The following is a 68,234-nucleotide window of genomic DNA, read 5'->3' on the forward strand; positions in this document are numbered from 1 at the left end:
GATGGCATTTTGTCGTGGTTGTGCACGTGTGCAACTCAAGGTGAACGTACTCACAGTTGATTGAAGCAACTCAGATCAGCTGTTCTGGAACCAGATACACAGAGTTTCCCATCTCAGAGTGTCAACTCAGGAGTGATTGAGGAGAAGAGTTTCAGAACAGCCACAGTTGGGGGACTTCCATCCAGCCATCCATTTTCTTTACCTGTAAGGGAGTTCAGGGATCTGGAGCTGCTTCGTTCAGGTGGATCCAGAACACAAGATGGGTGTCAGTCAGGACACCAGAAGGAGACCAGCATCTGGAAGGTGAAGTGCTTTAATCTGACACTGTTGTGTCAACAGTTCTGAAATAAGAACAAAAATAAACAGTATTATTTCCACCTCATACTCCTGCATATATTCAAGTGAACAGGGAACACAAATTCATGCACAACTTCTCCTGTGTGTTCATCCACAGTCACTAAACAACAACCAAACCAAACAAAAGGGGGTTTGCTCGCGTGGCGTGCTGAGGTAGAAAGGAGCTGTACAAATTGAGTCCTTTTACCATTTCTTTCCTGGCTGCTTCTGGCAGCGCTGTCGTCACTTCCTGTGACAGTGGGAGGGAAAGGGGTCCCCCTTCAGAATAAGTTTTATAGCATTATGTTACTTCCTCTTCAATATGCCTTCAACAGACCAACTCACTAAACAGCTCAGTGAGGTAGTGTGGACGAGCGATCTAAGGCGCTGGATTAAGGCTCTAGTCTCTGGGGAGGTGTGGGTTCAAATCCCACCACTGCCATCGTATCCTAGGTCACTGGAGAGGTGTGGCAGTCTCTCACAGCCTCTCTGTGCTGGAGGGTTTGGTTGCTTTTATCACTCGTGGGAAGAAAATGTCCTGAACTTGAGGAGTTCTCCTCATCTTGAACTCTCCAAAACAACAATGTGCAGTAACGCTGAGCTGCCTTCAAGCCAACAACATGGGCACAGTGTAACCAGAGCCGCAGGCTCCTCCCAGTATATGCAACACTGCCAGTGACAAGTGATGCGGAACTAAATAATCTATAACCAAAAATCTATCACATGACAGGATAAAGGCACATTGAAAGAGTTACTCTTGCAAGACAGGTTTTGAGAAGGTTCACCAAAATAATATAATGTGAAACAATTTCTTTTTTTTAATTGGTTATCTACTCAGCTACACCAGCACCTGGTTCTACAGGCTGAATTAACTCCAGGACGTTGGCCAGTCGTGTCAGTTGAAACCTTATTTGTCCAAATAGCAAAAAAATAAGTCTGATTGTTAATGAAAGGTGTCATCATGGCTTTGAAACTGTGGTTGGGGACAAGCCAACATGAGCACATTCATGGAAGAATAGCAATAAAAACAGGAAGTGTTAGTTAGCAAGCACTCACCAGGCTTTCACTATCATATTTGAGTCTAGTGGAACAAAATGGCTGCTGCTGACTGTGCTGCCTGGTGGTGGATCACTCTTTACCATCCTCACAGGCCTTGATGGAACCAAAAAGGCGAGTTCCTGGAGAAGATCTTCAAGGGCGTCGATGTTAAAGCGGTGCCCCAGCTGGCACCAGGCGCTGACCCAGGTCCTGCATGTGAGATACTGTCAGTTCTGTTCTGCCCTGCTCACAACCACAGGCTGGTGTTGAGGCCTGCAGCAACCAGGACCACAGTCACCAAGTGTATAAAGGCTGGTCATTGTGGCAGTGGGAGGAGTCAAAATGAAGACCGATCAATGTGAGCAGGACGTTACTGCAAAAGTAAGAAGAACTTGACCATGTTTCCTACAGTACCCAGGAGGCTTGGTAGTTGTTGAAGGAAGCTCCAAAAGCAAAGAGCAGACAGCAGGATATAAAAAGAAAAGATCCAGACACTAAAACTACCAGTAGAAACAAGATGAAATACTCAAAGCTTTGGAAAGATACTACAAGGTTGTATATACATTATTATATACACTACTATTCTCATTGACTCCTAAAGAGGGAAAGGAAGAATTAGAATGTAGATCATATGAGCTGATTTCAGTGTTAAGTCCATCCCTCCATCCACTTTCTATTCTTATCCTTTAAGGGTCACGGGGGGGGGGGGGGGGGGCGATCCCAGGTGACATTGGGCAAGAGGCAGGGTTCACCCTGGACAGGTCACCAGTCCATCAGGAGAAATTAGGTGGCCGAAACTAAATCATTAGTCAGATCAAATTCAGATTAAAGCAAGAGTCTCCAGATCAAAGTCAGAATTCCTGATAATGTCATCAGGGTTTTGACAGTAACTAGAATTCTGTCTTTGATCTCAGGAGGACATGACAGAAACACAATTGAGAAAAGTATATAAGACCACGGCGGCATGATGATGCAGTGGTTAGCACTGTTGCCTCACAGCAAGAAGGTTCTGGGTTTGAGTCCAGGCTCGGGTGCAGAATCTTTCTGTGTAGAGTCTGCATTTTCTCCCCGTGCATTCTCTCCAGGTACTCCGGCTTCTTCCCACCGTCCAAAGACATGTAATTTGGGAAGAGGCTGATTGCGTGTAGGTATGAATGGTTTTTCATCTCTGTATTGTTGGCCCTGTGATGGACTGGCAACCTGTCCAGGGTGAACCCTGCCTCTCACCTGTAGATGCTGGGATAGGCTCCAGCCCCCCTGCAACCATTAATGTAGGTGTTATTTGTGGTCTTTTGTAAATTGCATGCCACATGAAATAATTATTGGTCACTTTTCTAGCAACTGTCTCACAGTGGAAAGACAGGAACACTTCTACTTTTGCTGATGACAGTTTGTTCAACACTAAATTTCATCCAGTACCATGTTGTCAAACACTGGAACATCCACAGCGCCTGAACAGGGAATTGAACCCTGGACCCTCAGATTAAAAGTCTGATGCTCTACCGTCTGAGCTACTCAGGCTCTTTCTACAGCATTTAGACAGGAAAAGAAACACCTGTGAAGGTCAAACTGCTGCTTTCTTGACTTGTTCAATCCTCCATGTTAAAGTCCACCAGGCTTTTGATTGGCTCTGATTCTCTGTGGCAAAATCCAACAAGAGGCTCCAAAAATGTCTTGAATGTCATCAGAATGCACAGGACAAGATGTTCGTTTCCTTCATGTCTGCAGTTCCTCCACTGGAAAGTAAAGTCAATGCTGTTCCTCTGCTGAAACCTGGGATCGGACCAGGGACCTTTAGATCTTCAGTCTAACGCTCTCCCAACTGAGCTATTTCAGCTCTGAGTGAGGGCCCTGCTTCTCTCATTTTATAATCTCTTCCACTCTCACTCGAACTTAGAGAGGATTTGAGCTTCTGAAGTCACGACACATTGAACAGTTCTACAGGACGAAACTGAATGAACTGAAGAAGCTTCTTGGAACTCTAAACTTCTTAACTCGCTTTCTCCAAAAACTGTGCCTGGACGAAGGCCGTTTCCAGCTGTCCTTCAAGCTGACGAGGGCCAAGTTTGATGACCTGTTTGGAGGATATCAAGGATGGACACCAACTACAGGCCCCAGGTTCGTTGACATGACTTCACTGACACCAGGGGAATGTCAACGCTGACAGGTTCTCTGGACTCATTGTCATGAGAATTTGTCACATCAGTTGAATATCTTCACATACGTGAATTCATTGAAGGAGTGTGGTTCTAGACCTGCTTTACCTGTCAAGTGTCTTGAGATAACTTTTGTTGTGATTTGGCACAATATAAATAACATTGACTCGACAATAAATCAACTCTTTCCCCCCAACCGTTTAAAGCAAACAGCCGTTCCCACAGATCCTGGATCTGCGCAACGTTCCTGCTTTTTAAAAGGAAAATTGTCATCATTGCTTTTGCAGGATGTGCTTGCTGATGGAGAATTGTAGGCTATAAACTCATTGAACTCACTCCAAGTCATTAGTTTTGAGCAAACTCATGACTCCTGATGTTTAACACAATTATTTGTTAAACACAGAGATCCAGGTGTAGTCCCTCTATGTTCATCCACTAAACTAGAATAAAGTTCTCCTCTTTCCATGGTGGAACAAAGAAGGGGGAGGGTCAATAAGAATATGATCTTTGGACGTTACAGCATCTAAAGACTCAAATGTATATTTAAGGATACATATTTGAGAGGGAGGAAACAGTGATGGGAGGCTGGAGGCTTTAAGGGCTTGATTTTTAGCGGCCAGTGAAGCCACCTTTTGCTGGCTGAGTCCCAGAGACTCATGGAGGCTCTTTGTGGAGGATTTCCACGAGAGAGTCCAGCATGGAAACTTGTTAGTTTCCCTTTCAATTGAGTCCAGGATGTCCCCGAGGTCCTTATTGGGTGATCAGGGTGCGCTGGACGGTCGGCTTCTTTTGGGAAGTGGGGTGGCCGCGTTACCGGTCTTACCCATGACGGGTCAGTGGTAGCACTCGTCTACGTTCTCCCGCAGACTTTCTGCGGTTCCATCTTCCAGATTTTATTGATGAGGATTGTTGGTGGATGAGAGAATTGAAAATTTCTGACTGCAGTTTGGATGATTGAAACTGTGTAGATTGGCGTTAAGAAGTTAGCTGGTTTGGATAAATTCAGGTATGAGCCACCACACTGAATCAGGCACAGGTATGACGTTCACCCTGACATAGAACATCAACAGCTTAACATTGTTGGCAGGACTCCAACCTGAGCAGGGAGACCCTAATGGATTTCTAGTCCATCGCCTTCACCACTCAGCCACAACCACATTGACACACATTTGTAGAGGATGGATATTCACAAAATTATCTTAATTTCTGTCACAAGCCCATTTGTGTGAGGTCCTATTTTCTCTTTTTCAGCATTCCTTTGTTTCCAGGTCTCTAATAAGTGCAGAATTACAAAGACAAGCAAGCTTGATCCATCCTGGGCAGGTGATAGGAGCCATTGACAACTGGCCAGAGACCCTGGCACAGACGTTGGGGTGGTGATAGAGAGCATTTATACAATTATATTCTATATTTATAGAATTCTAATATCCTACAATTTCATTGAGCAAATGCTTTTGTCCAAAGCCATGTACGTTTCTCACATGTATAGAATATATATGTTACTCTTTTATCTACGTATTAACCACAAAATGCAGTCAAATGCCAGTAAATTCTGAGTATTTATTCATTATTTATTGTTATTTATTATTTTTGAATCCATTTTCATTGTCACTCTTCTGTTCATTTTCAGTTTGATTCATAAAAATGAACAAACTTTGACGTGTTTTCTTCTCTTGTGTGTCAACAATTTTTGATTTGGAATCTCCTGACAAACAGACCACATGACCAAGATGAAGTGTTTTTGGTGAGTTTGGCTCCTGAGCTCAAGACAGTTGTGACTCATAAAGGACAGCTTCAAATGCAGCTGTGAAGCCTCATTGTCAGCTGGGAGGAACGACAGGTGTCTCCCTCTAGTGGCTCCTCACAGCAACAGAGCCTCATTTCATTCACATGCATCCACCACCTCACTACCAAAGGCCAGTTGGGCCTCCACAGACAGGTGAGTTTCAAGTGTTGGACAAAGGTCTTTAAGATGTTCTTATTAATTCTATAACATCTGAGATTAAAATCTATGGAATTACAACTAACAAGTAGTCAAACACCTGATCAGATGCTCCTTCATGAGGCTAAGAAGAATCAATCAAAACTGGGATGTAGAAAATTAATTGAGAAGAGAAACCTACTGATTGGATGACATGGACCCACCTGATCCATGTCAGCCTTGTTGGAGCAGAAAGAGGTGGATCAGAGGAATCAGTGGATCAAGACTCAGGTGTCAGATGAAGAATCTCTTTATTCACAATGGAGTCAGAGAAATCTTCCAACGTGAGAGAACCTGACAGACCATTTTATACCAAAGACAGGCTGTGTGTGTGTGGGGGGGTGGGGGGGGGGGGAGACGGGACAATGGCTTAAGGGAGCTCCAGGTAACTGGTTTGAACTGGTCCCTCATCTCTGTGAGTAGAAACCATCTGAGGTGGAGGGTGAAGATCTGCTTTGACCTCCTGATCTCCCAGTAAAGCCAGCATAGATGTTGAGCTTGGAGGAGTTGATGGCCTCCTTCATCTTCTTGTTGGAGATGTTTGCTAAACTCAGCACCACCACAGATCAGAGGAAAGTCCACTTGTCAGCTGGACACTGGAGTTTCTAGTGACCTGCAGGATCTTAGTTGTGGTGGCAGCAGGCCTGTTCCAAGAGCTTTGCTCACATTCATGATCAGGCTTCAGAATGGTTCTGGACCACTGAGTGACAGAAGCTGATCCTGGGGCAGCAGAAGACAAATATAGAGAAGAAAAGACAAAAGACAGAGAGAAATGAGGGAGAGAATGACAAAAAGATGGGAACAAGATGAGGGTGAAAGACAAGCAGAGAGAAAGACAGAGGGACAGGGGGATGGAAGACAGACAGACAACCAACAACAGCAACAGCAACAGCAGCAATAATAGTATTGATATTGTCCTGTTATTGATGTTTTCATGTGAAAGTGGCATATTTAAGATAAAAGACACTCTTAGAACAGAAAGATCCAGAAAACCCACCAACAAGAGGTGTGTCTGGTACAGATGTGGAATTATTGGCTCTCACAATGTTGAGGCAACTGGGCAGAAGACAAACAAAAGAGGCTTGTGTGATTCAGACATTCATCAAAAATGGTCCTGTAGAACTGTTCAATGTGTCATGACTTCAGAAGCTCAAATCCTCTCTAAGTTCTAGTGAGAGTGGAAGAGATTATAAAATGAGAGAAGCAGGGCCCTCCCTCAGAGCTGAAACAGCTCAGTTGGGAGAGCGTTAGACTGAAGATCTAAAGGTCCCTGGTCCGATCCCAGGTTTCAGCAGAGGAACAGTTGACTTTACTTTACAGTGGAGGAACTGCAGACATGAAGGAAACTACCATCTTGTCCTGTGCATTCTTATGACATTCAAGACATTTTTGGAGCCTCTTGTTGGATTTTGCCACAGAGAATCAGAGCCAATCAAAAGCCTGGTGGACTTTAACATGGAGGATTGAACAAGTCAAGAAAGCAGCAGTTTGACCTTCACAGGTGTTTCTTTTCCTGTCTAAATGTTGTAGAAAGAGCCTGAGTAGCTCAGACGGTAGAGCATCAGACTTTTAATCTGAGGGTCCAGGGTTCAATTCCCTGTTCAGGTGCTGTGGATGTTCCAGTGTTTGACAACATGGTACTGGATGAAGTTCAGTGTTCAACAAACTGTCATCATTAAAAGTAGAAGTGTTCCTGTCTTGCCACTGTGAGACTGTTGCTAGAAAAGTGACCAATAAGCATTTCATGTGGCATGAAATTAACAAAAGACCACAAATAACACTGGTCAAGTTAATTTTATTTGTATTGCGCCAAATCACAACAAAAGTTATCTCATGACTCTTTACAAGTAGAGCAGGTCCAGTACCAAACTCCTTCAATGAATCTACACCAACAATTCTCCATCAGCAAGCACATCCTGCAACAGTGGTGACAAAAACCTTCCTTTAAACAGGCAGGAAAATCAAGCATCAAGGTGATACCTTCCAGGGGACCGATCTCATGAGATAAACTTGTAAAGTGTCATGAGATAACTTCTGTTGTGATTTGGCACTTTTTAAATAAAATTGACTTGACTTGACTTGGAAGTTAGAATTAAATGTTAAGTAGAAAAATCTTCCCTCTTCAATCCTGTCACTCAGTGTTGTAAACTGTTTCAAACAAATTCTACTGTTAAACAGTTCAAGAGTTTCTAATGAAGCTGAATGTGCTCTCTTATACTTTCCTCAATTGTGTTTCTTTCATGTCCACCTGAGATCAAAGACAGAATTCTAGGTACTGTCAAAGCCCTGATGACATCATCAGGAATTCTGACTTTGATCTGGAGACTCTTGCTTTAACCTGAATTTGATCTGACTAATGTTTTAGTTTAGGTTGCATGATACTGACCACCTAATTTCTCCTGATGGACTGGTGACCTGTCCAGGGTGAACCCTGCCTCTTGCCCAATGTCACCTGGGACCCCCCCCCCCCCCCCCCCTCGTGACCCTTAAAGGATAAGAATAGAAAGTGGATGGAGGGATGGACTTAACACTGAAATCAGCTGATATGATCCACATTCTAATTCTTCCTTTCCCTCTTTAGGAGTCATGGAGAATAGTAGTGTATATAATAATGTATATACAACCTTGTAGTATCTTTCCAAAGCGTTTAGTATTTCTTCTTGTTTCTACTTGTAGTTTTAGTGTCTGGATCTTTTCTTTTTATATCCTGCTGTCTGCTCTTTGCTTTTGGAGCTTCCTTCAACAACTACCAAGCCTCCTGGGTACTGTAGGAAACATGGTCAAGTTCTTCTTACTTTTGCAGTCACGTCCTGCTCACATTGGTCTGTCTTCATTTTGACTCCTCCCACTGCCACAATGACCAGCCTTTATACACTTGGTGACTGGGGCCCTGGTTGCTGCAGGCCTCAACACCAGCCTGTGGTTGTGAGCAGGGCAGAACAGAACTGACAGTATCTCACATGCAGGACCTGGGTCAGTGCCTGGTGCCAGCTGGGGCACCGCTTTAACCTGGACCCCCTGGAAGATCTTCTCCAGGAACTCGCCTTTTTCAGTCGAAACAGCATGAAACTTCAAGTAAAGAATTAAAATTATTTCATTAACAATGAGGTCTCTGTAATAAAACAAAAGGGACAACTGACCACATCACCATTTCTACCTCTTTTTGACAGACTCACATTTCAAAACAATCAGGTTTATTTTGCTCCTTTCTTTCAGCAGAGAATGGTTTTGTTCCATCAACCTCTGGGTTCTGGGCCCAGCACGCTTCCTCTGCTCCACTCTGCTCTACCATTCATTGAACAGGCCTTGATTGAGGAGAGCAGGATTGTGACAAGAACAGGAATGTGAGTGTTGAAGGTTTCACAATTTTCTCTGAAGCAGGCCTCAGCAGGTAAAGATTCATCTCTTATTTCAGAGGAGGATTTGAAGAATTCATTGTTGCTGAACTGTTTATGCTTCAATTTCTGGACGTTCACTGGTGGAATGTTTGTGGGTCAGAGGTGAAAAGAGTACAAGTGCACCTGTTGTGTGTGATGGGGCACCAACATGCAAGAAGTTGTGTCTCCTCAGAGACTGGAGTCTTCATCCAGCACCTTAAACCGCTTGGCCACACCACCTCACTGTGCTATTCAGGGAGTTGGTCTGCTAAAGGCATGTTGAAGAGGAAGTAACATAATGATATAAAACTTATTCTGAAGGGGGACCCCTTTCCCTCCCACTGTCACAGGAAGTGACGACAGCGCTGCCAGAAGCAGCCAGGAAAGAAATGGTAAAAGGACTCAATTTGTACAGCTCCTTTCTACCTCAGCACGCCACGCTAGCAAACCCCCTTTTGTTTGGTTTGGTTGTTGTTTAGTGACTGTGGATGAACACACAGGAGAAGTTGTGCATGAATTTGTGTTCCCTGTTCACTTGAATATATGCAGGAGTATGAGGTGGAAATAATACTGTTTATTTTTGTTCTTATTTCAGAACTGTTGACACAACGGTGTCAGATTAAAGCACTTCACCTTCCAGATGCTGGTCTCCTTCTGGTGTCCTGACTGACACCCATCTTGTGTTCTGGATCCACCTGAACGAAGCAGCTCCAGATCCCTGAACTCCCTCACAGGGATAGAAAATGGATGGCTGGATGGAAGTCCCCCAACTGTGGCTGTTCTGAAACTCTTCTCCTCAATCACTCCTGAGTTGACACTCTGAGATGGGAAACTCTGAGTATCTGGTTCCAGAACAGCTGATCTGAGTTGCTTCAATCAACTGTGAGTACGTTCATCTTGAGTTGCACACGTGCACAACCACGACAAAATGCCATCGTCAATGGAGCCCCGACACCACGAGTCACCATGACAACCACAAACAAAATAACAAGTTATCTCACACGAATTCATTGAAACAAGACCTTCCTATATTTATGGATCCATCACAAATATGAGCCTTCCCAGTCTGTCAGGTGGTAGAATTCAGTCAGCACCAATAACAGGAGAGTCAGAGTTTAGAAACCAAAGACAGACATTAAAGTCTCTCTGATAAAACAAAAATATAGTGTAATATACTGGAAAAGAATATTGCAATATATTAAATATGATATTTCCATGGAGGGGCAGTTTTACATTTTTATTCTTGGATGCATTATATTTTAGAATCAGAAAGGCAGTTACAATGACATCATCAAGACAAAACCTGGTGCTGACAAAGGTGAGGTGAACAATTTTAACAATCAATCCCAAATTTAGGCCTGAAGTTAGAAAATAATATTAGCTAGCTAGCTAACGTTAGCTAGTTAATGTTAGCAAGCTGTCAATATTTAGCACCATCAAATAGTTCAAACAAGGTCACCAGCTGTTAGAATGATGGTCACATGATTTCACCTTCCTCCTGTGTGACCTGTTTGGAGGTTTTAAATGCATCAAAGAAGCACATCAATTTGTTTTTTGCATCAAGGCTTTCTGACTTTGGCAGGAACCTCTAGTTCAACAAAATAAAACAAACAAATGTTTTTCACTGAATGATAAAATAGTGAGGGTCTGTCTGGACCCAGTGATCAAAATAAGATGATAAAGCAACAATTAGAGCCAAACCTGACGTCAGAAGTGCACTGTCAGCAACCCACTGACAGCAGCTCCTCTCCCAGTCATGGGAGCTTCAGGGGATTCTCATTTGGCCTCGTTTTCCCATCGACCTGCACAACAACAAAACAAACAAAGACGGCCATGTCCAGTGTGGTCCTGGATATGACGACTGGACTGCAGGGTCCCAGTATCACTGTGACAATTCTTTTACCAGCTATGACCTTGGACAAGAGCTTCTCAGGAGGAAACTTATCATGGTGGCACAGTGAAGAAAACTAGACCTGAGCTGCCTGCTGAAATCTTGCAGGTGAAGGACAGAGCTCCACCTCTTTGACAGACACCACCACTGTTGGCTCATGTTGTCAAAAAATGAAGTGTGTCAGTTTTTGACACACACACATCTAAACACACACACACGCATGTTCTTACACACAGAGACTTTTCCTCTATTTTTGTTTTTTACTGGCTTTGAACCAGTAGCTGGTTTCTGTTGGTTTGATTTGCTTGACTGGTTGTTGTTTGTTTGACCTTGCAAATCCATATTTTGGGTTCTGGCTTGTTCTGCTTTTCATTTTGTGTTTGTATTAAAGTTCTGTTGCTGAAAAAGAGACTTTTTTGCCTTTTTCTTGAAGTAAATATATGAGGGTGGAAACTGACCCATAACACCATGGATGTTACAATAGTTAATAATATTAAAATGAATAATAAATAAAACCAATCCATGTCAGAGATGTGTTCTAACACCCCTCAGTAATGGTCAGGAAACACAACAACCTTTTGTTTATTTCTATGATTTTCTTGAGGTTCATTTGATCATTTTTTTAACTGAAATCGAGGGTTTACTGACTAAAAAAAGGTCCAGAGGCCCACAACAAAATATTCAAATCAATATTTCCATGATAAGGAAGCCTAACAAGGAAACCAAGAGATGGGAAACAACTTGGATGATAGAAAATTGTTTTTAGTTTATTTGACAGCTGATTGAAGACGCTGGTCGAAACTGACCTGTTAACATAAGAGATGGGAACAGAAAGCTAACACAAGAGGAAGGTTGAAGCTATGAAAAAGGAGTTTGATAAAAATCTTGAACTGACAGTAGAAATATCCTTTTGTGTGTTTACCTTTGTTGACAGAAGTCACTTTGCTTGGCAGCAGTGTTAATTTTGAAACGAAAATTTTTCATTGACTACACTTTATTTAACTTAAATACTATACTATACTAATAAGTACTGACAACGAAAATTAAAACAAAATCGCTGTTCACTATAAGCTGACGAGTAAAAACGTGATGAAAAGGATGACGGCGGCCGGTCGGACTCTCAGGGTTACAACCATCCTTAATGCCTTGATTTCTTTTCTTTTGAACCAATTAATCATCTCAAAACTAATTTGACCTCTCAGTCCGACTTTTTGATTGGCGGGCCCCGACCCCACACCCGCCCCGCCCTCCGCGGTGTGTCAGTGCACGTTGCAGAGACGCTGTGCAGACGAGCAGCAGACCTTCACCTGTGGCGGCAGCGTGGAAAGTTGGAAGAAAAAGACGAGCGGATTTATGGACGCATTTCTGTTATCATCCTGCTGAACAGAAGACGGAGTGTGTTGTTCCTGACAAGGATGGGGAGCGTTGTGGATCTTAGATTAGTGGAAAAAACACGACCAGTTTGAAAAGACACCTGAAGGCCCGCCATCCCGCAGCTGGAGCTTTACTCTTGTGGCTTGTCAGTCAAATACAGAAAATAAACAAGAACTTGCACTTTTTCTAACAGGCTTCTGACGTTTCATTATTATGATCATGATCCTTATTGACAAGACCAATGTGCTTCAATCTCAGTTTAAATGACAGTTTCATGTTTGCTTTGTATGGAGTTTTATAGAACATCACATATCCCTTTGCAACATCTCAGGAAAATAAAACATTGCTTCAGACTAAAATGAGACTAAAACTTAAGACAAAAGACTAAATTTTAACTAAAACTGTTCTAAACTAAAAGGCTAAGATGGGAATTTAACTGAATCCAGTCTTTGATGACTGACGATAACTAAACAAAAGTAAAAATTCATGTCAAAAAGAATCTCTGCTAGCTTGACAAATAAGTGCACAAACTGGGTTCAAGCTGGACTTTGGACACTGGTATCTGCAACAACTCCATCAATTCCTAATCTAGCATCTCTGCTGTGCTCAAACTATTTTACAGAACATTTGACAGACCTGTGGAGCAGTGAGGACAAACATGAGTTGATCCACATGATCCACTGAAGCGCCATTTTCCCCTGCCACTGAGGTCACCAACATGAGCTGGAGTTGAGACTCTTGAACTGAACCTGGTATCACAGCGACACCTACTGCTGCAAAATGGAACAACAACATTGAACCCAAGTACAGGATTGGAGGGAGACTGATGGTCGCTGTTAGGGTTTTTGAAGAAAAAGGAGGGCGTTGGTTCAAGCTGGATTCTCAGAGACTATTTCCCCAACCTCTACATTGGCATCTACACTGTCATCCAGTCATGTGACTGAAGTCATCCAGTCATGTGACTGAAGTCATCCAGTCATGTGACTGAAGTCATCCATTCATGTCAGTGATGTCACTTGGCAGGACTGTCATTGCCGTCACATTCTAGAAAAGAATCCAGACTCCACATGTGGCTCCCATGATAACTGATGGACCTCTGGTTGGAGGCTGGACGATGATGTTTGGACTTGAAGGAAAACTCCTTGTCCAAATTCCATTGTGTTCAAATTTAAAGACCCACAATAAGAAGTAGCTGAATCTGACAGGTGAAGGTTTGGAACTACAAGATGGTTGATGTTTTCTTGACTTGATGCTCTGACTGTCAGGGTGGATGACAGCTTCTTTCTGCTGCTGCATCTGAGTGGCTATGATTGGAGGTTTTACCTCCCAAGGTTGTCTGGTTCCAGAGGAAATTTGAAAATTCCAGTCCCCAACCTTGGCTGTTCTGAAACTCTTCTCCTGAATCACTCCTGAGCTGCAGCAAGAAAAAATACCAGTGCCCAACCAGATCAACTTAATGGCTGCTAACAGCCTCAGACACTTGATTTCCATCAATCTGGATCCAAGAAGGCCCTCACCTGTGGTTCTCCTGCAGGAGGGTCCAGGTTCTGCCATTGTGGCTCCTTGTGCCACTGCCAGAGAGCCTCAGCTGCACACTGCAACATTTCAAGAGGAGATTTACATTCCTTCAAATGTCCTGACATCTTATTCCAATGGTTCTGTTCCATATTCATATTTTAAAATCAATCACACAATGAAAGCTGCCACAGCTGGTTTAAGAGAGAGAACACGCTCAGAGATTTGAAACCAGTAAAATATGCTTTTCTGTGTGCAAACTAGTGAGGGGCATGGAAGGATATTTTACCACCAATACAGAACCCAAACTTTAGTCATGTGATGAGATGGTGACTCTGATTATGAAGTTAATGGACAAAATGTGAATTGAAAGAAAATGCATTTCTTCAGTAGACTTTGATCCAACATTTGTAGTTAGATTTTGGTGGCTGCTCCATGTTGGAGGAAACCAGGCCGATGTTGGAACGTCACAGGGAAACTCATTTGCCTCCTCTGCTGCCAGTTCAACCCACTTTGGCAGATGACCACTCACTCCCATCAGTGGAGAGCAGCTTCAACTTGGTTTGGAAGTTTCCATTGTGGGTGCATAGGAATGTGGAGAAAACATCCTTTGTCAGAAGTGGGATTTGAACCCACGCCTCCAGGAGAGACTGCGACCTGAACGCAGCGCCTCAGACCGCTCGGCCATCCGGACAGAAACTTATACTTGCAGACTGCAATATGAAATTAATTAATTCATTGACAAAGTAGAATTTTTCCACTGGAGCTACTGGCTCCTGAGTTGTTGCATTTATTGTTAACATTAAACACACAGTCTGTGTTCATGGCAGTAAGAAATGAATTTCATTTTTCTAAAGGACAAGAAATGAACCAGAACATTAGAACCACATAATATCTCTTTATCAGTTTGTTCCATGGGACACATTCCAGACAGGAAGGTCCCCCTGAGACTTGAACTCTGATCACTGATTCAGAGTGCTCACCATTTCACCAAACACAAGGAGGAGTTTCCTCAAAATACAACTTGACATCACCTGCAATCCAAACTGTTGCTATTTGGAGGTTCATCTTGCTCTTGTTCCAGACTACATTGCCAAAAGGAACATGAACCACAAGGAAATCATGGAACTCCAGATTTATTCAGGACTTTCTAACGACATCGTATGACCTGTGAGCAAAGACTGGCCAGGCCTTCCTTAATTTATCAGTTAATTACTGCTTCAACAAACATGCCACATAATTAAGTTACCTGAATTTCTCTCATTGAAAAACCCACCAGCCTGATTTCTTGACATGACATGAAAAATTCTTCAAAACCACACAGTTGGGGTCGATAGATACAAGGTTAACCAGGAGGAATCCTGCTCCTGAACCATGGATGGAACAAAATCCACTGGAAAACTCAGCAATTCCTGAGTGCCACATCCATCCAGGAGCTTGGGTCTCCACTTGACTGTGATGATCCATGAGATCCAAGGAGGACAGAGGAAAGAAGGATCCTGTTGGAGATCTCCTACCTTCTTCCTACAAGTCAGAGGTTCATAACCTCACTTGTTGGTGGTGCCCTCAACCTGCTGAGAGCATCACTTAGTTAACTACAGAGAAACATAGCAGCTCTTCTGAAGGCTGCAGGAAACCTGCTGGAACTGAGACTTGGACTCAGGTCACTGGATTCAAAGTCCAGGGTGCTAACAGGTCCACCATGGCATCTGGGCTTTACTTACCGTGTAAAAAGGACCACAGTGGTCGTCTGGTTTTAATTTTCACAAACAAATACGGTTTAAAACTTGTAGACAGTGACACAGGGCTCTTATTTGAAGGGCCATGGGATGTGAAATATCCCAAACCTCTGAGATCAGAGCGATCACTTTGATCTCAGGGCCCTGACCTTGGGGGTTCTTCCTTTGGTCTTCAAATACTTGTGGTTTTTATTGGCATAACTTTCAACTTGCATGCAAAAAGACAATCACAGTCAACTTAAACCCAGCAGACAGTGTTTATTTCTAATGAATCAGACAATCGCACAAATGAGAATTAAAGGGAAAAAATGGTTGAAAAAAATCATTCTCCACTCTGAAGCTTTTTAAAATTCATTTGAAGGTTTAAAGGTGGTGGTGAGGAGGACACCCTGATCCTCCCTGTCGTCACTGCCAGGATTCTTTCTTCTGGTGCTGTGGTTCTTCTGATGAAGGGCGGCATGATGTTTGCTGTCTCAGGCTCCACCAAATGTCCTCTTCAGGACGCATCAATGTGTCCTCTTCAGTGCTCCATCTTCCCTGCATCGGAGACACAAGGGTTTCTCCTGGTGCCGACCCTATCATCCTTCTACCGAATGGTGCGGCGATGGATCCTCAGAGGACGCTGGGATCCTTCTTCTCATCAGTGCCACAGTTTTTCATGGAGGGAACAACAGGAGCTTTTTAGTCATGTTTTGCTCGGTGTTTCCTGCTCAGAGCATCAGGATCTGTGACGCCATCTTGTGGTAGTGGGTCATCATCTTTTTGTGTGATCGTGGATTCATTTATCTGCTATTTCAACACATTCAAGTTCATTATCCCTACATGTCAAAATACATTTGGTGTGGAGTTTTACTTTCTGGCCTCAATCATAATGTATGCATTTATTCTTCATGAACATTTCTCAGCTTTGTAAGTTTATGATATTTTGTCTTCCTCTGTTTTCTATTCCATTGTTGTTGATGATTCTATTGCAGGTTTGAGTTCCCTGTTGACTGAAGCAGAAACAGGAACAAAAAGCTGGAGGTGGTCAGAGCTCCAAGTTGGGACGCTGATATTAAAGTAGGAGATGAACACATCCAGGTTAGCCATCACTCTCAGAACCTGCTACTTTACCTCTTCAGAATGTAGCAGCATAGCATAGCTTCATCTCACCAGTTAGTGGCCCACTTTGATGTCTGGGATATGAGGTTAAAGGTTCTTTACAGCTCTGAATGAAGGGTTTATAAAGTGTTAACAATGCCATGAATAACACAAGCATTCAGTAATCCTTGATAAAAGGAGACTCACCATCAAGTTGGACCAGTTGAAGAACAAAAGGACTTCTCCACGATCACATTTATCCTCACTGGTCCATACTTGGGGACCTCTGTACTCAATGGAGAGTTGAGGAAATGGGCTTGTTGTGGCCCTGCGGTCCCCAGACCTCCTGTAACGTCACCAAGCGCTGGCAGACACAATCGTAATGGAACCAATTTTAAAATGACAGTAACAAGTAAGAAATAAGGCATGACAGCTTTGAAGGAACTTGTCCAGCACTGGTTTGTGAGTGGGTGTTGTCCTGTATTGGCAGGAAAAACTCCTTGAAATGTTTTTTCTTCAAAAGAAATGTGTCCTTCTCATGTGGAGCTGTGGACATCAGCTGACTGCTTTTCTTGCCACTGCCTTGCTGGCAGGAAAAGCCTGAGCAGAAATGAAGAGTGAGTTCAAGGCAGTAGATTTCACTCCATAGTTTAGGCCTTCATCCAGCAAGGAACCATAAATGATGATGTCAGCACTCCTCCAGCACGGCGATGCAGCTTAGAGAGGTCGGAGAACCACATGACTTCTCTCACTGGTTATTGATGTTTATCTGTGTCTATATATAATTTATGTCATGTATATATTTGTATATTAATATGTTATTCATGTTACATAAAACATGTTAAACACGGAACGGCGTGGACACAACAAATGAGCTGGTTCAGAGACACGAGGCAAAAAAAGCTGGATGAACTCTTCTTCATTCCAAAAATGACTTCACCCTTGAACACTGACGTCAGGTCATTTTATAGGGTCCTCCATTTTTTCATTTATGTGACGTTGCATATTAGGAAATAATTAATTATAAAAAAATTATATATTTTGATGAAAACTATATTTGATCAGGAAAACTACATTGGGTCAAATATATCCATCGTTAGTGACGGTGTTACTAATTTTAACTTTAGTGCTCTGGTGCTGATTGCCTCATTAAGATCTTCATGAAGAAATAAACTGAGATTTGTAAAAAAAAAATATTTTTTTTTTACAGAGTTGGCAGTTTGAGCATTTTATCTTTCTTTGTGTTGAGAACAAACCCTCAAAGCCTTCATGTTTCAGTTTGCTTCACAGCTAACAGACAAACACCTCTTAGCCTGGTTCTGGTAGTCCAGGTTTAAACACCAACACAAGGATTTTATGCTGATTTCTTCACATGCAGCTGAAATCTAGACTTCGAGTGTTCATGTGAGGTTACAGCTTCACGCCTATTTAGTTTTCAACAAATATTACGTCACTTTTATGCATTGAGCTCACTAACGAACTTTAGTCTCAGTAGCTGAATCTGTTAGGGGGAAGGCAGTGTGGACCGGCAGGAGCCTCCTACAAAATGCAATGGAGAGAAGAAGAAATCCTGAGGAGTCGCTATGAGATTGAAGTGTTAAAGACGTGGCTCCTTTGGTGGTGATAGGATTTGAGCTATTGACTCTATTTTGAGTTTATTTCAATGTTATTGCAAACATCAGCTGCTCACTTATCAGCTAGCAAGTAAACAACAGTATTGTTCAGTGTGCTAGCTGAAGTAGACCGAGCGGTCAGTTGAGTCTTTATTTCCATGTGTGCTCATGGTAGCAGGGGTTTAGATTTCTAAATGTAACCCTTTTACCACCGGCTCCAATATTAAAACCCACCTTAGGCTTACAGGGAACACTTTAACTCATTTCAAATATCTTGTATGGTAAAAGTCCCATCTGGAATAATTAATATCAATCTAGGGCAATGTATGATTCTCACTCTTAAATATTCAACTGGAGGCTATGGGGAGTACACTTGACCTTTAAACTCTGCTGTAAAGCTTCAGTAACAACACACAAATTCAATGAAACCAACACAAGATTTCAGTTTAGAAAATGTATTAAAGGCTTGCAGAAAAACACATTCAAACCTTGAATAAACAAGACTATAGAAAATAAAAAGAACCCCGGGGTATATTGTTTGTCTTTTTTTCAACTGTCTAATTTTATTTCGAGGGCACTCATGTTTACTTTCGTTGGCCCGCTTTAGTTGGAGCTCATGATGGAAACCTTTACCAGATCCCCCCCGTGTGTCGGTGAAGTCAACAATACCGGACCGCAGCCGATGAATCCCTCGCTCGTTATGGCAGCAACCGTCCCGCTCGCAGCAGCCCGCAGCAACAGACCTCCGTGAATCCGCAGCAGCGGCACATCCTCCGACTCCGTCGGCAGTAGTGACGCGTCCTCCGTTCACGACTCTCTCCCGAGGCGACTATCCGAAGCTCCTGTCCCGTCCGTGCAGCGTCGTCTCCCTTCAGCGTGGACAGCGTTAGCCTAGCTCCCGCTAGCTTCTGTAACTGGACTTGCCTGGTGCTCAAAACACAATCGGTGGCGGAGAATCCGACTCACGCACTCCGATCACGTCGGTCAATTACAGTTCACAGTCCGTTACCGATAAAAACTCCTCTCCGACGACAAACAGTCTCCAAACTCCGATAACGTTACGCCATTACACGATGCTCCTTCCTCGCGCTCGTTTCTCCCGGAAGTGTAAACACTAAAGGTCATGAACTCACGCACGTAACCTAACGTAATAGAATTACTTTAACATTTTTGAAAGACATTCACACCCCATGAAATGATGTTTTTTTGAAAGTTACTAATTTTAAACAAATTTTATTTACATTTTAATATCTTCTTCATAATACTTATTGATGTAAATTTTAGCTTAACCATGAACTGGCATTTTATTCTTAACTTATTCCTATGAAAATCATGAAATAAGTACCACTGATTTCTCAGAGTATTACATCAACCTAGGATTAAATTAAAGCTGCAGTCAGCGTTGTTTGGGCCTGAGCCTCCTCCCGCCCACCGCAGCCGAGTAGCAGGGGTCGTCCTGAATCCAGTGATGAATTTTATGAAAGCGGTGGGACTTGTAAATTTACAGCAATTGCTTGCAGTGTACTACAAGATTTCAACAGTATCACCCTGTTTATAAAAATACAGTACTTTGCCATTAATTCTAATAGGAATCTGTTAAATTACACCCCATGACTGTTTAACAGAACTATGCTGTAATGCTAAAATACAGTACTTCACTGTAAATAAATCAACAGTATCATGCAGTATCTTTGCCTTATGGACGCAAGGAGAATCTCCTGATCTGCACGTGAGGCCAGAGCCTTGGTTTTCATCATCCATCTCAATCACAGTCATTTGGTGAGTAGCGATTGCATTTATTGTAGACACTGGCGCAAAGTCTGTAGGCCAGTGGAGGCTAAGTGAAGTTTCCAGTTTGTGTGGCGACACACGAGTGGGGGGTGCACTTATTAAAATATAATAGTGACCAAAGCCGGACAACGCCACCTTGGGAATTTCGCCCAAGGAAATAGTTAACGTACCGACCAAAAGGCACTCACAGGTTCATTTACTAATTGGCAGGAGATGTGGTTCCATGACAAAAATATTTTATTGTAAACAGGCCAGCAGATTAAAAAGATAACAAGAATGAATCTAAACAAGTCTGGAGCTTACCAGTGGGGGGGAGGGATCCCAAAGCAGAAGACACCCTGATCAATTGGGACATCACATTTAAAAACACATGATTAAAGCAAAACAGGGGTGCACAGCACACAAGAGGAAAAGCGACGCCAGGACCGTGAGCTCCCAGTACCTGAAACGAAATGACAAGAATTATAATTTAACACCAAAACTAAAAAAACCACACAAAAACCAGAACCAAACCACAATTTAAAAATTAATTCGAGAAACAAGATTTAATTATTAAACACAAATTAGCAAGGAAAAATAATACAACCCAAAATAACCAGAAACGAGTTCATTTCTCCATTGCTAGACCAGGGAGCTAACAGATAGCCGTCCAGCAGCTTGCTCCACCCTGAAGCCCAAGCGGAGGAATGGGAAACAATGCAGATCCAAACCTTCAGCGCACCATGAAGTACAGTTCAGTGGCGCCACACGGTGGACATCAGGATCTGGCAGACCCTGGTTAAACAAGGTGAATTACTGAAACAACCTCCAGTTCAACACACAGCGGATTCCAATTCGTTAACACAGAAGCAGAGCACTCCAGTGAACAAACAAACAAAACATGTGTAGATGGCCAGTAGGTCACAGAACAGGCTAGTAGCAGAGCAGGGTAGTCTGTAGCCAAACAGCAGCCAGCGCAAAGCAGGGTAGTCTGTAGCCAAACAGCAGCCAGCGCAAAGCAGGGTAGTCTGTAGCCAAACAGCAGCCAGCGCAAAGCAGGGTAGTCTGTAGCCAAACAGCAGCCAGAGCAAAGCAGGGTAGTCTGTAGCCAAACAGCAGCCAGAGCAAAGCAGGGTAGTCTGTAGCCAAACAGCAGCCAGAGCAAAGCAGGGTAGTCTGTAGCCAAACAGCAGCCAGAGCAAAGCAGGGTAGTCTGTAGCCAAACAGCAGCCAGAGCAAAGCAGGGTAGTCTGTAGCCAAACAGCAGCCAGAGCAAAGCAGGGTAGTCTGTAGCAAAACAGCAGCCAGAGCAAAGCAGGGTAGTCTGTAGCAAAACAGCAGCCAGAGCAAAGCAGGGTAGTCTGTAGCAAAACAGCAGCCAGAGCAAAGCAGGGTAGTCTGTAGCAAAACAGCAGCCAGAGCAAAGCAGGAGCATCTAGCAAAGCAGGATAGTCTGGCAAGACAGCGCCCGGTAGCAAAGCAGCAGCTAGTTCTTCCTCAGTGTCACGGCTCACCAGCTGTGCCAATCAGGTGTAGATCGCACGCATGCAGAGCAAAGGGTTTCACAGCTAGTATGCTGTGGCAAACAGCCTCTGCACGTCAGATGGGGGGGGGGGGGTGTTTCCCCACTAGCGGCGATTAAGGGACCGTGTCCCAAAAGCCGGACGCCTACAATTAAACACGTGAATATGAAAAACATGCATGATCAGCATGCAACACGAGCTACAGGGAGCTACTGCTACATACCAGCACAGACGGTGGCGAGAAGGCAGACGTGAGGCGGTCAGAGGCGGAAGCGAGGTGACCAGGAAGTGGGAGGACCGCGGACCCCAAGAGCAAGAGATTGACTAGGTAGATGCTGCCCCTATTTATAGAGCAGCGCCTCACACTGGTTGGCTAATGATGGTACAAGCCAAGTCAGGCATCACCAACCAGTCTCACTGCTAGGATGGGACCTCTCATCCTGCCACATTTGCATTGATAATTACACTCGGTGCACATCATGCTAGCCAGATTTAGCAGCTAGCCAAAATGTTGAAAATGCTTGCAAATTAATCCAAAAAACACAGAGAGTTGACTTTACTTTTTACATCTCGAGCCTCCACAAATTAATGTGTGCGACATCTGTATTTTGCCTGTGAATTCATGAAGCTTTCTGATAGACTGAACCATTTTACAGTACACACAATATACGTGTCACACAACAGTTAAGTCGGTTCATATTAAGATGAGTGCACACTGACTGTGTTTACATGCAATTACGTTCCTCCATCTTGTGCTAGGCTACTGCTCTGGCATGAGTCTGTCTGATGGCATGATTACAGTGTAGTTAAGGCCATAGAGCAGAAGCTGTGGTTGTATTTGTTTAAAAAAGAGTGGTTTTAGCATTGTTCAAGTGCCTGCTCATTTGTGTTGATTTTTCTTTGTCTCTGATATTGCCTACAGATGCAGGAGCCTATTTTCCAGCTGCCCTGATCCTAGTAAGTACTTGCCTGTCCATCACATTTCACAGTTAATCAGTTATTTTTTCAGACCTCAAACATTGAAATAGACAACTATGTTATCTGGTCAAAGAAGCTGTTTTTTTCTTCTTCTTCTTCTTCTCTTCTCTTTTCTCCCTCTTTTCTTGGATCTCCAACACTACATCTACATGTATATATTTGATGGCTTATAATGTCTCATTCATCTGAGTGAGTTCCAACACTCCTTTTTTAGGCGCTTCATTGGAATAAATCCTGAGAGTGTCTGCATGTTTTCCCTGTGCTGGTTCTCTCCAGGTACTCCAGCTTCCTTCCACAGTCCAAAGACATGCAAATGGAAATGCAACTCTAAATTGACCGTAGGTATGGCTGTGAGTGTGAATGGTTGTCTGTCAATATTTGTTGGCTGCGGTGGACTGCGATGGACTGCTTACCTGTCCAAGGTAATGTCCCTTCTGGGATAGGCTCCAGCCCCACCCTGTGACCCTTAACAGGATAAGCGGAAAAATGGATGGATGGATGGATGGATGGATGGATGGATGGATGGATGGATGGATGGATGGATGGGTGGGTGGGTGATCACTCACAGGACTGTGAGTCTCTCACTCTGACCACTTCATGCTATGGGACTTACACTCACGTAACCTGATTAGCTCAGTCAGTCGAGCACGAGACTCTTAGTCTCAGGGTTGTTGGTTCAAGCCCCATGTTGGGTGTTGATCTTAAACACCACTGCTTGTCCTCTCAGTTTTGAAAGCTTTGTTTGTAAATTGTCAGAAAAATCAGTGAATAAACAATACAAACTTAGGCTTTGTCAGAAATTCCATGCTTCCAAACTAACCAATATGAAAAAAACAAAAGGTGAGACTTTTTCGTGCATTCGAAAAATTTGTATGCGCTTCATTGTATCCGCTTTCTATACTTCCATGCATCCCAGCTTATTTCTGTTAAGGGTTGCAGGGGGAGGCTGGAGCCTTTCCCAGTGGCTTTCAGGTGAGAGGCAGGTTTCACCCTGGACAGGTAGCCAGTCCATTGCAGACAGAATACCCACGCAGGCACGGAGAGAACATGCACACACCACACAGAAAGAACCTGTGCTCGAGCCAGAACTTGAACTTGCTTTGAGGCGACACTGTTAACCACGGTACCACCGTGCCACCCATTGACTGTAACACATTGTAAACAATATACACTCTTGTTATCATACAACACGTAGCCCTGTACAAAAATCAAATAAATTACATCGCATAAAAAGCAGTGTGAAAAAGTTCAAAAATAAATAGAGTTCATGATCGTTAAAATTGGTTATAATGTGAGCAGGTTAAAAGCATAAATATAATATGTAACATTTAAAAAGTAAAACTATTTACAGTTAAAAAATAAATTCATATAAATGTCTTTAAGTTCTCTGAGTCTGGAAAAGATCAGTGATCTGAGAATAAGGAGAGGGGAAGAAGCCGTGTTTATATGTAACCTCAATTGTTACCTGTCAATCATTTCATTCCTGTCTTATCTTTGGGTGTATTAAGACCGCAAAAGCCAATGAGAGGAACGTTACTGTGTAAGGGGTGGGACTAGTGGCGCAGGTTTGTGAGGTGAGTAGTTAGCGCGCATGGGGAGAGAAACAGAGGCAATGATCAGAGAGTTAAGAGGGGAGGCATCATTTGTGTGGAGAGCATTTAAGTTTATTTTGGAGGTCGACGACTGGTGGTCCTGATGTAAACTTCTGTGTGACCTTCGAGAGGTGAATATTTATGCCTGTATTTGCGCTTTATCGAACTGTTATAGTGAAAAGAGACTGGATGTGTACATGGTTAGCGAAGTGCTAGCTAGGGATAGCATTCCGTGCTAATGTGCCTGCAGATCGTAGCTTTAGCGTTGTAATATTTTTGGAGCGAAAGTAAAGGTAATGCGAATTCGACACGAGATCATGTTTGATAATTGTGGCTAAATTAAGATAATATGCTTGAAGGAGACGGACATTGGAGAGAGAGAGACGGGTTTCCATCCGATGGCTCTGCTGTTCTGCTGTGCCCTGTCCTGCTGTGTTTTCTTCTTCGTGACTTTCGCTGTCCAGCCATTGCGTGTGAGTGTTTGGATTGTGACTTCCACCGCCATTGCCATTACCATTCAGACTCTCATCCTCCATTCCCGTTCTCCCCCTTCTAATAAAACCCTGGATTTGTGAGGACTAACATACACATGCACTTGCTTTTATTGTGTGCTCAGCTGCGAGTGAAGCGGCCATTACAGTTGTGAAGCCCCGACCGCACACGAGCTTCAATAAACAGGCCTGAAACAGGTAAAAATTTAATTTAAGGTGTTTCATATGAATGTGTGTGTGTGCCCACAGGTAAAATATTGAGTTTTAGTTGTTGTAAATTAAAGAATACCGTTTTAGAAGGTAACTTAAGGATTCTGAAAGGGATTAAATATGATGTATATTTAAAAAAAACAAAAGGGTTATCTTTTGTAGAGGAAACTTTTTTTCCTTACAATTGAGGTGTTAAGGATGACTTGAGGGTATTTTATGTGAAACTATCTAACTAAAAAAGATATTTATTTTCAGTGAAACGAAAGTTCAGAACCAAGAAAGACACTGTTTGTTTTGTTTTGAAAATCCTCTTACTCATTGTTAATAATTTTGTTCATTGTATTTTTATAATACTAGAATATATTCAATTTTTATTTCATCCATCTCTGTGAACAAGTACCTGTGAAGGATTAATTTGCAATTCTTTTAACTTCAGCTTGAGGAAAGGGCAGCTTTGAGTCTTTGGGGACCAGCATGAGCGAGCTTCCCTCACACACCTTTTCTTGAAGCGCCTTTCTGCAGCTTTGAAATTGAATGTCATGCAGCGTGTAATTTGAAGTAGACAGATGGAGGATGCAGTACTTTTCTCTCGATGACATCAACATTCTTTTCTTTGTATTGACAGGACACCTATTTGGCGTTTGAAAAGACCCTGAGGCTGTTGCGCATCACTTTTTTTCTGAGGTTGTAAAGTGAGTGAAATGGATATAGAGCCCATGTGTGTCAGAGTCAGGGGCTTACGGCCATACCATTCTGAACTCGTCTGATCGCTGAAGCTAAGCAGGGTTGGGCCTGGTTAGTACTTGGATGGAAGACCGCCTGGGAATACCAGGTGCTGTAAGCTTTTTTGTTTCATTGTGAGGAAAGGGCCGCTTTGAGTGTTTGGGGACCAGCATGAGCGAGCTTCCCTCACACACCTTTTCTTGAAGCGCCCTCTGCAGCTTTGGAATGGAATTTCATGCAGTGGTTAATTTGAAGAAGACAGATGGCAGATGCAGTACGTTTCTCTCGATGACATCAACATTCTTTTCTTTTATTGACAGGACACCGATTTGGCGTGTGAAAAGACCCTGAGGCTGTTGCGCATCACTTTTTTTCTGAGGTTGTAAAGTGTGCGAAATGGATATAGAGCCCATGTGTGTGAGAGTCAAGGGCTTACGGCCATACCACTCTGAACACGCCCGATCTCGTCTGATCTCGGAAGCTAAGCAGGGTTTGGCCTGGTTAGTACTTGGATGGAAGAACGCCTGGGAATACCAGGTGCTGTAAGCTTTTTTGTTTCATTGTGAGGAAAGGGTAGCTTTGAGTGTTTGGGGACCAGCATGAGCGAGCTTCCCTCACACACCTTTTCTTGAAGCGCCCTCCACAGCTTGCGAATAGAATGTCATGCAGTGTGTAATTTGAAGTAGACAGATGGCAGATGCAGTACTTTTCTCTCGATGACATCAACATTCTTTTCTTTTATTGACAGGACACCTATTTGGCGTGTGAAAAGACCGTGAGGCTGTTGCACGTCACTTTTTTTCTAAGGTTGTAAAGTGTGTGAAATGGATATAGAGCCCATGTGTGTAAGAGTCAAGGGCTTACGGCCATACCACTCTGAACACGCCTGATCTCTTCTGATCTCAGAAGCTAAGCAGGGTCGGGCCTGGTTAGTACTTGGATGGGAGACCGCCTGTGAATACCAGGTGCTGTAAGCTTTTTTGTTTCTTTGTGAGGAAAGGGCAGCTTTGAGTCTTTGGGGACCAGCATGAGCGAGCTTCCCTCACACACCTTTTCTTGAAGCGCCTTCCGCAGCTTTGGAATGGAATGTCATGCAGTGGTTAATTTGAAGTAGACAGATGGCAGATGCAGTACTTTTCTCTCGATGACATCAACATTCTTTTCTTTTATTGACAGGACACCTATTTGGCGTGTGAAAAGACCCTGAGGCTTTTGCGAATCACTTTTTTTCTGAGGTTGTAAAGTGTGTTAAATGGATATAGAGCCCATGTGTGTCAGAGTCAAGGGCTTACGGCCATACCATTCTGAACTCGTCTGATCTCGGAAGCTAAGCAGGGTCTGTCCTGGTTAGTACTTGGATGGGAGACTGCTTGGGAATACCTGGTGCTGTAAGCTTTTTTGTTTCTTTGTGAGGAAAGGGCAGCTTTGAGTCTTTGGGGACCAGCATGAGCGAGCTTCCCTCATACACCTTTTCTTGAAGCCCCTTTCTGCAGCTTTGGAATGGAATGTCATGCAGTGGTTAATTTGAAGTAGACAGATGACAGATGCAGTACTTTATTCTAGATGACATCAACATTCTTTTCTTTGTATTGACAGGACAACTATTTGGTGTGTAAAAAGACCGTGAGGCTGTTGCACATCACATTTTTTTTGAGGTTGTAAAGTGAGTGAAATGAATATAGAGCCCATGTGTGTGAGAGTCAAGGGCTTACGGCCATACCACTCTGAACACGCCCGATCTCGTCTGATCTCGGAAGCTTAGCAGGGTCGGGCCTGGTTAGTACTTGGATGGGAGACCGCCTGGGAATACCAGGTGCTGTAAGCTTTTTTGTTTCATTGTGAGGAAAGGGCAGCTTTGAGTGTTTGGGGACCAGCATGAGCGAGCTTCCCTCACACACCTTTTCTTGAAGCGCCCTCCACAGCTTTTGAATGAAATGTCATGCAGTGTGTAATTTGAAGTAGACAGATGGCAGATGCAGTACTTTTCTCTCGATGACATCAACATTCTTTTCTTTTATTGACAGGACAACTATTTGGTGTGTAAAAAGACCGTGAGGCTGTTGCACATCACATTTTTTTTGAGGTTGTAAAGTGAGTGAAATGGATATAGAGCCCATGTGTGTGAGAGTCAAGAGCTTACGGCCATTCCACTCTGAACACACATGCGCCAATCAGACGGTACGCTGACAGCACGACACACGGAGGTCGCGGACTCCGCTTTTCCCATTTCTTTCGTTTTTTTCAGCCTTTTTCATTGTTCTTCCTTATTTTCCGTGCATTTTTGGTTCGTTTTTAGAGTGAACATTTTTTCCCCCCGACAGTTTTTATACTGATCGGGGGAGGTCAATTTGAGTTTTTTTTTTCCTAATGAAAAACTTTCGGACGGACCAAATGGATTTGAACTCTGCAAACGGATTTCAGATTACGAGCATGGAAAACGGACTTGACATAAACGCACAAACAGGTGAAAAAAATTAAAAATGGTTGCTTGTTAAAAGAAACAATCAGAAACGAAACATGAAGAAGTCGGAAGGAAAACTGCCGGAGGGAAATGCGAGAGCGGCTTCCGCAGCGACAGCGGGGGAAAGACGGCGAGCAGCGGCTGATTCAGAGGAGATGTGTGGAAGGAGCGCTGGAGCCGGTCCACAGGCAACGAGAGCTGGTGGCCTGAAGAACAGAGCTGAAGACGTGGTTCCGAGAAGACCTGGGCAGCGAGGAGCTACTGGAGAGGCGACGGAGAGTGAGAGAGAATTGGCGGCGGAAAGAGATGCGGCGTCTGGTGGGGAAAGGCAGCTGCAGCAGCGACATGGAGCGGCGAAATCTGCGGGTGGCGACCACAAGTATGACAGAGAACTGACGGTCAGTGTCGAGGTAACTGGGCAGGATGAAGTCCCAGTTCTCGAATTAATGAGATGCATAAGAGCACTGTGTGGAGGTTTAATAGCCTGTAGGGCGACAGGGCCGCAGAAATATGAAATTACCATGTCACACATCAAAGGGAAAGAGAGAATCCTAGATGGTTTCAAAATTGGGGACAACACAGTGCATGTCAAAGATCTGTGTAATGATGAACTCATGGTTTCTTTTTTAAGCTTACCAGCTTACATCAGAGATGAGGAAATTTTACAAAAGCTAGAAGGGTGGGGAGTCTCAGCTGCATCAACTATAAGGAGGAGGATGTGGCCGGGTACGCAAATTGCTGATGGGACGCGGTTTCTCAAAGTAAAATTTACAGACAAGGTCCAATCTCTGCCTTATTCAGCACGGTTTGACACAGCAATGGGACCGGAATATTTCAGGGTCATACATGATAGGCAGGCTAGGGTGTGTAGGATGTGCCTCCAGCCGCGGCACATCCTAAGGGACTGTCCTGAGTTCTCCTGCCATAAGTGTGGTGTCCAGGGGCATTATGCAAGGGAGTGCAACAGGAAACCTAATAAGATACAGAAATGTGAGGTGTGTTGGAACAAAATTGATGAATGTAATTGTAATTATAGTGATGAGGATATTGTGGTGGAATCTGGATCTGAGGAGCTGTACAGTGAGATGGAAGGTTTAAGTGAGGGAGGAACGGAGGATGAGGAGGAAGATGACGAGGTGGGTAGTGGCGCCGCCAAGCAGGCTGCCGGTGAGGGTTACGCCCCTCAGAGAACCCAGAGCCCTCCTACAGTGGTGCAGAGCCCAGGCACAAGGCTTGGTTCAAGTCTGAATGTTATGAGCACTGACTCAGGCCCACAGCAGAGAGGAAAGGATGGAGGAGGAAACGGGTCCGAAAAGGAGCCGGAGCCTTCTCAACTCCTGGAATCAATGGAGGTAGGGGACACCCCAGGAGAATTGCAGCCGGCGGCAGCCACATCCACCAGGGTACCTGCCTTAAATGTGCCCTCCACCTTCCCTCCTCAGAGTAGATCAAACAGTGACTCGGAAATGGACTTTGCCACAATAAAAAATATTCGGAAAAAGCACACCTCAATAAAAGATGCTGCGATGAAGAAAAAACAGAAGAAAGAAGGAGGGAGAGGTAAAAAATCTTGAGGGAAAATTGGCTGTTTAAAGGTTTTTTTTGGTCTGACCATGTTTCTGCTGCACTCCCTTAATGTCAATGGACTCCGCACTTATGGCAGGATGACCGCCATTTTACTTAAAAGCAAGTGTGACATTCTCTGCTTACAGGAGACAAGGTGGGAAGGGGATAGCGTGGCGGCAGCAAGCAAAATGTGGGGAGGAGATGTTTTTTTTAGCAACGGCACAAGTAAATCTTGTGGCGTAGCTATTTTAGTAAAAAAGACTATAAGTACCAATAGCAAGTTAATATATCATGACAAGAAAGGTAGAATACTTATTATAGATGTTTGCATAAACAATAGAACATACAGAATTGTTAACATATATGCCAGTAACTGTGAAAAGGAAAGGAAAATGTTTCTAAATAGTATAAGCAGATGGATAGATCATAGAACCATAATAATAGGAGATTTCAATATCGCATTAACTAAGGATGATATATCAATTAACAATGTATACAAGAATGACACAAGCAGAACTGAGCTATATAATTTAATGAATATTCACAATTTGACAGATGTATGGAGAATTCACAACCCATTCAAGAAAGAGTACTCCAGAAGACAGGTTGTGCAGGGAAAAATGAAACAAGCCAGAATAGATTTATGTCTAGCGGCCCCTGAAGCAACAAAACAGATCAATAAAATACAATATAATTATAACGCATGGAGTGATCACGCAACAATTGAGTGTTACTTGGGTGCTGCAGGAGGTTTCAGGGGGGGAGGTACCTGGTGCCTCAACTCCAGCCTCCTGGCAGATTCAACTTACGTTAAAAAAATCACAAAACTGCTTGATTATGCAAAAATTGAAATGAAAATAGAAAATAATTTTATAGAAAAGTGGGAAATTCTAAAGCAAAGAATTAAAAGAAGTAGTATAAATTATAGTAAAGAGAAAAAGTGGAGAGAGGAGCTGGAAGAAAATCGACTAAGAAAATTAATCAATCATGAAATAGCATTATTTGATAAAGAACCTAACAGAAACACAGAAAACTATGAATTATATAAAGCAAAACTAGGAAACATAGAAAAAATAAAATGCAGAGGTGCAATGATAAGAAGCAGAGTTAAAAATTTAGTAGAAGGAGAAAAATGCACCGCATATTTTTTGGGGCTCGAAAAGCAAAAACAAAACAAAACTATAATAGAAAAAATCAACGATATAACTGGAAAAGAATATGACGATCAAGAAAATATACTAAGAGTAACTACAGAGTTTTATAAAGAATTATTTGATAATGGATATAGCAATAGCGAAGAGGTAGACAAGTTGTTATCAAATATCCAAACTAGTATTTCAGTGGAGGATAAGGAATGGTCTGATGCACAAATTACTATTAATGAGATAAAGACGGCAATAGATAGCTTAAATAAAAACAAAAGTCCAGGGGTAGATGGTTTAACAGCAGAATTTTATATTTGTTTCAAAGAGCAGATAGCTCCCCTGTTGCTGTCATTGTACCACTCAATGGAACGGGAACAGAGAACATCCAATACATTCACTGCAGGAATAATTTCACTTATCTACAAAAATAAAGGTTCAAAACAGGATATAACAAACTATAGACCAATAAGTTTACTCAATACAGATTACAAGATACTGACCAAAACACTGGCAAACAGGCTTAAACTTACAATAGGGACCATTATTGGTAATACACAGGCATACGGCATACCAGATAGAGACATCATAGATACGATCCTTACAATAAAGGATACCGTCAGGACAATGGCAGCACAGGGGGGGTATCTGCTCGGAATTGATTTGGAGAAAGCATTCGACAGAGTAGAACATCTTTTCTTATATAAAACTTTAAAAAGATTTGGATACGGTGAAGGCTTTATTAAATGGATTAAATTATTATACGATAACGCATACAGTCAAATAAAGATAAATGGACAACTAACAGAAAAGATCAAATTAAAAAGATCGGTAAGGCAAGGATGCCCGCTTTCAGCTCTTTTATACAGTATTGTTGCTGAGCCACTAGCTTTAAGTATAATGAATGATAAGAATATTATAGGTATAAAAACATATAGAGACAAAGTCGTTAAAATAGCACAATTTGCGGATGATATCAATATAATGTTTAAAAATGAAGAAAATTTAAATTATATTATAAAACATCTAGAAAGATATGAAAAAGCATCAGGAGCTAAGGTTAACAGAAATAAGTCAGAAATGATGGAATTCGGTAAAAATAGTTTAAAAAATAATTGGGGTTTTAGCACTAAAGAATACAGGAAAATACTGGGTGTATACATTGGTAAAAATGAAGGGGAAGCCAGGGACTTAGGGTGGAGAGAACTTGTAAAAAAGGTAGAAAATACACTTAATTTATGGAGAAGTAGGGGTTTAAGCCTGAGAGGAAAGGTAATTGTCATCAATGCCTTAATACTGTCAAAAATTAATCATGTTTTGGGGGCCTGTGAGCTACCGCAGTGGGCACTAAATTCGCTCAATGAAGCGATCTCCTCCTTCCTTTGGAGGGGAAAGGGAAATTCGATCGCTCATCGGGTGATAATTGCTAATAAAAGGGAGGGGGGATTAGGACTAATTGACATCAGTGCAAAAAAAGATGCACTCAGGGCCAAATTAGTTAGAAATTTTCTCGATTCGAACAGGCAGTACCCCTGGGAGGACACAATGGCGGGCTACCTGGCTGAGTACGGGGAGGGGGAGAAACTCCCTCTTTATCACCTCCTTCCTGGGAAAAGCCATGGCTCGCTACCGATGTTCTACCAGGAGGTGCTAGAGGCATGGGGCAAATTCCTGCCCCACCTCAGGCCTAAGTGCAGTCAGAAAAGTCATGTGCTGCAGTTACCTTTTCTCGAAAGCACCTTTTTCACACACAATGGTAGGACACTTAAATGCAGGGCACTTCAGCAACATAATATAACAAGGGTCGGTCAAGTGGTGGGGGAAAGGGGTCTGTTCAGTCTCAGGAAAGTCACAACCCAACTCAAAAAAACAGGGACACCGTGCAGAAAGGATTACCTAAATGGACTAGGTAACAAAATCAACAGAAACATAACCTCACTGTGGAGAAACTTAATCATCACGGACAAATCGAGAGCAGACCCCGAACTCCCACCGCTTGAGCTTGTCACACAGTACACAGGGAAAGAGCTGTCACAGGTGAAAACAAAGGACTGGTACACCATAGGGATTAACTCAATTAAACGCACTCCAAAAGCAGAAAAACACTGGGCACAATTATTCAAGGGAATACCGATAGGAAAAATCTGGCAAAACCTTAACATACCTTACATGGACAGCAATACTTTCAAGCTAGAATTCAATATCAGACACAGGAGAATTTTCACAGGAATCAAATTACACCAGATTAATAAGGAAAACTACAGTAGGACATGCCAAATCTGCAATAAAGAACCGGAAGACCAGGAGCATCTATTCATCAACTGCAAGGAATCGGATAAATTCAGGAATTTCATCAGGATGCTACTGCAAGAGCACTGCAATTTCAGTTTGACAGATGAAACACTATGGACATGGACTCTTCTCTTTGGTACAACACTGAAACAAAAGGATCAGAACAGGACTCTCATAAATACCATACTCACTTTTGCAAAAAAATCAATATGGACAACTAGAAACTACGCTCTCTATGAAAAGAAGAAAATAAACATATTTGGGGTTTTTTACACAACACTCTTGACGCACCTACAAATCTTACATGACATGGACAAGGATATTTTTGAAAACACTTTCTGCAGGAAAAACACATTTTTCAACATAGCAAATGGCAAAATTGAAATAAACAAGATTGACAATGGTATGTTTTCTCTTCAAATTCCCAGCTAAGTAGTCTCTTTTTTTTTTTTTATAAAGCAAAGTATTTTTCAAATTTAATAAAGGGGTGAGCAAATTGGGTGGTTTATGTTTTTGGTGTGTTTAACATTTCATTTTGATAAAATTTCATTTAAAAAAAAAAAAAAAAAATTGTGTGTGTGAAACTTCACGACAGGAATTTGTTCTTTTTAGTCCCATGAGTTTTTTTTGTCTCTCTTTAATTTTTATTTATTTTTTTTTGGAATGACCTGCATTGCTCCAGTGGCTGTAGGCACATAGTGTTGGTTTATTTGTCTAAATTTAACTTAATTAAAAAAAAAAAAAAAAAAAAACTCTGATGGTGTTTTCATCAAGTTCGAGGTGTATCAAGGGTGGGTTTTTTTTTTTTTTTTTTTTTTTTTTTGGTAAGATTTCTTTCCTGAAGGAATTTATTTTTTATATAATTGTTAAATTTTGTCATGTAAATAAGAATGTACAGTTGGTAAAAATGTATGATGTATTTTTGATAATAAAAGACAAAAAAAAAAAACACGCCCGATCTCGTCTGATCTCGGAAGCTAAGCAGGGTCGGGCCTGGTTAGTACTTGGATGGGAGACCGCCTGGGAATACCAGGTGCTGTAAGCTTTTTTGTTTCATTGTGAGGAAAGGGCAGCTTTGAGTGTATGGGGACCAGCATGAGCGAGCTTCCCTCACACAACTTTTCTTGAAGCGCCCTCCACAGCTTTCGAATGGCATGTCATGCAGTGTGTAATTTGAAGTAGACAGATTGCAGATGCAGTACTTTTCTCTAGATGACATCAACATTCTTTTCTTTGTATTGACAGGACAAGTATTTGGTGTGTAAAAAGACCGTGAGGCTTTTGCACATCACATTTTTTTTGAGGTTGTAAATTGTGTGAAATGGATATAGAGCCCATGTGTGTGAGTCAAGGGCTTACGGCCATACCACTCTGAACACGCCCGATCTCGTCTGATCTCGGAAGCTAAGCAGGGTCGGGCCTGGTTAGTACTTGGATGGAAGACCGCCTGGGAATACCAGGTGCTGTAAGCTTTTTTATTTCTTTGTGAGGAAAGGGCAGCTTTGAGTCTTTTGGGACCAGCATGAGCGAGCTTCCCTCACACACCTTTTCTTGAAGCGCCCTCCACAGCTTTGGAATGGAATGTCATGCAGTGGTTAATTTGAAGTAGACAGATGGCAGATGCAGTACTTTTCTCTAGATGACATCAACATTCTTTTCTTTTATTGACAGGACACCTATTTGGCGTGTGAAAAGACCCTGAGGCTTTTGCGCTTCACTTTTTTTCTGAGGTTGTAAAGTGAGTGAAATGGATATAGAGCCCATGTGTGTAAGAGTCAAGGGCTTACGGCCATACCACTCTGAACACGTCTGATCTCGGAAGCTAAGCAGGGTCGGGCCTGGTTAGGACTTGGATGGGAGACCGCCTGGGAATACCAGGTGCTGTAAGCTTTTTTGTTTCATTGTGAGGAAAGGGCAGCTTTGAGTGTTTGGGGACCAGCATGAGCGAACTTCCCTCACATACCTTTTCTTGAAGCGCCCTCCACAGCTTTCGAATGGAATGTCATGCAGTGTGTAATTTGAAGTAGACAGATTGCAGATGCAGTACTTTTCTCTAGATGACATCAACATTCTTTTCTTTGTATTGACAGGACAACTATTTGGTGTGTAAAACGACCGTGAGGCTGTTGCACATCACATTTTTTTTGAGGTTGTAAAGTGAGTGAAATGGATATAGAGCCCATGTGTGTGAGAGTCAAGGGCTTACGGCCATACCATTCTGAACACGCCCGATCTCGTCTGATCTCGGAAGCTTAGCAGGGTCGGGCCTGGTTAGTACTTGGATGGAAGACCGCCTGGGAATACCAGGTGCTGTAAGCTTTTTTGTTTCATTGTGAGGAAAGGGCCGCTTTGAGTCTTTGGGGACCAGCATGAGCGAGCTTCCCTCACACACCTTTTCTTGAAGCGCCCTCTGCAGCTTTGGAATGGAATTTCATGCAGTGGTTAATTTGAAGAAGACAGATGGCAGATGCAGTACTTTTCTCTCGATGACATCAACATTCTTTTCTTTTATTGACAGGACACGTATTTGGCGTGTGAAAAGACCCTGAGGCTGTTGCGCATCACTTTTTTTCTGAGGTTGTAAATTGTGTGAAATGGATATAGAGCCCATGTGTGTCAGAGTCAAGGGCTTACGGCCATTCCACTCTGAACACGCCCGATCTCTTCTGATCTCGGAAGCTTAGCAGGGTCGGGCCTGGTTAGTAATTGGATGGAAGACCGCCTGGGAATACCAGTTGCTGTAAGCTTTTTTTTTTCATTGTGAGGAAAGGGCAGCTTTGAGTGTTTGGGGACCAGCATGAGCGAGCTTCCCTCACACACCTTTTCTTGAAGCGCCCTCCACAGCTTTGGAATGGAATGTCATGCAGTGGTTAATTTGAAGTAGACAGATGGCAGATGCAGTACTTTTCTCGAGATAACATCAACATTCTTTTCTTTTATTGACAGTACACCTATTTGGCGTGTGAAAAGACCCTGAGGCTGTTGCGCTTCACTTTTTTTCTGAGGTTGTAAAGTGAGTGAAATGGATCTAGAGCCCATGTGTGTAAGCGTCAAGGGCTTACGGCCATACCACTCTGAACACGCCCGATCTCGTCTGATCTCGGAAGCTTAGCAGGGTCGGGCCTGGTTAGTACTTGGATGGAAGACCGCCTGGGAATACCAGGTGCTGTAAGCTTTTTTGTTTCATTGTGAGGAAAGGGCCGCTTTGAGTCTTTGGGGACCAGCATGAGCGAGCTTCCCTCACACACCTTTTCTTGAAGCGCCCTCTGCAGCTTTGGAATGGAATTTCATGCAGTGGTTAATTTGAAGAAGACAGATGGCAGATGCAGTACTTTCGTCTCGATGACATCAACATTCTTTTCTTTTATTGACAGGACACCGATTTGGCGTGTGAAAAGACCCTGAGGCTTTTGCGCATCACTTTTTTTCTGAGGTTGTAAAGTGTGTGAAATGGATATAGAGCCCATGTGTGTGAGACTCAAGGGCTTACGGCCATACCACTCTGAACACGCCCGATCTCGTCTGATCTCGGAAGCTAAGCAGGGTCGGGACTGGTTAGTACTTGAATGGAAGACCGCCTGGGAATACCAGATGCTGTAAGCTTTTTTGTTTCTTTGTGAGGAAAGGGCCGCTTTGAGTCTTTGGGGACCAGCATGAGCGAGCTTCCCTCACACACCTTTTCTTGAAGCGCCCTCCGCAGCTTTGGAATGGAATGTCATGCAGTGGTTAATTTGAAGAAGACAGATGGCAGGTGCAGTACTTTTCTCTCAATGACATCAACATTCTTTTCTTTTATTGACAGGACACGTATTTGGCGTGTGAAAAGACCCTGAGGCTGTTGCGCATCACTTTTTTTCTGAGGTTGTAAAGTGTGTGAAATGGATATAGAGCCCATGTGTGTCAGAGTCAAGGGCTTATGGCCATACCACTCTGAACACGCCCGATCTCTTCTGATCTCGGAAGCTAAGCAGGGTCGGGCCTGGTTAGTACTTGGATGGGAGACCGCCTGGGAATACCAGGTGCTGTAAGCTTTTTTGTTTCATTGTGAGGAAAGGGCTGCTTTGAGACTTTGGGGACCAGCATGAGCGAGCTTCCCTCACACACCTTTTCTTGAAGCGCCCTCTGCAGCTTTGGAATGGAATTTCATGCAGTGGTTAATTTGAAGAAGACAGATGGCAGATGCAGTTCTTTTCTCTCGATGACATCAACATTATTTTGTTTTATTGACAGGACACCGATTTGGCGTGTGAAAAGACCCTGAGGCTTTTGCGCATCACTTTTTTTCTGAGGTTGTAAAGTGTGTGAAATGGATATAGAGCCCATGTGTGTGAGAGTCAAGGGCTTATGGCCATACCACACTGAACACGCCCGATCTCGTCTGATCTCGGAAGCTAAGCAGGGTCGGGCCTGGTTAGTACTTGGATGGGAGACCGCCTGGGAATACCAGGTGCTGTAAGCTTTTTTGTTTCATTGTGAGGAAAGGGCAGCTTTGAGTGTATGGGGACCAGCATGAGCGAGCTTCCCTCACACAACTTTTCTTGAAGCGCCCTCCACAGCTTTCGAATGGCATGTCATGCAGTGTGTAATTTGAAGTAGACAGATTGCAGATGCAGTACTTTTCTCTAGATGACATCAACATTCTTTTCTTTGTATTGACAGGACAAGTATTTGGTGTGTAAAAAGACCGTGAGGCTTTTGCACATCACATTTTTTTTGAGGTTGTAAATTGTGTGAAATGGATATAGAGCCCATGTGTGTGAGTCAAGGGCTTACGGCCATACCACTCTGAACACGCCCGATCTCGTCTGATCTCGGAAGCTAAGCAGGGTCGGGCCTGGTTAGTACTTGGATGGAAGACCGCCTGGGAATACCAGGTGCTGTAAGCTTTTTTATTTCTTTGTGAGGAAAGGGCAGCTTTGAGTCTTTTGGGACCAGCATGAGCGAGCTTCCCTCACACACCTTTTCTTGAAGCGCCCTCCACAGCTTTGGAATGGAATGTCATGCAGTGGTTAATTTGAAGTAGACAGATGGCAGATGCAGTACTTTTCTCTAGATGACATCAACATTCTTTTCTTTTATTGACAGGACACCTATTTGGCGTGTGAAAAGACCCTGAGGCTTTTGCGCTTCACTTTTTTTCTGAGGTTGTAAAGTGAGTGAAATGGATATAGAGCCCATGTGTGTAAGAGTCAAGGGCTTACGGCCATACCACTCTGAACACGTCTGATCTCGGAAGCTAAGCAGGGTCGGGCCTGGTTAGGACTTGGATGGGAGACCGCCTGGGAATACCAGGTGCTGTAAGCTTTTTTGTTTCATTGTGAGGAAAGGGCAGCTTTGAGTGTTTGGGGACCAGCATGAGCGAACTTCCCTCACATACCTTTTCTTGAAGCGCCCTCCACAGCTTTCGAATGGAATGTCATGCAGTGTGTAATTTGAAGTAGACAGATTGCAGATGCAGTACTTTTCTCTAGATGACATCAACATTCTTTTCTTTGTATTGACAGGACAACTATTTGGTGTGTAAAACGACCGTGAGGCTGTTGCACATCACATTTTTTTTGAGGTTGTAAAGTGAGTGAAATGGATATAGAGCCCATGTGTGTGAGAGTCAAGGGCTTACGGCCATACCACTCTGAACACGCCCGATCTCGTCTGATCTCGGAAGCTTAGCAGGGTCGGGCCTGGTTAGTACTTGGATGGAAGACCGCCTGGGAATACCAGGTGCTGTAAGCTTTTTTGTTTCATTGTGAGGAAAGGGCCGCTTTGAGTCTTTGGGGACCAGCATGAGCGAGCTTCCCTCACACACCTTTTCTTGAAGCGCCCTCTGCAGCTTTGGAATGGAATTTCATGCAGTGGTTAATTTGAAGAAGACAGATGGCAGATGCAGTACTTTTCTCTCGATGACATCAACATTCTTTTCTTTTATTGACAGGACACGTATTTGGCGTGTGAAAAGACCCTGAGGCTGTTGCGCATCACTTTTTTTCTGAGGTTGTAAATTGTGTGAAATGGATATAGAGCCCATGTGTGTCAGAGTCAAGGGCTTACGGCCATTCCACTCTGAACACGCCCGATCTCTTCTGATCTCGGAAGCTTAGCAGGGTCGGGCCTGGTTAGTAATTGGATGGAAGACCGCCTGGGAATACCAGTTGCTGTAAGCTTTTTTTTTTCATTGTGAGGAAAGGGCAGCTTTGAGTGTTTGGGGACCAGCATGAGCGAGCTTCCCTCACACACCTTTTCTTGAAGCGCCCTCCACAGCTTTGGAATGGAATGTCATGCAGTGGTTAATTTGAAGTAGACAGATGGCAGATGCAGTACTTTTCTCGAGATAACATCAACATTCTTTTCTTTTATTGACAGTACACCTATTTGGCGTGTGAAAAGACCCTGAGGCTGTTGCGCTTCACTTTTTTTCTGAGGTTGTAAAGTGAGTGAAATGGATCTAGAGCCCATGTGTGTAAGCGTCAAGGGCTTACGGCCATACCACTCTGAACACGCCCGATCTCGTCTGATCTCGGAAGCTTAGCAGGGTCGGGCCTGGTTAGTACTTGGATGGAAGACCGCCTGGGAATACCAGGTGCTGTAAGCTTTTTTGTTTCATTGTGAGGAAAGGGCCGCTTTGAGTCTTTGGGGACCAGCATGAGCGAGCTTCCCTCACACACCTTTTCTTGAAGCGCCCTCTGCAGCTTTGGAATGGAATTTCATGCAGTGGTTAATTTGAAGAAGACAGATGGCAGATGCAGTACTTTCGTCTCGATGACATCAACATTCTTTTCTTTTATTGACAGGACACCGATTTGGCATGTGAAAAGACCCTGAGGCTTTTGCGCATCACTTTTTTTCTGAGGTTGTAAAGTGTGTGAAATGGATATAGAGCCCATGTGTGTGAGACTCAAGGGCTTACGGCCATACCACTCTGAACACGCCCGATCTCGTCTGATCTCGGAAGCTAAGCAGGGTCGGGACTGGTTAGTACTTGAATGGAAGACCGCCTGGGAATACCAGATGCTGTAAGCTTTTTTTTTTCTTCGTGAGGAAAGGGCCGCTTTGAGTCTTTGGGGACCAGCATGAGCGAGCTTCCCTCACACACCTTTTCTTGAAGCGCCCTCCGCAGCTTTGGAATGGAATGTCATGCAGTGGTTAATTTGAAGAAGACAGATGGTAGGTGCAGTACTTTTCTCTCAATGACATCAACATTCTTTTCTTTTATTGACAGGACACGTATTTGGCGTGTGAAAAGACCCTGAGGCTGTTGCGCATCACTTTTTTTCTGAGGTTGTAAAGTGTGTGAAATGGATATAGAGCCCATGTGTGTCAGAGTCAAGGGCTTATGGCCATACCACTCTGAACACGCCCGATCTCTTCTGATCTCGGAAGCTAAGCAGGGTCGGGCCTGGTTAGTACTTGGATGGGAGACCGCCTGGGAATACCAGATGCTGTAAGCTTTTTTGTTTCATTGTGAGGAAAGGGCTGCTTTGAGACTTTGGGGACCAGCATGAGCGAGCTTCCCTCACACACCTTTTCTTGAAGCGCCCTCTGCAGCTTTGGAATGGAATTTCATGCAGTGGTTAATTTGAAGAAGACAGATGTCAGATGCAGTTCTTTTCTCTCGATGACATCAACATTCTTTTGTTTTATTGACAGGACACCGATTTGGCGTGTGAAAAGACCCTGAGGCTTTTGCGCATCACTTTTTTTCTGAGGTTGTAAAGTGTGTGAAATGGATATAGAGCCCATGTGTGTGAGAGTCAAGGGCTTATGGCCATACCACACTGAACACGCCCGATCTCGTCTGATCTCGGAAGCTAAGCAGGGTCGGTCCTGGTTAGTACTTGGATGGGAGACCGCCTGGGAATACCAGGTGCTGTAAGCTTTTTTGTTTCATTGTGAGGAAAGGGCAGCTTTGAGTGTATGGGGACCAGCATGAGCGAGCTTCCCTCACACAACTTTTCTTGAAGCGCCCTCCACAGCTTTCGAATGGCATGTCATGCAGTGTGTAATTTGAAGTAGACAGATTGCAGATGCAGTACTTTTCTCTAGATGACATCAACATTCTTTTCTTTGTATTGACAGGACAAGTATTTGGTGTGTAAAAAGACCGTGAGGCTTTTGCACATCACATTTTTTTTGAGGTTGTAAATTGTGTGAAATGGATATAGAGCCCATGTGTGTGAGTCAAGGGCTTACGGCCATACCACTCTGAACACGCCCGATCTCGTCTGATCTCGGAAGCTAAGCAGGGTCGGGCCTGGTTAGTACTTGGATGGGAGACCGCCTGGGAGTACCAGGTGCTGTAAGCTTTTTTGTTTCATTGTGAGGAAAGGGCAGCTTTGAGTGTTTGGGGACCAGCATGAGCGAGCTTCCCTCACACACCTTTTCTTGAAGCGCCCTCCACAGCTTTCGAATGGAATGTCATGCAGTGTGTAATTTGAAGTAGACAGATTGCAGATGCAGTACTTTTCTCTAGATGACATCAACATTCTTTTCTTTGTATTGACAGGACAACTATTTGGTGTGTAAAAAGACTGTGAGGCTGTTGCACATCACATTTTTTTTGAGGTTGTAAAGTGAGTGAAATGGTTATAGAGCCCATGTGTGTGAGAGTCAAGGGCTTACGGCCATACCACTCTGAACACACCCGATCTCGTCTGATCTCGGAAGCTTAGCAGGGTCGGGCCTGGTTAGTACTTGGATGGAAGACCGCCTGGGAATAACAGGTGCTGTAAGCTTTTTTGTTTCATTGTGAGGAAAGGGCCGCTTTGAGACTTTGGGGACCAGCATGAGCGAGCTTCCCTCACACACCTTTTCTTGAAGGGCCCTCTGCAGCTTTGGAATGGAATTTCATGCAGTGGTTAATTTGAAGAAGACAGATGGCAGATGCAGTACTTTTCTCTCGATGACATCAACATTCTTTTCTTTTATTGACAGGACACGTATTTGGCGTGTGAAAAGACCCTGAGGCTGTTGCGCATCACTTTTTTTCTGAGGTTGTAAATTGTGTGAAATGGATATAGAGCCCATGTGTGTCAGAGTCAAGGGCTTACGGCCATACCACTCTGATCACGCCCGATCTCGTCTGATCTCGGAAGCTAAGCAGGGTCGGGCCTGGTTAGTACTTGGATGGAAGACCACCTGGGAATACCAGGTGCTGTAAGCTTTTTTATTTCTTTGTGAGGAAAGGGCAGCTTTGAGTCTTTGGGGACCAGCATGAGCGAGCTTCCCTCACACACCTTTTCTTGAAGCGCCCTCCACAGCTTTGGAATGGAATGTCATGCAGTGGTTAATTTGAAGTAGACAGATGGCAGATGCAGTACTTTTCTCTAGATGACATCAACATTCTTTTCTTTTATTGACAGGACACCTATTTGGCGTGTGAAAAGACTGTGAGGCTGTTGCACATCACATTTTTTTTGAGGTTGTAAAGTGAGTGAAATGGATATAGAGCCCATGTGTGTGAGAGTCAAGGGCTTACGGCCATACCACTCTGAACACGCCCGATCTCGTCTGATCTCGGAAGCTTTGCAGGGTCGGGCCTGGTTAGTACTTGGATGGAAGACCGCCTGGGAATACCAGGTGCTGTAAGCTTTTTTGTTTGATTGTGAGGAAAGGGCCGCTTTGAGACTTTGGGGACCAGCATGAGCGAGCTTCCCTCACACACCTTTTCTTGAAGGGCCCTCTGCAGCTTTGGAATGGAATTTCATGCAGTGGTTAATTTGAAAAAGACAGATGGCAGATGCAGTACTTTTCTCTCAATGACATCAACATTCTTTTGTTTTATTGACAGGACACCGATTTGGCGTGTGAAAAGACCCTGAGGCTGTTGCGCATCACTTTTTTTCTGAGGTTGTAAAGTGTGTGAAATGGATATAGAGCCCATGTGTGTGAGAGTCAAGAGCTTACAGCCATACCACTCTGAACACGCCCGATCTCGTCTGATCTCGGAAGCTAAGCAGGGTTGGGCCTGGTTAGTACTTGGATGGGAGACCGCCTGGGAATACCAAGTGCTGTAAGCTTTTTTGTTTCATTGTGAGGAAAGTGCAGCTTTGAGTGTTTGGGGACCAGCATGAGCGAGCTTCCCTCACACACCTTTTCTTGAAGTGCCCTCCACAGCTTTCGAATGGAATGTCATGCAGTGTGTAATTTGAAGTAGACAGATTGCAGATGCAGTACTTTTCTCTAGATGACATCAACATTTTTTTCGTTGTATTGACAGGACAACTATTTGGTGTGTAAAAAGACCGTGAGGCTGTTGCACATCACATTTTTTTTGAGGTTGTAAAGTGAGTGAAATGGATATAGAGCCCATGTGTGTGAGAGTCAAGGGCTTACGGCCATACCACTCTGAACACGCCCGATCTCGTCTGATCTCGGAAGCTTAGCAGGGTCGGGCCTGGTTAGTACTTGGATGGAAGACCGCCTGGGAATACCAGGTGCTGTAAGCTTTTTTGTTTCATTGTGAGGAAAGGGCCGCTTTGAGTGTTTGGGGACCAGCATGAGCGAGCTTCCCTCACACACCTTTTCTTGAAGCGCCCTCCACAGCTTTGGAATGGAATGTCATGCAGATGTTAATTTGAAGTAGACAGATGGCAGATGCAGTACTTTTCTCTAGATGACATCAACATTCTTTTCTTTTATTGACAGGACACCGATTTGGCGTGTGAAAAGACCCTGAGGCTGTTGCGCATCACTTTTTTTCTGAGGTTGTAAATTGTGTGAAATGGATATAGAGCCCATGTGTGTCAGAGTCAAAGGCTTATGGCCATACTACTCTGAACACGCCCGATCTCGTCTGATCTTGGAAGCTAAGCAGGGTCGGGCCTGGTTAGTACTTGGATGGAAGACCGCCTGGGAATACCAGGTGCTGTAAGCTTTTTTATTTCTTTGTGAGGAAAGGGCCGCTTTGAGACTTTGGGGACCAGCATGAGCGAGCTTCCCTCACACACCTTTTCTTGAAGGGCCCTCTGCAGCTTTGGAATGGAATTTCATGCAGTGGTTAATTTGAAAAAGACAGATGGCAGATGCAGTACTTTTCTCTCAATGACATCAACATTCTTTTGTTTTATTGACAGGACACCGATTTGGCGTGTGAAAAGACCCTGAGGCTGTTGCGCATCACTTTTTTTCTGAGGTTGTAAAGTGTGTGAAATGGATATAGAGCCCATGTGTGTGAGAGTCAAGAGCTTACGGCCATACCACTCTGAACACGCCCGATCTCGTCTGATCTCGGAAGCTAAGCAGGGTTGGGCCTGGTTAGTACTTGGATGGGAGACCGCCTGGGAATACCAAGTGCTGTAAGCTTTTTTGTTTCATTGTGAGGAAAGTGCAGCTTTGAGTGTTTGGGGACCAGCATGAGCGAGCTTCCCTCACACACCTTTTCTTGAAGTGCCCTCCACAGCTTTCGAATGGAATGTCATGCAGTGTGTAATTTGAAGTAGACAGATTGCAGATGCAGTACTTTTCTCTAGATGACATCAACATTTTTTTCGTTGTATTGACAGGACAACTATTTGGTGTGTAAAAAGACCGTGAGGCTGTTGCACATCACATTTTTTTTGAGGTTGTAAAGTGAGTGAAATGGATATAGAGCCCATGTGTGTGAGAGTCAAGGGCTTACGGCCATACCACTCTGAACACGCCCGATCTCGTCTGATCTCGGAAGCTTAGCAGGGTCGGGCCTGGTTAGTACTTGGATGGAAGACCGCCTGGGAATACCAGGTGCTGTAAGCTTTTTTGTTTCATTGTGAGGAAAGGGCCGCTTTGAGTGTTTGGGGACCAGCATGAGCGAGCTTCCCTCACACACCTTTTCTTGAAGCGCCCTCCACAGCTTTGGAATGGAATGTCATGCAGATGTTAATTTGAAGTAGACAGATGGCAGATGCAGTACTTTTCTCTAGATGACATCAACATTCTTTTCTTTTATTGACAGGACACCGATTTGGCGTGTGAAAAGACCCTGAGGCTGTTGCGCATCACTTTTTTTCTGAGGTTGTAAATTGTGTGAAATGGATATAGAGCCCATGTGTGTCAGAGTCAAAGGCTTATGGCCATACTACTCTGAACACGCCCGATCTCGTCTGATCTTGGAAGCTAAGCAGGGTCGGGCCTGGTTAGTACTTGGATGGAAGACCGCCTCGGAATACCAGGTGCTGTAAGCTTTTTTATTTCTTTGTGAGGAAAGGGCAGCTTTGAGTCTTTGGGGACCAGCATGAGCGAGCTTCCCTCACACACCTTTTCTTGAAGTGCCCTCCACAGCTTTCGAATGGAATGTTATGCAGTGTGTAATTTGAAGTAGACAGATTGCAGATGCAGTACTTTTCTCTAGATGACATCAACATTCTTTTGTTTTATTGACAGGACACCGATTTGGCGTGTGAAAAGACCCTGAGGCTGTTGCGCATCACTTTTGTTCTGAGGTTGTAAAGTTTGTGAAATGGATATAGAGCCCATGTGTGTGAGAGTCAAGAGCTTACGGCCATACCACTCTGAACACGCCCGAGCTCGTCTGATCTCGGAAGCTAAGTAGGGTTGGGCCTGGTTAGTACTTGGATGGGAGACCGCCTCGGAATACCAGGTGCTGTAAGCTTTTTTGTTTCATTGTGAGGAAAGGGCAGCTTTGAGTGTTTGGGGACCAGCATGAGCGAGCTTCCCTCACACACCTTTTCTTGAAGCGCCCTCTGCAGCTTTGGAATGGAATTTCATGCAGTGGTTAATTTGAAGTAGACAGATGGCAGATGCAGTACTTTTCTCTCGATGACATCAACTTTCTTTTCTTTTATTGACAGGACACCTATTTAATTTGAAGTAGAAAGATGGCAGATGCAGTGTACTGGGCTTCTCTCTACTCCTCTCTCTCCTCCTATATGTGTCATACATTAATTATACTCATAGGTATTACTAACTTGTCTCCTTTTCTGGAGCCTTTTTGGCTCCTCTCATTCCAGATCTGGGTGCTGCTGGAGGAGGCTGCAGAGCTGAAGAGGCTCAAGCTGCCACCCGTAGCTCCACCTACTCACATCACCGTCTTTCCATCAGTCTCTCTCTCTCTTTATCTCTGTCCCTCTCTTTCCTTCTACATATCCGTCTTCCTCCATTATCTGTTTTGTTCCTGTTCTCTTTCCCCCCAATCGGTCAAAGCAGAAGGCCGTCCCCATTGAGCCTGGATCTGCTCGATGTTCCTGCCTGTTAAAAGGAAGGTTTTTGTCGCCGCTTTTGCAGGATGTGCTTGCTGATGGAGAATTGTTGGGTGTAGATTCATTGAAGCAGTTTGGTACTGGACCTGCTCTACCTGTAAAGTGTCATGAGATAAGTTTTGTTGTGATTTGGTGCAATATAAATAAAATTAACTTGACCAGTGTCATTTGTGGTCTTTCGTTAATTGCATGCCACATGAAATTATTATTAGTCACTTTTATCTCACATTTGACCTGCAGCTACAGTCTCACAGTGGCAAGACGAGAACACTTCTACTTCTGATGATAACAGTTTGTTCAACAATGAACTTCATCCAGTACCATGTTGTTAAACACTGGAACACCAGCATAGCACCTGAACAGGGACTTTAACCCTGGACCCTCAGATTAAAAGTCTGATGCTCTACCGTCTGAGCTACTCAGGCTCTTCCTTCAGCATTTAGACAGGAAAAGAAACACCTGTGAAGGTCAAACTGCTGCTTTCTTGACTTGTTCAATCCTCCATGTTCAAGTCCACCATGCTTTTGATTGGTTCTGATTCTCTGTGGCAAAATCCAACAAGAGGCTCCAAAAATGTCTTGAATGTCATAAGAATGCACAGGACAAGATGTTCGTTTCCTTCATGTCTGCAGTTCCTCCACTGGAAAGTAAAGTCAATGCTGTTCCTCTGCTGAAACCTGGGATCGGACCAGGGACCTTTAGATCTTCAGTCTAACGCTCTCCCAACTGAGCTATTTCAGCTCTGAGGGAGGGCCCTGCTTCTCTCATTTTATAATCTCTTCCACTCTCACTAGAACTTAGAGAGGATTTGAGCTTCTGAAGTCATGACACATTGAACAGTTCGACAGGACCATTTTTGATGAATGTCTGAATCAAACAAGCCTCTTTTGTTTGTCTTCTTCCCAGTTGCCTCAACATTGTGTGAGCCAATAATTCCACATCTGTACCAGACACACCTCTGGTTGGTGGGTTTTATGGATCTTTCTGTTCTAACAGTGTCTTTTGTCTTAAATATGCCACTTTCACATGAAAACATCAATAACAGGACAATATCAAAACTATTATTGCTGCTGTTGCTGTTGTTGGTTGTGTGTCTGTCTTCCATCCCCCTGTCCCCCCTGTCTTTCTCTCTGCTTGTCTTTCACCCTCATCTTGTTCCCATCTTTTTGTCATTCTCTCCCTCATTTCTCTCTGTCTTTTGTCTTTTCTTCTCTATATTTGTCTTCTGCTGCTCCAGGATCAGCTCCTATCACACAGTGGTCCAGAACCATTATGAAGCCTGATCATGAATGTGAGCAAAGCTCTTAGAACAGGCCTGCTGCCACCACAACTAAGATCCTGCAGGTCACTAGAAACTCCAGTGTCCAGCTGACAAGTGGACTTTCCTCTGATCTGTGGTGGTGCTGAGTTTAGCAAACATCTCCAACAAGAAGATGAAGGAGGCCATCAACTCCTCCAAGCTCAACATCTATACTGGCTTTACTGGGAGATCAGGAGGTCAAAGCAGATCTTCACCCTCCACCTCAGATGGTTTCTACTCACAGAGATGAGGGACCAGTTCAAACCAGCTACCTGGAGCTCCCTTAAGCCATTGTCCCCATCAGCTAACATCTGGATCTGGACCTGCACCGGTGCTGATTTGTGTCTTGAGTCCCCAGAGTTTGTTGAACCAGAGAAGCTTCAACTGGTGACGGTCGTACAACCAAGTGTGAAGGTGAGCCTGCATTGTCTGATCTGGAGCTAACAGGGGAATTAGCAAGTGCTCTGACTGTTCTAGAGTTGCTGCTTAGTAAAATTTGAATTTATTTGTTGAAATGTTCCAGTTTCTATGAGGTCAGGGAAGATTGGTGTGGATCTAAAGGTCCCTGGTTGGATCCCAGGACATTGTTTTGGCTCATTTGAACATTTTCAAACCCTCGTTGCTCAGATTTTACATGAATTTGATCATGACTTTTGGACAAATGTCTTGTTTATTAATTAAATAATCACTTCAGTTATGAATTTAGTGAGTCACCCAGACTTGGTCAATAACAAAAATAAGTCTGGTTATTATTCAGTTTCCAGTCAGTAGGGACACACGCACACACACACACACACACACACACACACACACACACACACACACAGCCTGTCTTTGGTATAAAATGGTCTGTCACGTTCACGTTGGAAGATTTCTCTGACTCAATTGTGAATAAAGAGATTCTTCATCTGACACCTGAGTCTTGATCCACTGATTCCTCTGATCCACCTCTTTCTGCTCCAACAAGGCTGACATGGATCAGGTGGGTCCATGTCATCCAATCAGTAGGTTTCTCTTCTCAATTAATTTTCTTCATCCCAGTTTAGATTGATTCTTCTCAGCCTCATGAAGGAGCATCTGATCAGGTGTTTGACTGCTTGTTGGTTGTAATTCCATAGATTTTAATCTCAGATGTTATAGAATTAATAAGAACATCTTAAAGACCTTTGTCCAACACTTGAAACTCACCTGTCTGTGGAGGCCCAACTGGCCTTTGGTCGTGAGGTGGTGGATGCATGTGAATGAAATGAGGCTCGTGTTGCTGTGAGGAGCCACTAGAGGGAGACACCTGTCGTTCCTCCCAGCTGACAATGAGGCTTCACAGCTGCATTTGAAGCTGTCCTTTATGAGTCACAACTGTCTTGAGCTCAGGAGCCAAACTCACCGAAAAAATATGCAAGTGGCTTTGGACAAAAGCGTCTGCTCAATGAAATTGTAGGATTGTAGAATTCTATAAATGTATAATATAATTGTAGAAATGCTCTCTCTCACCACTCCCCAAAGTCTGTGCCAGGGTCTCTGGCCAGTGGTCAATGGCTCCTATCACCTGCCCAGGATTGATCCAGCTTGCTTGTCTTTGTAATTCTGCACTTATTAGAGACCTGGAAACAAAGGAATGCTGAAAAAGAGAAAATAGGACCTCACACAAATGGGCTTGTGACACAATTTTAAAGAGTTGTGTCAATGTGAATCTTTTACAAATGTGTGTGTGAATGTGGTTGTTGTGGCCGAGTGGTGAAGGCGATGGACTAGAAATCCATTGGGGTCTCCCTGCTCAGGTTGGAGTCCTGCCAACAAGGAGACAACATCTGATCTTTTTAGATCCACGAGTCAAAGGTTTTCTTTAAAGGGCTGTAGAAGCTGAGGATGAGGGAGAGACAGAATTTCAAACCATCTTCGTGAGGACATTTTGAAAAATGATGATATTTGCCACAGTTATTATTGACTTGGAACACTGCAAAAATATCCCCTCTCCAAAAACCCTCCTCTTCAACTTTGTACCCAAGTTGTCTCCTCATCAGGCACCACAGTGTCCAGGATGTTCAGTCAAAAAGTCATTAATGATTTTAAAAATGTCCATCAAACACAAAATAAGGCTTCAAATAGGTAAAATCACCATCTGTAGACTGGACCAATATGCTGATGTGATCCTTTGATTAGTTTAGGATCAGTCAGAGATCAAAGACTGAAGCAGGAGATCAATGCTCAGAACCCAGAGATCAAAGACAGAATTCAGACATCAGAGAAAGAATTCAGACATCAAACACATACCTGATGGAGGCTCCACCCCCCCCAGACAGTTTCCATGTAAGTCGTAAGTTTTATTTTTAAAGCGCCAAATCACAACAAGTGTTATCTTCTTTTTATTCTTTTTATTAAAGATTGAAGCTCCATACAAGACAGTTTGTAGACAAGAACATCACAGCCTGGGAAGCTTTCACTTCTTTTGATGGACAGCTTTGATTTCAGGTTCTACCTCTGTAAAATTGAAAGTAAAGTAAATGAAGCACCTGTGAAGGTAAAACTGATGATGTCATGACTTGTTCAGTCCTCCAACGTTAAAGTCCAACAAGCTTTTGATTGTCTCTGATTCTCTGTGGCAAAATCCAACAAGAGGAAACAGAAAATCTTGAGGTTGTCTCACTTTTTTTTTTTAAAGAAACTCTGCATAGGACAGTGATAGGATGCTTGTTTCCTTGGATGAAAAAGTCTGGTACTCTCATCTTCTTAAACATTTACTTGTTCAATCAGGACAAGAGAATCTGAGCTTGGATGTCATTTTGTAGTAAAAGGTGAATTAAACTTGTAAACATCAGCTGGTGTTCACTCTGATGATGTGTCGATGGTCTGTATTCTGCCTTCTGTAGCACGATGCTGCTGGGAAGAAGCCTGATTATGTCAGAGTTGTGTTCAGTGGCTCCTGCTGGGTCCATTTCTGACAAATAGGCTCCAAAGAGTTCAGGTGTTTAAAAGCTCAGGGTTGCTGTCAGCAGACAAGGTGGCCGAGTGGTTAAGGCGATGGACTGCTAATCCATTGTGCTCTGCACGCGTGGGTTTGAATCCCATCCTCATTGTGAGCGACTCTGGTTTCTACTCCAACATTATGGAATTACTGTGAGGCTTTTAACTGACACAGATACCAGTTGAGTCAACTTCCCTTTCACAACCTGACCAAAACAACTCAGACACCCAGAGCTCACATGTGTCAATCACCTCTGTAGAAGGTCCCGCCCCCACAGAGCTATAAATCCTCCCATCAGTGAAGAAAACTGAAGACGCCTCTTGGATGAGAGCTGAAGCATCTTCAAGAAACCTGAAACAGTCCACTTGGTACATTTAAATAATTCTACAATTTCTTTCAGCTTTCGTCCAAAGCCACGTGCATGTATCACATGTATATAATATATATGTGATACTCTTTCATCTACTCATGAACCAAAAATGCAGTCTAATACCAGTAAATTTGTGCAGAAAAATGTCATTTGTGCTCCTTCTTTTATTTATTTGTTTATTTAGTATTTTTTAATGTATTTTCTTTCAATTCACATTTTGTCCATTAACTTCATAATCACTCTTCACAGTCGCCATCTCATCACATGACTAAAGTTTGGGTTCTGTATTGGTGGTAAAATATCCTTCCATGCCCCTCACTAGTTTGCACACAGAAAAGCATATTTTACTGGTTTCAAATCTCTTAGTGTGTTCTCTCTGTTAAACCAGCTGTGGCAGCTTTCATTGTGTGATTGATTTTAAAATATAAATATGGAACAGAACCATTGGAAGAAGATGTCAGGACATTTGAAGGAATGTAAATCTCCTCTTGAAATGTTGCAGTGTGCAGCTGAGACTCTCTGGCAGTGGCACAAGGAGCCACAATGGCAGAACCTGGACCCTCCTGGAGGAGAACCACAGGTGAGGGCCTTCTTGGCTCCAGATTGATGGAAATCAAGTGTCTGAGGCTGTTAGCAGCCATGAAGTTGATCTGGTTGGGCACTGGTATTTTTTCTTGCTGCAGCTCAGGAGTGATTCAGGAGAAGAGTTTCAGAACAGCCAAGGTTGGGGACTGGAATTTTCAAATTTCCCCTGGAACCAGACAAACTTGGGAGGTAAAACCTCCAATCATAGCCACTCAGATGCAGCAGCAGAAAGAAGCTGTCATCTACCCTGACAGTCAGAGCATCAAGTCAAGAAAACATCAACCATCTTGTAGTTCCAAACCTTCACCTGTCAGATTCAGCTACTTCTTATTGTGGGACTTTAAATTTGAACACAATGGAATTTGGACAAGGAGTTTTCCTTCAAGTCAGAACATCATCGTCCAGCCTCCAACCAGAGGTCCATCAGTTATCATGGGAGCCACATGTGGAGTCTGGATTCTTTTCTAGAATGTGACGGCAATGACAGTCCTGCCAAGTGACATCACTGACATGAATGGATGACTTCAGTCACATGAATGGATGACTTCAGTCACATGAATGGATGGCTTCAGTCACGTGACTGGATGGCTTTAGTCACGTGACTGGATGACTTCAGTCACATGACTGGATGATTTGAAAATTTTGTTGTGGGCCTCTGGACCTTTTTTAAATCAGTAGTTGACCACAGGTAGCTTAGCCAACTGTTAACTAATTAACTTTTAGTCCAGACAAAGAATGTGGGTTGACAGTTATTCATACACAGTCTTTGGTTTCAGATGCAGCCTCAACTGAGACTCCTGGTTCAGAGGATGGGTTTGTTTGCTGTCAGGTTGCCACCTTTTAGAAATGAAAATCAGGGACGCCCACCACGGCTCCTGGGGGCCATGACCACCAGGGGCCTGACTCCCATGAGGTGGGTGCCCACAGCAGTGGTGTGTTTTATTTTGTAGGTGTTTTTAGTCAAGGGGTGATCAAGAAAGCAATTCCTCCTACTTAAAGCTTGAAATGCTTTATCACCAATAAACACATTCTTTATTGTTCAACACTGAACTGCACATTTAAGTTTTAAAATACAAACTCAATAAATGGAGAACTTTATGTGACTTAAGTTCATAACACATCAGCAGGTTTCCCTCCCTTCTTTTTCCAAGTCTCCTTCTTGTTCCTCCTTGCAGCTCTGGGGAACTCTTGGTCTCTCAAAGCCCTGTTGGAAAACTCTGAACAGGACTGCTCAAAGTTGAGAGTGATCACTCCTTTGAGCTCCATGGAGCTCCTGTTCCTGCAGTCACTCCATTTCTGCTTTTCATTTTGTGTTTGTATTAAAGTTCTATTGCTGAAAAAAAAGAGAATTTTTTGCCTTTTTGTTGAAGTAAATATATGAGGGTCGAAACTGACCCATAACACCATGGATGTTACAATAGTTAATAATATTAAAATGAATAATAAATCAAACCAATCCATGTCAGAGATGTGTTCTAACACCCCTCAGTAATGGTCAGGAAACACAACAACATTTTGTTTATTTCTATGATTTTCTTGAGGTTCATTTTATCATTTTTTTAACTGAAATCGAGGGTTTACTGACTAAAAAAAGGTCCAGAGGCCCACAACAAAATATTCCAATCAATATTTCCATGGATAAGGAAGCCTAACAAGGTAACCGGGAGATGGGAAACAACTTGGATGATAGAAAATTGTTTTTAGTTTATTTTACAGCTGATTGAAGACGAGGGTCAAAACTGACCTGTTAACATCAGAGATGGGAACAGAAAGCTAACACAAGAGGAAGGTTGAAGCTATGAAAAAGGAGTTTGATAAAAATCTTGAACTGACAGTAGAAATATCCTTTTGTGTGTTTACCTTTGTTGACAGAAGTCACTTTAGCTTGGCAGTGAAAAGAATCTCTGCTAGCTTGACAAATAAGTGCACAAACTAGGTTCAAGCTGGACTTTGGACACTGGTATCTGCAACAACTCCCATCAACTCCTAATCTAGCATCTCTGCTGTGGTCAAACTATTTTACAGAACATTTGACAGACCTGTGGAGCAGTGAGGACAGACATGAGTTGATGCACATGATCCACTGAAGCGCCATTTTACCCTGCCACTGAGGTCACCAACATGAGCTGGAGTTGGGACTCTTGAACTGAACCTGGGATCACAGCGACACCTACTGCTGCAAAATGGAACAGCAACATTGAACCCAAGTACAGGATTGGAGGGAGACTGATGGTCGCTGTTTGGGTTTTTGAAGAACAAGGAGGGCGTTGGTTCAAGCTGGATTCTCAGAGACTATTTCCCCAACCTCTACATTGGCATCTACACTGTCATCCAGTCATGTGACTGAAGTCATCCAGTCATGTGACTGAAGTCATCCAGTCATGTGACTGAAGTCATCCATTCATGTCAGTGATGTCACTTGGCAGGACTGTCATTGCCTTCACATTCTCGAAAAGAACCCAGAGTCCACATTTCCTCCTATCTATTATTGTGTCCCACCCTCCTGGTCCTTACTCTGAATTCTCAGAGTTTATATCCAGTTCAGTCCTCAAAACAGATGAAGTCATGAGTGTTGATAAATTTCCTTTTCTCCACTGATTATATGTCAAGGTTTGTGTGTGGGGGTGGAGCCTATCCAAGCAGCCTTCGGACAAGAGGCGGGGTTCATCCTGGACATGTCACCAGTCCATCACAGGGCCAACACATACAGGCAGACAACCATTCACACTCACAGCCACACCTACGGTCAATTTAGAGGATCAATCAGCCTCGTCCCCTCTTGATGTCTTTGGACTGTGGGAGGAAGCTGGAGTACCAGAGAGAACCCACACAGACACAGGGAGAACATGCAGACTCCACACAGCTGGGGCTCAAATCTGGAACCTTCTTGCTGTGAGGCAACAGTGCTGACCACTGCACCATTGTGTCCCCTGAAAATGCCACCAGATCGTTTGGATTGTCTATAAAATCAAGTACACATGAACATGAAGAGGTTTTCACAGCGCTGGTGGTGCAATGGATAGCATGACTGACTACTGTCAGAAGATTCTAGGTTCAACTCCTGGCTCGCTCACTTAAAATTTTATACTGAGAAGCTTTCACACCTGAAGTGTGAACCACTGCTAAAAGTCCCTGAAATCCTCCAAGGTTTCCTCCTTGTCTGCTGTAAACATGAACACATGCATGGATCCTGCTACCTCTCACATGTTAAGCTGGCACTTGACAGTGACAGCAGGAGAACAAGAAATCCCAGTATGTCATCAACATTTCCTGGAAACTAAATGACAGAAGCCAGTGGCGGCTGGTGAAAAAAATTCTTGGTGGGGCTGGTGTGCCAAAAACATTTCCGTGCCTAGTCTAGTATAATCATTCAAAAAGAGCAGCCGGACAATTATTAAATGTTTTAAAATAGTATTTACTTTCCTTCTTAAAATCGACAGTTTCAAAGACAAAAAAAACAACAACAATTTACAACTACAGTCAATTTTATGAGATCAAATATTATACAATGATGTTAACTTTACAGAAGGTGATTTGAGCTTAATCTATACGATACAAATCAACAATGTGTGTGTCTCTCTCTCTCTGTCTCTCTCTTTGTTCATCTGTGTCTGTCTCTGTCTCCTTCTCTGTGTCTCCGTCTTTGTGTCCTTTTCTCTGTGTCTCTATCTCTGTTTGTTTGTCTCTTAGTGTGTCTGTCTCTCTCTGTCTCTCTCTCTTTGTGTCCGTCTCTCTTTCTCTCTTCGTCTACCTGTCTCTCTCCCTCTGTCTCTCTGTCTATTTGTTTCAGTCTTTCTGGGTGTGTGTTCGAATTCAGCAGTCATTTGTACAGGAACTTTGCTCGTCTCTCTTTCTGGGAGGCAAATTTCTCAATGACCCTGGTGTTGAAACCAGGAATGTTTCGTGTCAGTTTTTTCTCAGTGGAGAGCATAGCCAGAGCGTTGAGCCGATCTTGTGCCATGGTATTTGTAAGAAAAGTTTTTATCCTCTTCAAAGTGGAGAAGCACCTCTCAGATTCTGACGTTGTCATTGGTGTGGTGATGAGGATGTTGAGCAGACTTACAGTTTCAGTGAACGTGTCTTGAAGGTTATTTTCCATCAAAACCTGATAGAGAGCCAGTGCACCACTGCAACTCTGAAACTCTTCGTTCCCGTAGATCAGAGACAGCTCTGTTTAAAGTCTGGCCTTGTCCAATGAGGGATAGGCTTCCACTGTGGTTTTCAGTGCTGAATCTGGGAACTTTCGGCTGTGCTGTGGGAACAGGTCTCCTTGCAGGAGTGTGGCGCTGACAAGATGCTTGGTGAAACTAAATCTCTCCTTGGCATGGCTCACAATGGTGTCACATACCTATGCAATGATATAATTATACAAAATAGGAATTATTGCATCTTCACTTGTCTTAATACATTGACCTGATGAGCTAGCCTACATTATGTAATAAACATACTGTAATGATTCACATCATCATAAAACAATATACATTTAAGTCTGGACCACTGTATCATTTGGCCAACATCTTATTTTGATTTTATTTAATAATGTGATTCAAATCACACTAAAAAGCAAGTTCTTACCTCCAGTGCCAAATGGTGCAGTGTGTCTTCTCCCAAGGTTCTGCGTCTCTTTGCGGGTGGCTCCTGAGCAGGTCCCCTGAACTCCTCATCCTCAGCCAGAGTAGGCACATCCTCCCTGACCCAACACATAAGTTTCATGAGTAAGTTCTAAAAACTGGTTAGGGATACATTAACAAAACCAAAGGTGGATGTCATTACTGTCAGTTATATTATACAGATAAATCAATTCTTTAAATAAGATGATATATAAGCATTTAAGTCTACATATACAGAGAAATTGAGGTTAGGCTACAAATTAATTAATTTAGCATACCTGATAGCCTGCATGTGGTCAATGAATGTCTGGGTGACTCCTGCCATGTAGACAGCATCAATGTTTCTCTTCTGCAGCTGGTTGTAAAGGATGTCCACATGTGGCATGATTTTGTGGAACAGGGCCAGTAAAAAACAAAAAGTTTCATCTTCCAGCATTCTCACATAGCCACCAGCTTCTCTCTTTGTCTGGCTATCAAACCCTTCACTGTTCCGGATAGCCTGAAAGCAATTCACCAGATCCTTCTTGTGCTCATAAACTGTGTTAACACGACTGTTGAAGTTCCAACGTGTTGATGATGCACTTGGAAGTCGGTGCGCAACCATCTCATCAAGCACTGCAGTTCTCTTGCTTGACTTAGAGAAAAGAGAAGCAAATCCCCCCATGTCAGAAAAAAAGTGACTGATCTGAGGGATGTGGGAGGTTGCTTGCTGCAGTATCAGGTTTAACTGATGGGCATAGCAGTGAACATAGTGAGCGTTTGGATAGATGTCTTGTACCTTTCGCTGCACTCCTCCTTTGGCACCCCTCATCACAGCTGCCCCATCACAGGCCTGGGCAATCAGCTTCTTTTCTTGTCCCTCAGAAAGGATGCTGTGCAGCCTCTCCAATAAGGCACTGCCTATTGCATCCGCACAGGTGTTGGGCAGTTTCAAAAATTCAAAGAACCGCTCTTGAATATTGTGGCGGTCGTCAATGTATCTCAGAACTAAGACTAACTGACACTGTGTTGAAACGTCAGTAGTTTCATCAGCCTGGATCGCTAAAAAGTCTGCCGATTTAACTTCATCCAGGATCTGTTCTCTCAAAACTGCCAGCATACAGTCCAGGAGCTCGTTCTGTACTGTCTTCGAGGTGCCTTTAAAAACGGTTGCATTTTCAAGGTGCTCCCTCAAGTCCCGATCAATGGATGCCATCAAGTCAACTGGACCTCTGAATATTCCAGCGTTGTCAGAGGAATCACTTTCGTCATGTCCCCGCAGAGCCAGTTCAAAAGCACCACGGAATTTAACAGTTAATTATCTTAGATAAGATGTTACGGTTCTTATCTACGTCATCATTGTGCTTCCTGACAGCGATGCGGTGACTGTCATCGAGCTGCGTTGCTATGCTAATCTTCCCAAGAACCGCTAGCTTCACGCAGTTTTCCATGTGAATTTTCGCTCTTTCGTGTTTCTTAATCCGCTCGGAGAGGTGCTTCAGGTCAGTGATTCCTGTCTGTGTCCATGCTGAATCACACCGGTCACTCCTGAAAGGGATGCAGGGGAAGCAAAAAAGTGCGTTGGCTGCTCCACAACCCGTCAGCCACGGCTTGCGCTGAAACCAGCTCCGGCAAAAAGTCCTGTTGTAGGACTGCTGGATGTTGATTTCAGGCTTGTCCGGTCCCAGCTCCTTAACGCGGATTTTTTCCGCCATGGTCCTCCTCGCAAAAGGGACATTTAAAAGGGATCTCACCGAATTTGGTGGAAACTGCTGCTCTTGAACTTCGATCGTTGTTGTCGCCATTTTCTCTCTCACTCACTTCTCGCGGTATTTTTTTCGTAGGGATTCGGAAATCTGGGAATCTCACTACGCAAAAAGAATATCGCGGGCTCCTCTGCTAGCTTTAGCAATCCAAACCTTCACGCATTTTACGTTGGCGTAGGGGCGACTTTTCCAGCGCCCCTACGCCGTTAAATTTGGCGATGTTGATTGGCCAATTATTCATTATTTTTCCCTAGCAACCATACAGGATTGGCTAATTAATTGCAGGTCTGGGGCGCTTTGACGAGCGCCCCTAAAGACAAATTATACAGTCTATCAGAGTAAATTCACTATTAATTGAATGAGTCAGTTGGCGTAAATGTTGTTTAAATGACCCATATTGCATGTAGACACACACAATTAAGTAAGGCTGACACTGACGATACAAATTGTAAACATATGCACATATATATGTATCAATACATGTAGGGATTTTCCTCTCCACAGCTGGTGGGGCGGCGCCCCAGCGCCCCCTATGAGCCAGCCGCTACTGATACTGGCTTTACTGGGAGATCAGGAGGACAAAGCAGATCTTCACCCTCCACCTCAGATGGTTTCTCCTCACAGAGATGAGGGACCAGTTCAAACCAGCTACCTGGAGCTCCCTTAAGCCATTGTCCCCATCAGCTAACATCTGGATCTGGACCTGCACCGGTGCTGACTTGTGTCTTGAGTCCCCAGAGTTTGTTGAACCAGAGAAGATTCAACTGGTGACGGTCGTACAACCAAGCGTGAAGGTGAGCCTGCATTGTCTGATCTGGAGCTAACAGGGGAATTAGCAAGTGCTCTGACTGTTCTAGAGTTGCTGCTTAGTTGAATTTGAATTTATTTGTTGAAATGTTCCAGTTTCTATGAGGTCAGGGAAGATTGGTGTGGATCTAAAGGTCCCTGGTTGGATCCCAGGACATTGTTTTGGCTCATTTGAACATTTTCAAACCCTCGTTGCTCAGATTTTACATGAATTTGATCATGACTTTTGGACAAATGTTCTGTTTATTAATTAAATAATCACTTCAGTTATGAATTAAGTGAGTCACCCAGACTTGGTCAATAATAAAAGTTAGTCTGGTTATTATCCAGTTTCCAGTCAGTTAGGACACACACACACACACACACACACACACACACACACACACACACACACACACACACACACACACAGCCTGTCTTTGGTATAAAATGGTCTGTCACGTTCTCTCACATTGGAAGATTTCTCTGACTCCATTGTGAATAAAGACATTCTGCATCTGACACCTGAGTCTTGATCCACTGATTCCTCTGATCCACCTCTTTCTGCTCCAACAAGGCTGACATGGATCAGGTGGGTCCATGTCATCCAATCAGTAGGTTTCTCTTCTCAATTCATTTTCTTCATCCCAGTTTAGATTGATTCTTCTCAGCCTCATGAAGGAGCATCTGATCAGGTGTTTGACTGCTTGTTGGTTGTAATTCCATAGATTTTAATCTCAGATGTTATAGAATTAATAAGAACATCTTAAAGACCTTTGTCCAACACTTGAAACTCACCTGTCTGTGGAGGCCCAACTGGCCTTTGGTAGTGAGGTGGTGGATGCATGTGAATGAAATGAGGCTTGTGTTGCTGTGAGGAGCCACTAGAGGGAGACACCTGTCGTTCCTCCCAGCTGACAATGAGGCTTCACAGCTGCGTTTGAAGCTGTCCTTTATTAGTCACAACTGTCTTGAGCTCAGGAGCCAAACTCACCAAAAACATATGCAAGTGGCTTTGGACAAAAGCGTCTGCTCAATGAAATTGTAGGATTGTAGAATTCTATAAATGTATAATATAAGTGTAGAAATGCTCTCTCTCACCACCCCCAACGTCTGTGCCAGGGTCTCTGGCCAGTGGTCAATGGCTCCTATCACCTGCCCAGGATGGATCAAGCTTGCTTGTCTTTGTAATTCTGCACTTATTAGAGACCTGGAAACAAAGGAATGCTGAAAAAGAGAAAATAGGACCTCACACAAATGGGCTTGTAACATAATTTTAAAGAATTGTGTCAATGTGAATCTTTTACAAATTTGTGTGTGAATGTGGTTGTTGTGGCCGAGTGGTGAAGGCGATGGACTAGAAATCCATTGGGGTCTCCCTGCTCAGGTTGGAGTCCTGCCGACAACGTTAAAGTGTTGATGTTCTGGAGGAGACAACATCTGATCTTTTTAGATCCACGAGTCAAAGGTTTTCTTTAAAGGGCTGTAGAAGCTGAGGATGAGGGAGAGACAGAATTTCAAACCATCTTCGTGAGGACATTTTGAAAAATGATGACATTTTGCCACAGTTATTATTGACTTGGAACACTGCAAAAATATCCCTTCTCCAAAAACCCTCCTGTTCAACTTTGTACCCAAGTTGTCTCCTCATCAGGCACCACAGTGTCCAGGATGTTCAGTCAAAAAATCATTAGTGATTTTAAAAATGTCCATCAAACACAAAATAAGGCTTCAAATAGGTAAAATCACCATCTGTAGACTGGACCAATATGCTGATGTGATCCTTTGATTAGTTTGGGATCAGTCAGAGATCAAAGACTGAAGCAGGAGACCAATGCTCAGAACCCAGAGATCAAAGACAGAATTCAGACATCAGAGACAGAATTCAGACATCAAACACATACCTGATGGAGGCTCCACCCCCCCCCCACAGTTTCCATGTAAGTCGTAAGTTTTATTTTTAAAGCGCCAAATCACAACAAATGTTATCCTCTTTTTATTCTTTTTATTAAAGATTGAAGCTCCATACAAGACAGTTTGTAGACAAGAACATCACAGCCTGGGAAGCTTTCACTTCTTTTGACAGACAGCTTTGATTTCAGGTTCTACCTCTGTAAAATTGAAAGTAAAGTAAATGAAGCACCTGTGAAGGTAAAACTGATGATGTCATGACTTGTTCAGTCCTCCAACGTTAAAGTCCAACAAGCTTTTGATTGGCTCTGATTCTCTGTGGCAAAATCCAACAAGAGGAAAAAGAAAATCTTGGGGTTGTCTCACTTTTTTTCATAGAAACTCTGCATAGGACAGTGATAGGATGCTTGTTTCCTTGGATGAAAAAGTCTGGTACTCTCATCTTCTTAAACATTTACTTGTTCAATCAGGACAAGAGAATCTGAGCTTGGATGTCATTTTGTAGTAAGAGGTGAATTAAACTTGTAAACATCAGCTGGTGTTCACTCTGATGATGTGTCGATGGTCTGTATTCTGCCTTCTGTAGCACGATGCTGCTGGGAAGAAGCCTGATTATGTCAGAGTTGTGTTCAGTGGCTCCTGCTGGGTCCATTTCTGACAAATAGGCTCCAAAGAGTTCAGCTGTTAAAAAGGTGAGGGTTGCCATAAGCAGACAAGGTGGCCGAGTGGTTAAGGCGATGGACTGCTAATCCATTGTGCTCTGCAAGCATGGGTTTGAATCCCATCCTTGTCCCAAGTGACTCTGGTTTCTACTTCTAGATTATTGAATTACTGTGAGGCTTTTTTTTTTTTTGGAACTTATTTTTTATTTAACATACATACAGCACAGATAGAACATGACAGAGATGCGCAGACAAATATTCCAGACAAGTGTTCAGATACTTATTCCAAGATACACATGAAAAAAAAAAAAAATAAAAAATTTTTAAAAAATGTTGATGTTTATAATTCCAATACTGTTTTCACTGGTGCCCATCTTTCAGCAAACTGTCCTGTTTTCAGCTGTAACCTTGCTGTGATTTTTTCCATGATGTATACATTTTTTACTCTATTCCTCCATTGTGATATGTTTGGAGGTTCTGGCTTTAGCAAGCAGGCTGTTATTGTCTTTTTAGCGATCAGAATCAAAATCCTCCACAAAGCATTCAGGTTTCTGTCTGTCAGATTCTCAGGTGCTATGCCGAGGATAAACATTGCTGCGTCCAAAGCAAAATTAACGTCCAAAATTTGCCCAATCTCCTTCCGACCATTCTCCCAGAAGTTCAACAGCTGTGGGCAATCCCAGAATATGTGCGTAAAATCTCCTATTAACTGACATCCTCTCCAACACAGTTCAGATGTGTTGCTATATTTTGAAGTCTTAGATGGAGTGTTGAAATATCTCATCTTCACCTTCCAGTCAAACTCCCTCCACATTGGGCTGCTTGTTAATTTGTGTCCTGCTCTGAATGTTTCCTCCCAATTTTCATCTGGTATAATCGTATTTGTTTCTAATTCCCATTTTTCCTTAACATCCAAATTGTTGTCCTTACATTCATGTTGTAGTACTCTATCGATTTTTGATATTAACCCCTTTTTAGTCTCCCCCTCCAAATACGACAACAGCAATTCCTCCAGCTTAGATGGTGTTCTACAAATATTTTCCCACTCTCTGTGCTTCTGAAGGTAGTGTCTTAATTGTAGAAATTTGTAGAAGTCATGGTTCGGTAAGTTAAACTCTTTTTTAAGTTGCTCAAACGACTTCATATACTGTCCATTGAAAACTTGTGCAATATAAATTAACCCCTTACTTCTCCATTTGTTGTACCCTGCATCCATAACAGATGGTAAAAAGTCTGGATTTCCTGCTATTTTGGTGATTCTACTTATTGACTTAGATATTTTCAGTTTTTTTCGCACTATTGACCATACTTTTATTGTTACCCTAATCCAGTCATTACGCAGCCCCTCTTTTTTCTGCATCTTCTCTTTCAAAAACGGGAGTACCTCCAAAGGTGTTTTCTGACAGGAATTTTGTTCCATTCCCACCCACATTGTGTCTGTCTCCTTCGTGATCCACGTAATAATCGCTCTAAGTTGTGCTGCCCAATAATAATTTTTTAGACCAGGTAAATTTAACCCTCCCTTCTCTTTTGGGCAAAGAAGGATTTTGTATTTGATTCTAGCTTTTTTATTTTGCCAAACAAATTTAGATATGATTTTGTCTAACATCTTAAAAGTTGAACTAGAGACCATAATTGGCAGTGACTCGAACAGAAACAACAATCTGGGTACAATGTTCATTCTCACTGTTTCGATTCTTCCCACCATCGACAGGGGCAATATCTCCCATCTGGCCAAATCCTTCTTTATTTCTGTAATCAGTTTTCCATAATTTTCTTTAAATAGCTGTGATATAATGGGAGTAATAATGATGCCAAGATATCTAAACCCTGTGGTGGTCCATTTGAAATTGAACTTTCCCTCTAATTCAGTTGGATATTTGCCTGAAAGCATCATTGCTACTGACTTAGATTCATTAGTTAAATAACCTGATGATTCTCCATATTCATTCAGATTGTTCAATAAAGCTGGTATAGTTAAGGAGGGTTCACTTAGATATGTTCATATATCGTCAGCAAATAAAGATATTTTATGCTCCACTCCCCCTTCATCTCTTATTCCCTTAATATCCTTATTTTGTCTTATTGATTCGGCTAATGGTTCAGTACTTAATGCCAACAGCAATGGACTCAGACAATCCCCTTGTCTGACCCCTCTTTTGAGGGGAAAGAAATCTGAACAGCATCCGTTAACTCTAATCCGTGATTTGGGGTTTTTATAAACCAATTTTACCCAATCTATAAATGTTGAATGAAACCCAAAAACTTCTAATGTCCGATATAGGAAGCTCCATTTTACCCGGTCAAATGCCTTTTGTGCATCTAAACTGAGCATCAAAGCGGGTTGTCTGTTGTTTTTAGTACATGATATAAGATTTAATGTTCTCCTAATATTGTTAGCTCCTTGTCTACCAGGGATGAACCCTGTCTGATCTGGTTTGATTAATTTTGTTATATATATCTGTATCCTATGTGCTAAAATATGAGTCAATATCTTCAGATCACTACATAACAAGCTGACAGGCCTGTATCCTTCACATGTGGTTGGGTCCTTTCCTTCTTTATGTATGACTGAGATAATGGCTTCTGACCAAGATGTTGCTGGGTCACCTGATGTCAGGGCATAATTAAATCCTTTGAAAAGGGCTGGTGTAATCTCCTTCGCAAAACACTTATCAAATTCTCCCGAGAGCCCATCCGTGCCAGGGGATTTATTATTTTTAAGTACCTTAATTGTATTAGCTATTTCCTGTACTGAGATTGGCCTAACCATTTCAGATGCCTCCTCTGTTAATAATGACGGTAAGTGCAATCTTTTGAGGAATGCCAGTGTTTTATTTTCTAGTGATTGCGAGTCAGGGTCATCATATAGATTTTTATAATATTCTGCAAACGCTGCTGCTATCTCCGTTGGCTTTATCATATATTTTTTAGAGTTAGGATGTCTTATTTTATTTATCGTCCTATTTGCCTGGGCTTTTCTAAGTTGAAATGCTAATAATCTGCTGGCTCTATTCTCCATCTCATAATATCTCTGATTCGTAAACCTTAAAGCCCCCTCTGCTTTGTAAGTTAATAGTTCATCGAGCCGTTGTTTGATTTTTTTCAGTTCGATAAGTGTTGAGTTACTTGATGTTCTTTTGTGTTCCAATTCCAACTCTCTAATTTTATTCTCTAACATATTTTGTTGCTTTAATCGGGCCTTTCTCATTCTGGAAGATATCTCTATTATTTTCCCTCTAATAACTGCCTTCCCCCCGTCCCATAAAATTGAAGGTGAAACTTCCCCATTGTCATTAGTTTGAAAGTATTCCTTTAAATTTTGTTTTAGTTCCTTGACCACACTCTCATCTGATAACAGAGATACATTAAGTCTCCAGTATTTGAAAAAAGATTCATTACCCATATCTACCGTTAGCGTAATAGGAGCATGATCACTTATAGTGATGGTGTCTCTGCCACAGTCCAGCACTTTATGCATATGTTGTTGTGAAACGCAGAAAAAATCTATCCTTGAATAACTCCCGTGTGGGTTTGAGTAAAAAGTCAAATCCTTCCCTCTAGGGTTATTTCTTCTCCATGGATCAGTAAGACCTCGCTCTCTTATGACATTATTTAGTACCTTCGATTTTTTTTGACACTTGGTCCCTGTTCTGGAGGCAATCTATCCAGCTTACCATTCTGCACTGTGTTAAAATCACCCCCAATCACTATCATCCCTTTCCCATTGTTGGCAATTACGTTGGCTATATTTTTAAAGAATGCCGCATTTTCCTCATTTGGGGCATAAACATTTAGTATGGATATTGTCATATCGCTTATGGAACCAACCATCATTATATATCTTCCCAGATGATCTTTTATCACTTTCTCTGTATGAAATTGCAGGGATTTATTTATTAATATGGCTACTCCCCTTCTTTTTCCAAAAGAAGCATGAAATACTTGGTTTACCCATTCCCTTTTCAGTTTGTTACATTCGTTGTCATCCAGATGTGTTTCTTGTATCAAAGCTATTGAACATTGCATTTTTTTCAATTGACTCAGTATTTTCTTTCTCTTTATGGGGTGATTCAACCCATGGACATTATATGACACAAGGTTTAGCCTACTCATATTTGTTTAAGTGGAAACCCAGTAACTTTACATCTCTTATTAACTAATATAACTGTGCAAAAAGTAGCACAGCGAAAAAGACAAGTCTGCATCTCCTCAAGAACTAAAACACAATAACAAGAAAAACAAGAAAAACAAGACTCCCAACTGTCCCCTGACCAGAGAGTTGTGACGAAGGCCCTCTGGTGGTTCGCACTATGTGCACTTGCAACTTCTCGGATGTTGTGTAAAGTTGCCATTTGCTCCACAAAAGCAGTGATTTTGGTCCAAAATAGAACCAAAACAATATTTTGTCTGTTGTTTTTTTGTTTTTTTTATAAGTAGTAAATTACCTCTTAACCAGCTCCATTTGTCTTCGTGTATGTCCTTTTTAACAGACACTTTTATTGATCATGTATATTTCAGGGCATCCTCTTCGTATGAAATACTTCACTTGATAAGGGCCCGTAGATCCGTCTCTGTGATGTTTGGCTGCTGTCTTCTCCCCCTCTGTCCCGTCATGATGGTCCAGCTGCCTTGCGCCATCACTCTCTGTAGTCTCTCGGTCTCGTCCTCCTCCTCCACCTGAATCCCCATATTCCTCAGCATGGGTGCAGCATCCATTAATGTGGCAAACGTCTTTGTCCCGTCTTCCAGAAAGACTTTCAGCTGTGCAGGATATGGAGATTGTGCCTTCACGTTCTTCTCCTTCAGTTTCTTTATGACTTCCCTTACTTGTTTCCTCTTTTTTTGTACTTCATTTGTGTAATCCTGGTTAAAGTAGACGTTACGTCCCTCATACGTGAGCTTTTTCTTCCATGCTTCTTGAATCAGCCGTTCTTTCACCCTGTAGTTGAGGAAGCGAACAATTATTGCTCGCGGGGGGGCCGTGTTTTCTCTCGGCTTCGTAGTCAGTGATCGGTGCGCTCTCTCGAAATGAACCGCCATTTTATCAGGGAAGTTCATTGAGGACTGAATAAAATGAGTCACAAATCCTATGGTGTCGTTTTTCTCAGCACCCTCTGGGATTCCGTGTATTCTTATGTTGTTTCTTCTTGACCTTGATTCCAAGTCCTCGCATTTCGCGGACAGCCTTGCCTCGTGTTGAAGTAGAAAAGTGACCATTCTTTCCAGCCTCGCCGTCCGGCCTTCCGTGTCGTTAATCCTCTCTTCCATCTCATCTGACCGCTGCTCCAACTGAGCCATTTTCTCCCCCATTTCAGCTATTTTAGCTTCTAGTCTTGCTAAGGCTCCTTTGTTTTCCGTCACCGCGTCTGCATGTTCTTGGCGTAGTTTACGGAGCTCCGCTAATATCATCGATACCTCGTCTCCGGACATCGCCATCCCCGGTGCGGCGCTCCGCGCTCCGCCAGCGCCTGTATCATTCGCATTTTCTTTCTTAGCTGACTTCCCTTTTTTGTCCATTTTATTTCTCTTATCTTTAGTCTCTGATTATCCGCGTCCTCGACCCCTTTCTGCTGCTAATATCACGTTAAAGAGCTATTTTTACATTAGTTTTCTCTCGGAGCAATTCTCCCTCGTGTCTTCTACATCATGGCGTCACCGGAAGTCCCTTCACATGATTTTCATTCAGAAACAATAGAATTGTCAAATACCACAACAGTTTTCAGCGTGCTGGTAAACAACATACACACACACACACACACACACACACACACACACACACAAATAGTTTGTGTTTGTGAGAAGATAAAAAAAATCTACTGTGCGTCAATGAAGATTAATTGTTGAATATCAATCCTCTACTCATGTTCATGGGAGTGTAGTTGTTGTGGCCGAGTGGTTAAGGCGATGGACTAGAAATCCATTGGGGTCTCCCCGCGCAGGTTCAAGTCCTGCCAACAACGTTACACTGCTGTTCCAGAGGAGACAACATCTGCTCCTACTGTAGGTCCATGTGTCAAAGGTTTTCTTTCAAGGGCTGTAGCAGCTGATGATGAGGGAGAGAGAGAGGATTGGTAGCATGTTGTCTTGTCTCAACCATTCTGGTGTTGACCAAAATCTTTGTTGATACTCCAGTGGTGGTGAAGGTGATGGAAATGTTCCAAGTGGGACAGTTCCATGTTCAACCAGTTTCATCTGGAACTAAGGTGGAGCTTAGGGTTAAGTAGGAATTGGTTTGGTTTAGTCCCTGGGAATGTCAGTTGGTGTGTGTGTGTGTGTGTGTGTGTGTGTGTGTGTGTGTGTGTGTGTGTGTGTGTGAGTGTGTGTGTTTACATGCAGACTTTCCCTTGTGACAGCTGATTTGGTTTGGAATCCATCTTAGTCAGGACATTTTGAGAAATTCTAGCATGAAGTTGTAGTTATTTTGATTTACAACACTGGAAAAAAAATCCCCTCCCCTCCAAAAACCCTCCTCTTCAACTTTGTACCCAAGTTCTACAATTCTACAATTCTACAATTTCATTTAGCAGACGCTTTTGTCCAAAGCGACGTACAACACAAGCAAGAATTTAGACTTAATTAAGGAAAAGTCCATAGGAAGCGCAAAAGTGCTTCAGTTGTGATTTGGTCACAGGTACCGCCATCTAGTGGCAGAAGAAGTGTCGCCCCCCCCCCTCCCTTTTTTTTTTCTTTTTTTTGACAGACATACAACATCACACAACACAGTTAGTGCTACATAATCACTAAGTGCTGGGTCTTGGACCCTCTGACTTATTCTACCCCACAGGACAAAGAGGAGAAGAGTCAGGTCAAGTGCCTCGGTGCTCTCTGAACAATTGAGTCTTCAATTGTCTCTTAAAAGTAGAACGGGACTCAGCAGAACGCACAGAGTTGGGTAGTTTGTTCCACCATTTGGGAACAACAGAACAGAAGAGTCTGGCTAGAGATTTGGAGCAGCACTGGGCTGGAAGCACCAGGCGTGCTGCTGCATTCTGGATCATCTGCAGAGGCTTGAATGAGCATGCAGGGAGGCCTCCCAGAAGAGAGTTGCAAGTTGTCTCCTCATCAGGCACCACAGGATCCAGTAGGTTCAGTTAAAACAAGTCATTAGAGATTTAAAAAAATGTCCATCAAACACAAAATAAGGCTTCAAATAGGTTTCCAATTTTACTTCATGTTGACACATTTTGTCCATTTAACATCAGGACTGCTCCCAGATCGTCTCCATGACCTCATCCCAGCACCAGAGACTTTGCTGTGACACA

General features: G+C 43.1%; 30 non-coding genes and 6 pseudogenes across 30 annotated transcripts; 33 read left to right on the plus strand and 3 right to left on the minus strand.

The window, feature by feature from the left end:
- Positions 1-2,822: 2,822 nt before the first annotated feature.
- On the minus strand, positions 2,823-2,895 carry trnak-uuu (transfer RNA lysine (anticodon UUU)). The gene has a single exon. It is a non-coding gene; the product is annotated as a tRNA-Lys (tRNA).
- A 243-nt stretch (positions 2,896-3,138) lies between these two features.
- Positions 3,139-3,211, minus strand: trnaf-gaa (transfer RNA phenylalanine (anticodon GAA)). Its single transcript has one exon. It is a non-coding gene; the product is annotated as a tRNA-Phe (tRNA).
- A 3,835-nt stretch (positions 3,212-7,046) lies between these two features.
- trnak-uuu (transfer RNA lysine (anticodon UUU)) lies at positions 7,047-7,119 on the plus strand. The gene has a single exon. It is a non-coding gene; the product is annotated as a tRNA-Lys (tRNA).
- Positions 7,120-25,399: 18,280 nt separating this feature from the next.
- On the plus strand, positions 25,400-25,508 carry LOC147264507 (5S ribosomal RNA; annotated as a pseudogene).
- A 309-nt stretch (positions 25,509-25,817) lies between these two features.
- Positions 25,818-25,936, plus strand: LOC147264508 (5S ribosomal RNA). The gene has a single exon (XR_015115413.1). It is a non-coding gene; the product is annotated as a 5S ribosomal RNA (ribosomal RNA).
- Positions 25,937-26,245: 309 nt separating this feature from the next.
- Positions 26,246-26,364, plus strand: LOC147264509 (5S ribosomal RNA). The gene has a single exon (XR_015112986.1). It is a non-coding gene; the product is annotated as a 5S ribosomal RNA (ribosomal RNA).
- Positions 26,365-27,093: 729 nt separating this feature from the next.
- Positions 27,094-27,212, plus strand: LOC147264510 (5S ribosomal RNA). The gene has a single exon (XR_015113100.1). It is a non-coding gene; the product is annotated as a 5S ribosomal RNA (ribosomal RNA).
- A 6,989-nt stretch (positions 27,213-34,201) lies between these two features.
- LOC147264511 (5S ribosomal RNA) lies at positions 34,202-34,320 on the plus strand. Its single transcript, XR_015115649.1, has one exon. It is a non-coding gene; the product is annotated as a 5S ribosomal RNA (ribosomal RNA).
- A 309-nt stretch (positions 34,321-34,629) lies between these two features.
- On the plus strand, positions 34,630-34,738 carry LOC147264512 (5S ribosomal RNA; annotated as a pseudogene).
- A 310-nt stretch (positions 34,739-35,048) lies between these two features.
- LOC147264513 (5S ribosomal RNA) lies at positions 35,049-35,167 on the plus strand. The gene has a single exon (XR_015114542.1). It is a non-coding gene; the product is annotated as a 5S ribosomal RNA (ribosomal RNA).
- A 309-nt stretch (positions 35,168-35,476) lies between these two features.
- On the plus strand, positions 35,477-35,595 carry LOC147264514 (5S ribosomal RNA; annotated as a pseudogene).
- A 309-nt stretch (positions 35,596-35,904) lies between these two features.
- On the plus strand, positions 35,905-36,023 carry LOC147264515 (5S ribosomal RNA). The gene has a single exon (XR_015113876.1). It is a non-coding gene; the product is annotated as a 5S ribosomal RNA (ribosomal RNA).
- Positions 36,024-36,332: 309 nt separating this feature from the next.
- LOC147264516 (5S ribosomal RNA) lies at positions 36,333-36,451 on the plus strand. The gene has a single exon (XR_015114562.1). It is a non-coding gene; the product is annotated as a 5S ribosomal RNA (ribosomal RNA).
- Positions 36,452-36,760: 309 nt separating this feature from the next.
- Positions 36,761-36,879, plus strand: LOC147264517 (5S ribosomal RNA). The gene has a single exon (XR_015112762.1). It is a non-coding gene; the product is annotated as a 5S ribosomal RNA (ribosomal RNA).
- Positions 36,880-37,188: 309 nt separating this feature from the next.
- Positions 37,189-37,307, plus strand: LOC147264518 (5S ribosomal RNA). The gene has a single exon (XR_015112795.1). It is a non-coding gene; the product is annotated as a 5S ribosomal RNA (ribosomal RNA).
- Positions 37,308-37,615: 308 nt separating this feature from the next.
- On the plus strand, positions 37,616-37,734 carry LOC147264519 (5S ribosomal RNA). Its single transcript, XR_015115650.1, has one exon. It is a non-coding gene; the product is annotated as a 5S ribosomal RNA (ribosomal RNA).
- A 309-nt stretch (positions 37,735-38,043) lies between these two features.
- LOC147264520 (5S ribosomal RNA) lies at positions 38,044-38,152 on the plus strand (annotated as a pseudogene).
- A 310-nt stretch (positions 38,153-38,462) lies between these two features.
- Positions 38,463-38,581, plus strand: LOC147264521 (5S ribosomal RNA). The gene has a single exon (XR_015113877.1). It is a non-coding gene; the product is annotated as a 5S ribosomal RNA (ribosomal RNA).
- A 309-nt stretch (positions 38,582-38,890) lies between these two features.
- On the plus strand, positions 38,891-39,009 carry LOC147264522 (5S ribosomal RNA; annotated as a pseudogene).
- Positions 39,010-39,318: 309 nt separating this feature from the next.
- LOC147264523 (5S ribosomal RNA) lies at positions 39,319-39,437 on the plus strand. The gene has a single exon (XR_015113878.1). It is a non-coding gene; the product is annotated as a 5S ribosomal RNA (ribosomal RNA).
- Positions 39,438-39,746: 309 nt separating this feature from the next.
- Positions 39,747-39,865, plus strand: LOC147264524 (5S ribosomal RNA). Its single transcript, XR_015114563.1, has one exon. It is a non-coding gene; the product is annotated as a 5S ribosomal RNA (ribosomal RNA).
- Positions 39,866-40,174: 309 nt separating this feature from the next.
- On the plus strand, positions 40,175-40,293 carry LOC147264525 (5S ribosomal RNA). Its single transcript, XR_015114231.1, has one exon. It is a non-coding gene; the product is annotated as a 5S ribosomal RNA (ribosomal RNA).
- A 309-nt stretch (positions 40,294-40,602) lies between these two features.
- LOC147264526 (5S ribosomal RNA) lies at positions 40,603-40,721 on the plus strand. The gene has a single exon (XR_015113528.1). It is a non-coding gene; the product is annotated as a 5S ribosomal RNA (ribosomal RNA).
- A 308-nt stretch (positions 40,722-41,029) lies between these two features.
- LOC147264527 (5S ribosomal RNA) lies at positions 41,030-41,148 on the plus strand. Its single transcript, XR_015115446.1, has one exon. It is a non-coding gene; the product is annotated as a 5S ribosomal RNA (ribosomal RNA).
- Positions 41,149-41,458: 310 nt separating this feature from the next.
- On the plus strand, positions 41,459-41,577 carry LOC147264528 (5S ribosomal RNA). The gene has a single exon (XR_015114392.1). It is a non-coding gene; the product is annotated as a 5S ribosomal RNA (ribosomal RNA).
- A 309-nt stretch (positions 41,578-41,886) lies between these two features.
- LOC147264529 (5S ribosomal RNA) lies at positions 41,887-42,005 on the plus strand. The gene has a single exon (XR_015112877.1). It is a non-coding gene; the product is annotated as a 5S ribosomal RNA (ribosomal RNA).
- A 309-nt stretch (positions 42,006-42,314) lies between these two features.
- On the plus strand, positions 42,315-42,433 carry LOC147264530 (5S ribosomal RNA). Its single transcript, XR_015115245.1, has one exon. It is a non-coding gene; the product is annotated as a 5S ribosomal RNA (ribosomal RNA).
- A 309-nt stretch (positions 42,434-42,742) lies between these two features.
- LOC147264531 (5S ribosomal RNA) lies at positions 42,743-42,861 on the plus strand. Its single transcript, XR_015113148.1, has one exon. It is a non-coding gene; the product is annotated as a 5S ribosomal RNA (ribosomal RNA).
- A 310-nt stretch (positions 42,862-43,171) lies between these two features.
- LOC147264532 (5S ribosomal RNA) lies at positions 43,172-43,290 on the plus strand. Its single transcript, XR_015113879.1, has one exon. It is a non-coding gene; the product is annotated as a 5S ribosomal RNA (ribosomal RNA).
- Positions 43,291-43,599: 309 nt separating this feature from the next.
- On the plus strand, positions 43,600-43,718 carry LOC147264533 (5S ribosomal RNA). Its single transcript, XR_015114597.1, has one exon. It is a non-coding gene; the product is annotated as a 5S ribosomal RNA (ribosomal RNA).
- Positions 43,719-44,027: 309 nt separating this feature from the next.
- LOC147264534 (5S ribosomal RNA) lies at positions 44,028-44,146 on the plus strand. The gene has a single exon (XR_015112993.1). It is a non-coding gene; the product is annotated as a 5S ribosomal RNA (ribosomal RNA).
- Positions 44,147-44,456: 310 nt separating this feature from the next.
- LOC147264535 (5S ribosomal RNA) lies at positions 44,457-44,575 on the plus strand. The gene has a single exon (XR_015113880.1). It is a non-coding gene; the product is annotated as a 5S ribosomal RNA (ribosomal RNA).
- Positions 44,576-44,884: 309 nt separating this feature from the next.
- LOC147264536 (5S ribosomal RNA) lies at positions 44,885-45,003 on the plus strand (annotated as a pseudogene).
- A 309-nt stretch (positions 45,004-45,312) lies between these two features.
- On the plus strand, positions 45,313-45,431 carry LOC147264537 (5S ribosomal RNA). Its single transcript, XR_015114840.1, has one exon. It is a non-coding gene; the product is annotated as a 5S ribosomal RNA (ribosomal RNA).
- Positions 45,432-46,706: 1,275 nt separating this feature from the next.
- trnaf-gaa (transfer RNA phenylalanine (anticodon GAA)) lies at positions 46,707-46,779 on the minus strand. Its single transcript has one exon. It is a non-coding gene; the product is annotated as a tRNA-Phe (tRNA).
- A 20,071-nt stretch (positions 46,780-66,850) lies between these two features.
- Positions 66,851-66,932, plus strand: trnas-aga (transfer RNA serine (anticodon AGA)). Its single transcript has one exon. It is a non-coding gene; the product is annotated as a tRNA-Ser (tRNA).
- The last annotated feature ends 1,302 nt before the right edge of the window (positions 66,933-68,234 follow it).

The sequence above is a fragment of the Aulostomus chinensis genome, chromosome 4, assembly GCF_037954235.1.
Source record: "Aulostomus chinensis isolate RoL2024-O1b breed Wild chromosome 4, RoL_Achi_v1.0, whole genome shotgun sequence".
Taxonomy (NCBI): Eukaryota; Metazoa; Chordata; class Actinopteri; order Syngnathiformes; family Aulostomidae; genus Aulostomus; species Aulostomus chinensis.